Below are 72089 nucleotides of genomic sequence, written 5' to 3'. Positions count from 1 at the left end.
ACCATCTCACGTTCATTAAGTTGGCAAAAGTAATTTAAAAGCAATGAAACTCAATGATGATTCATTATTGGTAGAATTGAAAACTTAGATGACAGTATAGAGTAAAAGATACAAAAATAATCCATAGCTTTTGAAAGTGTTGTCAAGAACAAAAAAACTTTCTTTTTTCAAAGATTCTCATAGCAACATTTACATATAATTGCAAAGGGCTCTTCTGGGAAACAATAAGTAATGACCATGGTAGAGTAACGTAAAGACATATTATTATTATGCCATTCAAACTGGTATATATGTATATATATGGATATATATGAAGAATAAAAAGCAGGGGTGATGTAGGAGGCAAAAAAGGGGTTAAAAGGAAAACATAAGACCCAAGCTCTAATTTAGATCTGAGCTCTAAGAGGGACTCAAACCCCAGTTAATGAATAACTTAAGACTTGAGTCTTCATTAATACAAGTCAGGGCCTAGGTTCTTGTTACCCACATTAATCACCACCCATAACAAGAACATACAGAGGCAGATCATAGAGACCTTAACTATAACACTGACAGGGTATAGAAATTCAAACTAATAAATGAAAATATTTTGAAACTGGACATTGGGGATCAAAAAGAGACATGCACAGAAAAGGCCAAATTTGTCCCTAGATTCACCTTATGACGTGTAAACCCCCAAAACACATCTCCATGGAAAAAGGTTCCTGCCTTGGGGGTTGGTTCAAGTCCCCAGGAGCTCCAAATTAGGATAAGCCCTCCCCTGTATTATTATAATGAGACTGATAATCCCCATGCTATAAATATAACTGTCTTTTCTTTCCTTATTCAAGAGATACCGTTCCACTTTTCTGGTTCTCTCCCCATGTTCACTCACAGTATTGCAATAAAACTTGGGAAACTGAGTCTCTGAGTCTTGTAATTCTTTTGGGACGACTCACGATCAAATTGACCCTAAATTCCATTCCACATCAGGGGAAGGGAACAATTATTTATTAAGCACTTACAATGTGCCTGGCACTGTGCTAAAGACTTTACAGATATCTCATTTGATCTTCACAACAACTCTATGAGGTAGCTATTACTATCCCCATTCCACAGTTGAGCAAACTGAGGCAGATACAGATTTAGTGACTTTCCCAGGGTCACACAGCCTCACAGGGTTTGAGGCCAGATTTAAATTCAGGTTTTCCTGACTTTCAGGCCAGCACTTTGGAAGACTTTTAGGAAGTAAAGTAAACAAACAAACAAATGTAAGGAAGAGCCCCTACATATAAAGAAAGACTAAAGTGAATGAGCCTCACAAGTTGTAAGGGGTTACATGTGGCAAAGGAGCTGTCCTTGTGAGGCTTGAAGGGAGGCAGAACAGACTTTCAGTCCTGCCAGGAGGGGAAGCAGGAAGTGCGTGGGAGACCACTGCTCTCCCCAGAGAGAGGGAGTCCCAGGCTAGAAGCACATCGATTTGTTCCCTTGAATGTTGTTAGTCTAGGGGATATGATCAGATTCCATCTAACTTTGGATTATATTGTCATTTGGAGCAAGGGGGAGTCCAAGCTCTATATTCAGTGCTTGACCCCTTCCCCAATACAATATCCTCAGTGAACACACATATAAAATAGAAAGCAACATTAACAACATTTATCCAAATGATAGCAAAACAGAAATCAGAGAAAGCATATATAGGAGAATATATGCTAGACAATACAGAGTGAAGGAGCTCTCCCATTGGGAGTCAGATAACTCATTTTAAGAGAGAGAGAGAGAGAAAGAGACATACAGAGAGACACAGAGACAGAGACAGACAGAGACAGATACAGAGAGACAGAGATAGAGAGACAGAGACACAGAGAGGCAGAGACAGAGACACAGAGAGACACACATAGAGACAGACACAGAGACAGAGAGGGGGATAGAGAGACAGGAAGAGAGAGAGAGTCAGAGAGAGACACAGAGACAGTCAGAGTCAGAGACAGACAGAGACAGAAAGACACAGAGAAATTGAAAGACTGAGAGACACAGAGACAAAGGGACACACAGAGAGATAGAAAGACGGTGGTGGGGGGGGGGAAGCGAGAGATAAAAGTGCAGAAGTGAATACTTTGAGGAATCTGGAGGTCATACCCACCCATTGGCATTGTGCCTCTTTGGAGATATGCTTTTTCTTGTCATTTTTAAAAATTTCCCAATGATCTACACTCAAGATCCAAATTTTCATTTCAGACAGACTTTGATACCCATATTTTCCTCACCAACCCTGGATTGAGATTCCAGGCTATTGTTCCTGTAAACATAAAGAACTGGTTGTTATCCCCCTGGGTTTGAGAGAAGGCAGGAAGATAGAAAGAGTACCATATTTAGAGTGAGAGGACCTGAATTCAAATCCTTCCTCCTCTACTGCTTAACAATCTGTGTGACCTTGTGGAAGTCACTTGAACTTTCTGGTGATCCTCTCTAAAATGAGAAAAGGGAAAGTTGGATGAGATGATTTCTAACAGCTCTTCCAGTTCTGACATTTTATGATCCTCTAAGCTATGACCTCCCCTCTCACTTTGCTTACACCTCTCCCAGGCAGTAGCTCTCATTGATGTGGGGGTTCCCACCCCCAATTCAGATGGCAGCCCTACCATCTTTCCAGAAGTCCTCCATGGAGGATTCACTGAAGGCTTCCAAACCTTCTAATATTCCATGGCACCAACCTTCAGATTGTTCTATCTGTTATTGCTAGGTCTCAGAGCCATAACTAGCAATTTCAGCAACTGGGGGCAAGCTTTATAAAACAAATTCTTAAATCAACTTCTTAAGACAAATTCAGTTATGGGTGGGAAAGTGGAGGATGAGGAGAGACCTGTGGTATTAATCTATGATGAAGAAAGAGATAGAGACTCTGGGATATCTCAAGTTCACTACTGGGAGGCTGCCACTTGGGGAAGGGGGCAGAGCTGAACCAGAGAGGGGAGGAGCAAACTAGGGGATATGGTTGCTGGAGGTTACCTTTGGTAACCAGCCTTTTATTATTATTTTTTTTTTTAATAAGTTCTTTTTTTTTTTTTTTTAGTGAGGCAATTGGGGTTAAGTGACTTGCCCAGGGTCACACAGCTAGTAATTGTTAAGTGTCTGAGGCTGGATCTGAACTCAAGTACTCCTGACTCCAGGGTTGGTGCTCTATCTACTGCACCACCTAGCTGCTCCCACCAGCCTTTTATTTTAACTAGTTATTCTTGTCAACCAAGGACAAGGATGATTTCTTCTGCTGATGTTGATGTACTGGTAGTACTCTAAATTCCAGTACCTTGGGTTAAAGTTCCTGTTACCTTTTCCTAGTTACTCTGCTCAGATTCGAAACATGACTAGTCTATTTTTTCCGGCCACACATGAACTTTACAATATTTTATCCCAAATCATTATATAATATTGTATGTTATAGGATAATTTAGTGCTATGAGAGACCTGTCTAGTCCAACATTTCCATGTTGCAGATGAAGAAACTAAGGTCTGCCAAATGAGGTATCTTGCCCATGATCACCTAGTAGGGGCAGCTGGGATTTGAACTCCCATCCTCCCATCCTGTTCTCTTCATTATACTAGCCTGTCTCCCTGAAGTTGTCTTTGTTTATCTTATCTGTGTACTAGATTCTAACCCCATCTATCAAACATTACTTTGGTACCCATGTTCAAGGCACTTAGGTAGGCTCTGGGAATAGGAACTAGGCCTCGGATTTGGTGAACCCCTACATAAGGAAACTCCCTCTGCGAATGCAGGTGGGCGTCTCCTTTGGAACTTTTAGCTTTAGACAATTCCCTGGGAAAATGAAGTGCTAAAGTGACTTGCTGCCAGTGTCACGTGGCTAGTGCAACTTGAGCCTAATTCTTCCTGGCTCCAAAGCCAACCCTCCATCCGCCACTCCTAGGTTCCCGGAATACAAGGACAAAGAGAAAAACAGTCCCTGACCCCAAAGATATATTCTACTAGGGTGCCTGTGAGCGCTGTGAGGTCAAGCATTGCCCAATGGGTACATAATATGCATTATGTGGCAAAGTGGATAGAGCACCCTACTTGGAGTCAGGAAGACTCGAGTTCAGACCCTTACTAGCTCTGTGACCCTGACCCACTTTACCGCTGTCTGCCTCAGTTTCCTCATCTGTAAACTGGGAACCTCTTGTCAGGGTTGTTGTGATGACAAAATGAGTTGGTATTTGTAGAGCCCTCACCAAATGCTAGCTATTGGTATTTGCTGGCTGTGACTCCGTATTTATCACATTGTCAATGACAGGGGACCCCTTGGGGAAGATGATCGCCCTTCCTACATTTTGCTTTCCAACTTCACTGAGCAAAAAAATTCAGAAGTGCACACTTGGATGAAGCCCCTTATTCTTATTTACAGGAGAACCGAGAAGGGGTCCTTAGCTAGCTCAGCATCTCCCTTCCCTGCTCGTCTCCTAGATCCAGGGGGCTTCCTGGACAGGGAGCCGCAATAAACACTCCCAGGTCAAACCTAGCCAGGGCAGACTCAGTCTATAGAAGGGGGTGGGGTGGGCGGGAGGAGGCGATTCCCAGCCAATAGGGCTTCGAGTCACCAGAGACGGGGGGGGGGGGGGGGGGGGGGGTTGCTTTATTAGGTCCCGCCTCTCAAGCACCATCTGCTTATGTCCATTGGTCCAGCTGCAGACCGCCCCGGCAGGCTCCAGGCTCCTATTGGCTGAAAGAGCCAAGCGATCCTCTCAAGAAACGTTGGGGCTCATAGCTGGAGGGGCGAAGGCTTTCTGGATAGGAATCCTTTCCCGCTCGTCCTTTGAGGTGCCTTATGGGGAATGTCTGAGGGACAGGCCGCCTTTAAGGAAGGGGCTTGATCGCTGAGCCTGAGGTGGAGGTCGAAAAAGGGGGAGAAAGCTGAGGTCATGCCCTGAGGCGGGGGTCGGGGTCAGGGACTTAACCTCTTTTGGAAACCTCTTGGAAATCTTTGTATCCTAGAACAAAAGGTAGAAGCCATTTAGTTCCATTCTCCTCCCCCCCATTTTATAGGTGGGGAAACTGAGGCCCAGAGACGGAAAGGGATTTGCCTAAGCCGAGCCTGATAGGATTTCCAAAACCAGAGCTCTTTCCACTAAGCCAGGCTACCTAACAGAACTTTAAAAACACAGCAAACAGGCATTTATGAAGCGCCTACTGTGTTCAGGGCGCCCAAGGGAGGCAGGGGAGAAGCATCCCAGCGGGTGAGGCTGTTTAGAATCAGCTTGGAGGGCATCATTTTAAAAATGTGCCCATCCTGCCCAGGCCTGGTTTTTAAAAGGCGTTCCTTACCTCGACCTCCAGGGGGTCTGTAGTCTCCTTGTCTGATAGGGAGAATCGCCCAGGGAGAACTGACTTGACCTGGGGGCCCTGGTCGCTGGGGGTCTTAGCCAGGACCCCAACCTGGGTCTCCTCAGGCCAGGATCAGCGTCCTTTCTATGGTTAACTCAGGAGGCAATGGGGAAAATGAGGGCTTGTAAAAACAAACAAACAAGCAAAAAAATGGCACTGGTCTATGGGGAAAGGCCCCGTTAGATTTGGATCTGGGTGCTAGTTCTTGCTTTGAGGAATTGATCCTAGTGGTGGGAAGTTGGACCGGGTATCTGACCTCTCAGAGACTTACATTCCTTCTCTATTTTTCTTAAAGTATTTTATTTTATTTTTTATTAATTATAAAAGTATTTTATTATTTTCTAGTTACATGTAGACATATTTTTCAACATTTGTTTTTGTAAGATCTCTAGTTCCAAATTTTTCTTCCATCTTCCCTTCCCTCTCCCCTCCCCAAGACAGCAAGCAATCTGATATAGGTTATATATGTATAGTCACATTAAACATATTTCTGCATTAGTCATGTTGTGAAAGGAGAATCAGAACAAAAGGGGAAAACTTCAAAAAAGGAAAAAAAAAATAGAAACAGAATGGTTCAAGCTGCATCTAGATTCCACAGTTCTTTTTTTTGGATGTGGAGAACATTTTCCATCATGAGTCCTTTGGAATTATCTCGGATCATTTTATTGCTGAGAAGAGCTAAGTCTATCACAGTTGATCATCACACAATGTCCTGGATACTGTGTACAATGTTCTCCTGGTTCTGCTCATCTCACTCAGCATCAGTTCATGTAAGTCCTTCCAGGTTTCTCTGAAATCTGCCTGCTCATCATTTCTTACAGCACAATAGTATTCCATTACATTCATATACCACAACTTGTTTAGCCATTCGCCAGTTGATGGGCATCCCCTCAATTTCCAATTTTTTGCCACCACAAAAAGAGCAACATTTCCTTCTCTATTAAATAGAGATAACAGAGTGCATAAGTAGAGTAGTTGTGAGGTCACTCTGAGGAAAGTATTATCTAAGCCATGAGTGCTGGTGGGCTTTGAAACCAAAAGACCTTGGTTCATATCCTGTCTCTGCTGCCTGTGTGATCTTGGACACATCACTCATTAACTTAGACCTAGAAGATGAAGGCATTGAACTAGATGGCCTCTAAAGTCTCTTCCATCTCTTTTTTGGGGAACCTAACTTGTGATTTCATTGGTGTTGTAAGCTTTGGGTTCTCGAGTTCCCTGAGATGCTGTGAGATTAGCTGACTTGCCCAGGGTCATATAGCTAGGAGGTGTTCCAAGGCAGAAATTGGATACTTTTTCCCTCTGACTCTAGATCAAGATTCCACTCCACTGTACCAGGATTACCCTCATAGAACTTGAGAGATGGAGGGGATTCCAGCACCCATCTAACCCAACCCAAATCTAAAAGGAAACTTCACTATAATATACCTGACAAATGGTCATCCAAGGAGGGGGGACCTTACCTTTTGAGACTGCCTATTCCACTTGGAAATAGATCTGTTAGGAAGTTTTTTCTAAAATCAAATCTAAATTTGCATCTTCAATTTCTAGCCATCACTCCTAGTTTTGCCTTTTGGGGTCAAACTGTACAAGTCTTATTTCTCTTCCATATTTGTTGTTCAGTCTTTCCAGTCTTGTCCAACTCTTTGTGACTCCATCTAGGGTTTTCTTGGCAAAGATAACAGAGCAGTTTGCCATTTCCTCCTCCAACTAATTTTACAGATGAAGAAACTTAGGCAAATAGGGTTAAGTGACTTGCCCAGGGTACACAGCAAGTGTCTGAAGCTGGATTTGAACTCAGGTCTTCCTGACTCTGGCATAAGTTGTTGGATCATAGACTTGTATTACTGTGATGCTGAATGGTTCGCTTTGAATTTGAACAGATATTAGTCTGTCATTTTTGAAATTATGCCCCAGTACTTGTGGAAATTTGTTTTGATTTGGGGACCCTACCTTTAGGCTGAGATTAGAAAGCCTTAGGTCCTCAGGGTTTCTCCCCCTCCTTCTCAGCTTCAGCTGAGCAAAAAAGCCCCGTGGGCTATACAAGACGCCAGGTCAGACAGCTGGGGGAAAAAAAAAAGCCCCCAGCTCCCTCCGACCTGAGCAGAGCTATCTGAAAGATAGCCTGTGCTGAGGCATGAGGCTCGAGAGCACACCGCACCCCCCCCACCCCCAGCTGCAGCTCTGAGTGGCGGATTAGATTGGTCTGTGGGGGCAAAGGAAGCCCCAAGATTTGAGTGGAGAGAAGAAAAGGTATATATAGACCTGGGAGTTAGACAAGAGGGAGACGGACTAGATAGAAAAGGAGCAAGGACAGACTAGAAAGAAGGGGGGCTGACTAGAAGAGGATAGACTAGAGGAGACTCGAGGATGGACTAGGAGAAAGGCTGACCAGCGGGGAGCCCGGACAAGGACGGAGGAGAGTTCGGTTTGGAAAAGGAGAGAGGGGTCTGACAAGGTTACAGGCCTTAATACAAACCAGGGAAAGTGTAATGTGCCCTGAGGCCAGAGGCGGCTAAGGCCCTTATTGTATTCAAGAAGTTCGAAGTGCAGCAGGTGGGAAAGAGACGCAGTGGAAAGAGACCGCAGGAAAACAATCAGGTTGTACTTTTGTTTCCCTGTATTCTTAATTTTCAACAGTATCTCATAAATAAACTCTGCTTTGATTATTTAGTTAAGAGGCTTCTTAATCTTTAGTCTATCAGTTTGGGAGCAGTGCGGTGGAACTTTATAAACGGTCCACATTAAATTAACAAAGTCAGATAGCCAAATAGTCAAAAGTCCCAGATTAGTCCTCCAGTCAGATTAGCCCCTCAAATTAGGCTAGTCAATTAAAAAATATTCTAACATTTGAATGGCGACCGTGGCAGGACTTACGGCCCGATTATAATTTTTCTAAATTTATCATTTTTCATATAATCATAATTTTTCATAAATCCAATTATATATAATTTTTCCAGGTTAGATATAGTTATTAATAATTAATTTTTTTCATACTTCTTTTCTCACCCTTTTATTGACTATGAAGGCTACTGCATTTCTTTTAAGGGATTTTTGCCTATAGTAGTATATGTAATAATCACCTGAATGAAATTCACCCCTTCTCATCCATTTAAGTTCACTGACACCCAAGATGTTAATGTTTAATCTTTCCATCTCTTGTCTGGCCACATCCAGCTTATCTTGGTTCATAGATCTTACATTCCAGTTTCCTATGCAATATTGATCTTTACAGCATCAGTTTTCCCTTTGGTCACCAGACACATCCTCACTCAGCTCCCCTTTCTTTCTGCTTTTGCCTGGCCACTTCATTAGTTCTGGAGCTACTTGTAGTTGTCCTCTGCTCTTCCCCAGTAGTATGTTGGAGACCTTCTAACCTGAGGGGCTTGTTTTCTGGTGTTATATCTTTGATCATTTTAAAGCTATCCATGGGGTTTTCTTGACAATGATACTGGAGTGGTTTGCCATTTCCTTCTCCAGTAGATAGCCTTTTGTCAGAACTCATCACTATGATCTGTCTGTCTTGGGTAACCCTGCACAGCACAGCCCATATTTTAATTGAGCTCTGCAAGTCCCTCCTCCATGACAAGGCAGATCCAATAATTTCACATTAATCATAGGGAATTGGAATGCTAAAGTAGGAAATCAAAAGATAATTAGAATAATGGGCAAGTTTGACTTTGTAGTACAAATAAAACAGGGTAGAGACTAATAGAATTTTGTCAAAATAACTCACTGGTCATAGCAAAGTCATTTTCAACTCAAAAGGTGACTCTACACATGGATATCATTGGATGGTCACTATCATAATTAGAATGATTATATACTTTGTGGCCAAAGGTGGAGATATTCTATACATTCAGTTAAAACAAGACCTGGAGATGACTTTGGCTCAGATTGTGAGCTTCTTATTGCAAAATTCAGACTTAAATTGAAAAAAAGTAAGGGGGAATATCAGACCATATAGGTATGACCTAAATAATATCTCTTATGAATATTAAATGAAAGTGATTACTAGATTTAAGGGATTAGATCTTGTAAATAAAATGCCTGAAGAACTAGGGATAGAGATTTACAATATTGTAAAGGAGGCAGACAGGAAATCAGAGAAACCAAAAACATTCCAAAGAATGACAAAGCAAAATGGCTGTCTGATGGGGCTTTACAAATAGCTGAGAAAAGAAGGAAAGCAAAAGGGAAAAGAGAAGAGGAAAGATATGCCTAACTGAATGCAGAATTCCAGAGAATATATTGTAAAGAGAGATAAGGTTTTCTTAAATGAGCAATACAAAGAAATAGAAGAAAACAACAGAACGGGAAAGATGAGATCTCTTCAAGAAAATGAGAGACATCAGGAGATTGTTTCATGCAAAAATGGGCATGATAAAAGGCAAAAAGGGCAGGGACTTAACTGTAGTAGAAGACATTGAGAAGAGGGCAAGAATACAGGGAAGCAAGGAAGTTGCAGAAAAAAATCTACTTCACTATCTATACTAAAAGCTTTTGACTGTGGAGCACAAAAAAACGTGGCAAGTCCTCAAAGAGATGAGAGTACCAGACCATCTTACTTGTCTCCTGAGGAACCTGTTTGCAGGCTAAGAAGCAACAGTTAGAAGCTAATAAGAAACAGTTGATTGGTTTAAGATTGGGAAAGGAGTAAGACAAGGTTATATGTCGTCACCTTATTTATTTCACTTATATACAGAGAACCCCCTGAAATGCAAGGCTGGATGAATCAAAACCTTTAATTAAAGTTGCTGGGAGAAATAGCAACAATCTCACATATGCAGATGATACCATTCTGATTGATGGTTGAAAGTGAAGACAAAGAATCCTCTTGGTGGGGGTGAAAGATGAAAATGTAAAAGTTGGCTTTGAAGCTTAACATAAAAAATCCAAGATTCCTGGCAAGTAGAGGGAGAAGAACTGGAAACAGTGTCAGATTTTATATTCTTAGGCTCAAAGATCACTGCAGATGGTAACTGGAACCATGAAATTAAAAGACACTTGCTCCTTGGAAGGAAAGCTATGGAAAATTTGGACAGCATACTAAAAAGCAGAGACATCACCTTTCTGACAAAGGTCCATTTAGTCAAAGCTACGGTTTTTCCAGTGGTGGAGCTAAATTATAAGGAAAGTTGAGCACTGCAGAACGGATGCTTTTGAATTGTGGTGCTGGAGAAAACTTTTGAGAGTCCCTTGGACAATAGGGAGATCAAATCAGTCAATACTTTAAGAAATTAATTCAGACTATTCATTGAAAGGTCACATATTGAAACTGAATCTTAAATACTTTGACCACATAAAGAGAAGATGGAACTCATTGGAAAAGACCTTGATGTTGGGGAAGTTTGAAGGCAAAAGGAGAAGAAGAGGGCAGAGCATGAGATGGATAGATAGTGTCATGCAAGCAACTAACGAGTTTGGACAGACTTTGGTAGATAGTGAAGAATAGATGGGCCTGGTGTGTTATGGTCCATGGAGTCACAAAGAGTCAGACATGACTTAATGACAGAACAACAACTTCCTGACTCCAGACTTGGTACCCTATCCACTATGCCACTTAGCACCCTTCCATATGGCAGTTTTTTATATACTTAAATATAACTATTTTGTCCCCCCTAGAATCTTTTTCCATACTAAATATCCTTAGTTCTTTTAACCAGTCTTTTTTTTTTTTGTGGGGCAGTGAGGGTTAAGTGACTTGCCCAGGGTCACACAGCTAGTAAGTGTCAAGTGTCTGAGGCCAGATTTGAACTCAGGTCCTCCTGAATTCAGGGCCTGTGCTTTATCCACTGTGTCACCTAGCTGCCCCCTCAACCAGTCTAATATGATATGAACTCAAAAATCCTTTACCATACTGGTTGCCCTCTTCTGCATGCTTTCCTACTTGTCAAATTACTCTGGTTCCCAGAACTGAACATAATATTCCAGATAAAATTTGTTTGTGACTGAGTATAAAAGAACTATCACTATCTTAATCCAGAAAGCTATGTCACTCAATGTAGTTCAAAATCACATTACCCTTTTTGGCTGCCACATCACTTTGCTGACAACTCATAAATGCTCATGTCTTTTTCAAACTGCTCTCTAACCATGTCTCCATCTTATATTTGTAAAGTTGATTTTTTTTTATCCCAAGTGTAAGACTTTTCATTTATCCCTACTGAATTTTATCTGATTAGATTCAAGCCTTTCATGTATTTAGCCTGTCAAAATCTTTTTGGATCTTGACTCTCTTATCCAAAGTGTTAGCTTTTCCTCCTACTTTTGAGTCATCTGTAGATCGATGAGCATGCCATTTATACCTTTATCCAAGTCAATGATAAAAGTGATAAACAACAGAGGACTAAGTATAGATCTCTGGTGTATTTCACTAGAGACCTCTGGCTACACAGATATCAAATCATTAACTATTTGGGAGTCATCTTAAACTTAACTCGCTCATCCCTCATATCATCCAATCTATTGCCAAGGACTTTGTTTTATCAAAACATCTCTTGAACATGTCCCCTTCTCTTCTCTGACACTGTCACAACCCTGGTGCAGGCCCTCATCACCTCTCTTCTAGGCTATTGCAGTTGCCTTTTCTGGCCTTTTCAAGTCTCTTCTCACTAGTCCCTCCTAATGTCATTCCCATTTCAATAAACTCTTGGGGCTTCCTCTTGCCTCCAGGATCAAATATAAATTCTCTGGCATTCAAAGGCCTTTATAACCTGATTCTCTGCTACTTTTTCAATTTTCTTATACCTTATAACCATCCCACCCCCTCCGTGTACTCTGTTATCCAGTAACACTGGCCTCCTGACTATTCCTCAAACAAGATACTCCATCTCCTGACCCCGGGCATTTTTACTGACTGTTCTGTGTGCTTTAAATGCTCTCCCTCCTGGCTTCCCTACCTGCCTTCAACTCTCAGCTAAAATCTGTGCTCTACAAAAAGCCTTTCCTAATCCTACCTAATGCTAGTGCCTTCCATTTCTTTGATGATTATTTCCAAATTATCCTGTAGATAACTTATTTGCACATAGCTTGCATGATTTTTCTGCTTTGGACTGTGACCTCCTTGATAAATGGGGCTGCCTTTTTTCTTATTTTTATCTTTAGGGCTTAGTGTAATGCCTAGCATATAGTAGGTATTGTATTAACAAATATTTATTGACTACCTTATAAACCTTAAAACACTGTAAGTTTAAGTTCTCATTCTTAGACACAGTGTGGTATAGTGGAGGGAACACTGGATCTGTGTTTCAGTCCGGCTTTGCCATTCTCTGATTTTGACCAAGATATTTTCCCTCTGTGGACTTCCTCTATGAAACGAAGGGCTGTATTAGGTGCTCTTTAAGGTACTTTCTGGGCCTAATCTAAATCTGCCCTCAGGAATTTGTTGTATTTCATGGATGCCTCTGTGAATCTGACCAGTCCAAAGCATGGAAAAAGTATTGTATACTGTAGTGGGAAGTAGGGATGGGGAACATTGAAAGGAACTTAAGGCTGTGTTCTTTCCTAAATTCTGGTATAATCCTAGGGGTAGAAGGAGAAAAGAATACTATATAGGCCATCCACTAAAGTACCAGAAATCAGGCTTTCTTTTCTTTTCCTTGAAATGGTTCCAGAAGAGCAAAGTATACATTAGAGACTCTTCCTCTTCAGTTTATAGGAACTGCTGTATCCCACTTGTACAATTTTTTTTTTACTAGTTTTAATACCCTTCAGTGCCCCACCCCCAAGAAAGAAATCATATTCAGAACTGTTTTCATTGAAATCATATACCGATAAAAAGTACAGAATCATTAAAATTTTTAAAAATCAATTTTATTTTTAGTTCTGAATTATCTCCCCTTCCTACATCCACTGAGATCTCAAAAAAAACCAAATACATATAGTCATGCAAAACAAATTCCTACATTAGCAATGTCAAAAAAAAAAAGAGAGAGAAGGAAAAAATGCTTCTGTATCAGTCTGTACTCTGATTCCATCAATTCTCTATTTGGAAATGGGTAGTATGTTTCAGCATGAGTCCTTTGGATTTGTGGTTGGTCACTGTGTGTTGATCAGAGTTTGTTATCATTATAATATTGCTGTAATTGTATAAATTGTTCTCTTGATTCTACTCACTTCACCTTCCATCAGTTCATACAGGAGTTCCCAGGTTTTTCTGAAACCATCCCTTCGTCATTTTTTTATGGCACAATAGTGTTCCCTTACATTCATACACCATGACTTGTTTAACCATTTTAGTGCCAACTGATGGTCTCCCCCCTGCAGTTTCTAATTCTTTGCCACCAGAAAAAAAGAGCTGCTATAAATATTTTTGTACATATGGATCTTTTTCCTCTTTTTGATCTTATTGGGATATAGACCTCATAGTATTATTGGGTCAAATCGTATGCACAATTGAATAGCTTTGGGGGCATAGTTCCAAATCAATTTCCAGAATGGTTGGACTAGTTCACAGCTTCATCAAAAGTGTTGGTGTTGGGCAGCTAGATGGCGCAGTGGTAAAGCACCGGCCCTGGATTCAGGAGGACCTGAGTTCACATTCGGCCTCAGACACTTGACACTTACTAACTGTGTGACCCTGGACAAGTCACTTAACCCTCATTGCCCTGCAAAAACCAAAAAACAAACAAACAAAAAAAAAGTGTTGGTGTTTCTGTTTTCCCACATACCCTCTAACATTGATCATTTTCCTTTTTTTGTCATCTTAGCCAGTCTAATGGGTGTGAGGTGATATCTCAGAGTTGTTTTAATCTGCATTTCTATAATTATTAGTGATTTAGAACATTATTTTATATGGCTTTTTTTGGGGGGGTGGGGCAATAGGGGTTAAGTGACTTGCCCAGGGTCACACAGTTAGTAAGTGTCAAGTGTCTGAGGCTGGATTTGAACTCAGGTAGTCCTGAATCCAGGGCCAGTGCTTTATCCACTGCATCACCTAGCTGCCCCTTATATGGCTTTTGATAGCTTGGATTTCATTCCCTGAAAACTGCTTATTCATATATTTTGAACATTTATCACTTGGGGAGTGACTCTTTTTCTTGTAAATTTGACTGAGTTACCTGTATATCTTAAAAATGAGACTTTTATCATAGAAATTTACCACAAATATTTTTCCTTTTAATTTTACCTGCATTAGTTTTGTTTTTGCAAAATTTTTTAAATTGTACATAATGAAAATTATACATTTTATATCCTCTGAACCTCTCTATCTCTTATTTGGATATGAATTCTTCCCCTATCCATAAAGCTGACAGATAATTTCTTCCATGATCCACTAACGTGGACCCTTTATGTCTAAATCAGATGCCCATTTTGAGCTTGTCTTGGTATACAGTGTGAGTTGTGGATCTACACCAAGTTTCTGCTAGATTACTTTCTGGTTTTCTCAAGAGTTTTTGTTGAATAGTGAATTCTTTTCCCCAAAGCTGAGATCTTGGGTTTTATGTTCATTTGTTTTTGTATACTGTGTACCTAATTTGTTCTTTTGATCAACCTCTTTATTTCTTCTTTTTCTTTCTTTCTTTTTTTTTTTGGTGAGGCAGTTGGAGTTAAGTGACTTGCCCAAGAACACACAGCTAGTAATTGTTAAGTGTCTGAGGCCGGGTTTGAACTCACGTCCTCCTGAATCCAGGGCCTGTGCTCTATCCACTGCACCATCTAGCTGCCCCTAACCTCTTTATTTCTTACCCAGTACCAAATTATTTTGATGATTACATCTTTGTAGTATAGTTTTAGGTCTGATACTGCTAGTCCTCTTTCCTTTCCATTTTTATTTTTATTTATTTTGTAAAAGGATATGAACAGGCAGTTTTCAGATGAAGAAATCAAAGCTATCTATAGCCATATGAAAAAATGTTCTCAATCAATACTGATTAGAGAAATGCAAATTAAAACAACCCTAGGTACCACTTCACATCTATCAAATTGGCTGATACAACAAAAGAGGAAAATGATAAATGTTGGAGATGTGGGAAAATTGTAACACTAATGCATTATTGGTGGAGTTGTGAACCGATCCAACCTTTCTGGAGAGCAATTTGGAAGTATGCCCCAAAGGCTATAAAACTCTGTATACAAAAAAAAAAAACCCCAAACAAACAAAAACTCTGTATACCCCAGCAATACTACTACTAGTTCTATAAGCCAAAAAGATCATAAAAAAGGAAAAGGACCCACATGTACAAAAATATTTATAGCAGCTCTTTTTGTGGTGGCAAAGAATTGGAAATTGAGGGGATGCCCATCAATTAGGGAATGGCTGAACAAGTTGTGGTATTTGAATGTAATGGAATACTATTGTGCTGTAAAAAATTATGAGCAGGCAGATTTCAGAGAAACCTGGAAGGACTTACATGAAGATGCTGAGTGAGATGACCAGAACCAGAAGAACATTGTACATAGTATCAACATTATGTGTTGATCAACTGTGATAGACTAGATTCTTCTCACCAATACAACGGTACAAGACAGTTCCAAAGGACTCATGATGGAAAAGGCTCTACAAATCCAGAAAAAAAAACAGAACTGTGGAATATGGATGCTGATTGAACTATACTATTTCTTTTTTTGGTGATGTTGTTTTTCTTTTTTGAGGTTTCTCCTTTTTGCTCTGATTCTTCTCTTATAACATGACTAATGCAGAAATATGTTTAATGTTATTGTACATATATAACCTATATTGGATTACTTGATATCTTGGGGAGGGAAGGGAGGGGAGGGAGGGAGAAAAATTTGAAATTGGAAATCTTATAAACACAAATGTTGAAAACTATCTCTACATGTAACTGGAAAATAATAAAATACTTTTATTAAAAAAAAAAAAGGATGAGCAGAGGGGGCAGCTAGGTGGCACAATGGATAGAGCACTGGCCCTGGATTCAGGAGGACCTGAGTTTAAATCCGGCCTCAGACCCTGGGCAAGTCACTTAACCCTCATTGCCCCACAAAAAAAAGAAAGAAAGAAAGAAAGAAAGAAATGATGAGCAGGCAGATTTCAGAAAAACCTGGAAAGACCTACATGAACTGATGTTGAGTGAAGTGAACAGAACCAAAAGAACATTGTAAATAGTAACAGCAACATTATGTGATGATAAACTATCTTTCTGTTTCATGTTTCTTGTAAACAACATATTGTTTGATTCTCATTTCTAATCCAGTCAGCTTTCCTCTTCCATTTGATAGGTAAGTTCATCCCATTCACATTTATAGTTTTGATCACTAATGGTATATTTCCTCTCATTTTTTTCTTACACTTTTTCTTCTTTTCCCCCCCTGTTCCTTTTTTAAGAGTCTGTTTTCCTTCTGATAACTGCCTTCCTTAATATACTCTCCCTCTTATTCTATCCCTTCCTCCCACTTCTTTCCTTTTAACCCCTTTCTGCCCTTCTTCTCTTTTGGGTAAGATGAATTTCTGTGCCCAACTGTGCATTTTCTCCTTTAACTAGTTCAGATGAAAGTGAAGTTCAAATACCTTCCCCCCCTTACCATGGCCCTCTCCAATGTATAAAATCTTCATTGTATATGCCATTTGTATGAGATAATTTTCCCTATTCTTTCCATCCCTTTCCCCCCTCCCAGTGCATCCTTCTACCTCACCCATCTATTCATCCTTTGAGATAATCCAAATATAGTAGAATCACATTGAGGCCTTCTGTCTAATTAGACAGCCTCTAAGACCTCTGGTGATGATAAAGTCTGAAAGGTATCAACTCCCCATATATGAATGTAAATAATTTACTTGTTTAGTTCCTTATGATTTCCCACTCTCGAGTATTATGTTTGAATGTTGGATTTTCTATTCAACTGTGGTCTTCAGGAATGCTTGAAAATGCCTTTTTTTTGCCCACTTGTATAATTATACTCACTATTGTTGAGTTGGTTATACTTGGTTGTAATTCTAGATCTTTTGCTTTCTGGAATATCCTATTCTAGGTTCTCTGTTTCTTTATGGTAGCAGCTGCTAAATCTTATATGATCTTGACTGTGGACCCTTGGTTTTTTAATTCTTTCTTTCTGGTGATTTGTATTTTTTTCTTAACCTAGGACCTCTGGATTTTGATTATAATATTCTTGAGAGTTTACCTTTTGGGATTTCTTTTAGGAGATAATTGGTACATTCTTTTTTTGGGGTGGGGGAGAGGTGAGACAATGGGGGTTAAGTGACTTGCCCAGGGTCACACAGCTAGTAAGTATCAAGTGTCTGAGGCCGGATTTGAACTCAAGTCCTTCTGAATCCAGGGCCGGTGCTTTATCCACTGCACCACCTAGCTGCCCTGGTGCATTCTTTAAATTTCTACTTTGTCCTCTGGTTCTAAGATATCTGGGCATATCTATTTTAAAAAATGATTTCTTGAAATGTGTCTAGGAAACTTTTTTTTATTGCCTCCAGGTAGTCCAATGATTTTTAAATGACCTCTTGTGTCAAGTGTCTGAGGCCAGATTTGAACTCAGATCCTCCTGAATCCAAGGCCAGTGCTTTATCCACTGCACCACCTAGCTGCCTGTTTTGGATTTTAATATGATTAATTATGTTGATTGTTTTCAATTATGTTGAACCATCTTTACATCCCTGGTATTAATCTCACTTGATCATAACATATGATTTCTTAGATATACTCTGAAATCGGTTTGATAGGATTTTGTTTAAAATTTTTGAATCAATGTTCATTAATGACATTGGCCTACAGTTTTCTTTTTCTCTGGTTTAGGAATTAGAACTAATTAGGACTGATAAAAGGATTATGGTGGTATACTTTCTCAGTTTTTGAGAATAATTTGTGAAGTACTAGCACCACTGTTTCTTAAAAGTTTGATGGAATGGTCTTGTGAATCCATCAGTTTTTTCCTCTGCTAGGTCCTTTACAGCTAGATCTAAACGCTCTCTCTGGTCTTCTGACAGTTTGGATATTTTATTTTTTCGAAGGTATTCTATTTCTTTGGGGTTGTCTGTTTTGTTAGCATATAACTATGTATAATGTGTATTGGTTATTCTTTTTATTCCTGGTTCTGCTGGGATTTCACCTTGCTCATTTGCTATTTTGTTGGTTTGGTTTTGTGCTCTTCTTTTTTTTACATATAAGGTATTTTATTTTTTCCGTTACATGTAAAGATAGTTCTCATCTTTTGTTTATACAAGCTTTACAATTTCAGATTTTTCTCCCTCCCTCTCCTCCCTCCCCCCTCCCCTAGACAGCAGGTATACATATATATATATATATATATATCCATAATAACATTAATCCTATTTCTGCATTAATCCTGTTATAAGAGAAAAAATCAGGGCAGAAATAGTATGGCTCAATCAGCATCTATACTCCACAGTTCTTTTTTTTTTTCTTGGATTTGGAGATCCTCTTCTATTATGAGTTCCCTGGAACTTTTCTGTACCATTGCATTGGTGAGAAGAATATAGTCCATCACAGTAGGTCAACACTCAATGTTGATGATACTTTGTACAATGTTCTTCTGGTTCTGCTCATCTCACTCATCATCAGCTCACGTAAGACCCTCCAGGTTTCTCTGAACTCCTCCTGCTCATCATTTCTTACAGCACAATAGTATTCCATTGTATTCATATACCACAACTTGTCCAGCCATTCCCCAGTTGATGGGCACCCCCTCAACTTCCAATTCCTTGCTACCATGTAAAGTCTGCTCTTCTTTTTAATTGGATTAGCTAAGAGTTAATCAACTTTATTAGTCTTTTCAAAGAACCAACTTTTAATTATTTCTATAATTTTTTGTTTCTGATTTACTTATTACTCCTCTAGTTTTTAATATCTTATTTTTAAAATGCATATTCAGTTCATTAATATTTTTTACATAGCTATTAATTATTGATGATTTTTTCCTTTGACCCATTCATTATTTCAGCTTTCGCTATAATAATTCTATTTGGGTTTGTATATTTATTTGTGGTACCTGAGCCAATTTCTATTTTAATTGTATTTATGATATGTAAAAGTCAATACATCTTTTACAATACATCTTCTTACATTGGTTTGCAATATCTCTGTGCCTTAGTATATGGTCAGTTTTTATAAAAGTTCCATGTGGTGGAGGGGGGAGGGAGGGGAATGAGGGAGAAAAAAATTGAAACTATCTCTGAATATAACTGGAAAAGAATAAAATATATGGGGAAAAAAGTTCCATGTGGTGCAGAGAAATGCGTATATCCTTTTTCTGTCTCATTCAGAAGATGCTTTAAGTCTTTTAAGTCTAGTTTCTGCAGTAATTTTTTCAGTTTTATATTTTCCTTTTTGTTTACCATTCTGTTAGATGGTCAAAACTGAGAGAGGGATATGGAAGTGTCCTGTTACTATTGTGTTACTTTCTATGTCTTCTTGGAGCTTAGATGTTTCCTTTCTGAATTTGGATGCTAAGACATTTGGAGTATATAAGTTTATTACTGATCATTGATTTGTTGTCTATGATTCCTTTCAGCACTATATAGTTTCCTTGTCTATCCTTTTTTAATTTTTGACTGTTTGTTTTTGCTTTGTCTGATAGCATGATGGCAACTCCTGATTATTTTGATTCACTTGATGCATAGTAAATATTTTCCCATACCCTTAGTTGGTTTGGGTTTTTGTGTGTGTGTGTCAATATCTTGTTGTTTGTTTGTTTTGTTTTATTTTGTTTTAGTGAGGCAATTGGGGTTAAGTGACTTGCTCAGGGTCACACAGCTAGTAAGTGTTAAGTGTCTGAGGTCGGATTTGAACTCAGGTACTCCTGACTCCAGGGCTGGTGCTCTATACACTGCGCCACCTAGCCGCCCTTTGTTTGTTTTTAATGTGTTTCTTGTATGCAACAGATTGTAGGGTTTCTTAGCCAGTCTGTCACTCTTTTTCATTTTATTGGATTGTTCATTCCATTTACATCTAAAGTTATGAGTTAGATTTATATTTTCTTCTGTCTCTAAAGGTTTGTTTTTTTTTTTTAAGTTACCATTTTCTCTTTCATTTGTAGTAAACACAGTATTATGTTCCTTCAATTATTTTACCTTTTTATTTTTTTAAGGTGATCCTGTTCCCACTGGGTCTCTTCCCCTGCATCTGATGCCTTCTTCTTGTTTGTTACCCTTTTGCTTTTAGGGTTTTATTTGTTCCTCTCTCTTGCTTTTATTTTTTTACATGCTTATTCTGCTTTTTTCCCCCTCAGGAAGACATGGAGATACCTTGTTCCCTTCCTCCCCTTCAACCAGCCATATTCATTTGTTTCTTAGTTTCTTTCTTATGTGCCCCTTTCCAAAAAGGATTTTTTTCTTACTCTCTCCATTATTCATCTTCTCTTTCTGTTTATTCTAGACCTTCATTCTCCGATTCATGAACCCTATAATCATCTAGTCTCTCTCAACTTTCAAGGTATCTTTTATAGGCTCTGCCAATCTAGATGCTTTCTGTTCACTGCCTTGAAAGGATTACTTATTTCATGGACTCCCCTTTTCAATTATGTCTCACTCTTTGAACAATGCCAATTATTGCAGATGTCAGAGAGAAGGCATTGCCCCATGTATCTTCTTTCCCTTACTGATCTATATCCTCTCTTGCTGACCTTTCCTTCCTACCTCCACATCTCATTTGCCTGGAAATCTCCTCCCTGTGTTCATGCTCTCCCACTTCTTTAGGTGCCATTTGCCCCCAGGAATTCCATCTTACTCCCTCCCAGGACAAGTAGACTTTTCAGGCATCAAATTCTCTAGGCCTCATTCAGTATAAGATCTCCCCTTACCCATAAGAACATTCATCAGTAGAACCCCTTCTCACCTCCAAAGACCTCCTCACTTTCCTCTTTTCCCCCCACTCTTTCCTTCCCCCTTCTCACCCACTCCACTATAGACTCCTCTTTTTCTGAGACCATAGGGGTCATGTTCCCCTCATTGCTAGCCCTTGCTTGGAGTCTGGCACCTCATTTACTTTTCTCTATGCCCCTCCTTCCCTTCCAAGTCCTTTTCATGTACCTTCCCATATTGTAATTTAGTCCCACAAAAGAAGCATTCATTTGTAGGCAGTGTCACCAGGTTCTGTCCATACTGCTCTTGTACATCTCTTCATCGTTACCTCTACTAGATTTCTGCTTTCACTATTTTCTTGTAAACCTTTAGAGGAAAGTCTCTTAATGCTCTTTCTGTTGTCACTTTGTTGTTATTACTGTCTGCATTTTATTCACTTGCAATTCTGTTGTTTAGAGTGTTCAAGAAGTAAATAATTTCTTCAGTTTTGGTTTGCTTTCTGAAAATGTTTCAAACTTTTCTTTATTATTGTACATCCATCTTTTGTCCTGTATGGTTCAGATTTGCAGGATAGGTCACGCTGAGCTGTATCCTAGGCTCCAATGCTCTTTGGAACACATTATTCTATCCCCTCCTCTTCTTCTAGTGGGTGCAGAATAGTCTTGTGTTATTCATATATCCTTTCCTTTGCATGTTTTCTCCTTATGGCTTGAAGAACTTCTTGTTTCTGAACTGAATTGTTAAATTTAACAATTTGCAGTCTTGAGTTTTTTCTTGAGGCTGTGAATTCTTTCAGTTGGGATTTCATTTTCTATGTTTAAAAGTTCTAGGTAATTCTCTTCTATGATTTCGTTCATTGTGGTATTAAAGTTTTTTTGTTCTGTCATGGTCTTCAGGGAGACCTTTGATCCTTAAGTGGTTTCTAAGCATCCTATCTTTGAGATCCATAATGTTTTGCTTACATAGTGTGATATTTAAAATCTAAATGTGTTGTCTAAAAAATCTAATGTATGGTCACCTTAAATTAGAAGCTTTAGCACCAGTCTTTGGGCATTAAGAATTTATTAAAGCATACCAGATATTAGTGAAAAGGAAAACACATGGAGTTCAGAAAGTTAAGAAAAGGCCTATCTAGCCTAGAGTTCCGGACTGGTCTGGTTCTTCCTCAAGTCCTCCACCGTGAGCCTGCTTCAACCATGAACTCCTCCCAAACTGAGTGTGGAAGCTTTTTATAGGTTTGGAGCAGAGGTGATCCTTACACACTGCTTCAAGGTGATGGGTAGGTGTCATCCAAATCTACTGGTTCACTGTATTTGAAGGTGGTCTTGAGTTAGGTTCAAAGTCCTTAGCTTCTGAGAACAATACCTCCTTAAGGGCTAGTCAGGTGTGGTTACAATCTAATTAACTTGAAGTAGGCTAATCAGCAGTCAATCACTCTCACTTAATTCGATCAGTTTAGATTTATCTCCAGGTGAGCCTTTGAGTATCTGCCAAATCCCATTATTTTCTCACAATAGTGAGCATATTTTCTTTTAATGGGCAGATAGGTGGCACACTGGATGGAGTACTGGCCCTGGAGTCGAGGACCTGAATTCAAATCTTACCTCAGACACTTAATAGTTGTGTGACCTTGGGCAAGTCACTTAACCCTAATTGCCTTAAATATCTGGGACCATCTCCAGTCATCTTTGCAATTGGACCTAGATGGCTCTGGAAGAGAGTGACCTTGCACAGCCCTCCCTCACTTAAATCCAATTCATTGAAAGTCATTTACAAATTCAAGTTTTTCTATTCTCATTATTTTTGCTATGCAGGACATAAAGTCAGCTCTCATAATTCTCATTTCTGTTTTAAACCACTCATATTTTCTCACATGCCTCAGGGTCCTCTATCAAGTTCTGTATCATTTTCCTTTATTTTGCAGTATTAATTCATAGATACCTGGACTCATTTACTAGATCTGAAAGCTATATTTCCTTCTGTTAATGTTTTTCCTTTTGATTTATCTGCTTATATTCAAGGTCTTTGAGATTTCTTCTCCTTGAAATCTTTGCTACTTTTGGTCCTTTCATTCCCCACTCCACCCCCAGTTATTTTTCTTAACACTGAATTCCTGAGTCTCTCCTTTCTGATTGTGATTGTTTTAGAGGCTGGATCTCAGTGCAGCTGGACCGCACTGGGCGACTCATGATTCATCAGCCTAAATCAAAAATCAAAAAAATGTCCACAGCTAGATGCTCTTTCACTCAGGCTTGGTAAAGTACTGCACAATTCCCCACATGCAGGGTGTCCTGTTCTGGTGACTTGCCCTGTGTACTCTGTTCCTTAATTCTCTGGCCCAGCTCTAGTAGTTCAGTACCTGCTTTTTTGTACCAGCAGTTCAGAGCTTTGCATTTGCCCCCAGGAATTCCAGTTTGTAGCTCCTGGAATGTGTTGCCAAGTGCTATTCATTCTACCTTTGAAACATCTCATATACACTTCTCTGACACTGCCAGCACCCTGGTGTAGGCCCTCATCACATCATACCTAGACTATTGCTGCGGTCTACTGGTTGGTCATCCTGCCTCAAGTTTCTTCCTGCCCCAGTCTATTCTACACTGAACCACCAAGATGATCTATCTAAAATTGGACTCTGACCATATAAAACACGCATGCACCCTCCTGCCCCTAATTCAGCAAAATGACCTCTGGGATCAAATGTGAAATCCTCTATTTAGCTTTTAAAAGCCTTTCCAGTTATCTTATCTTGTACTTGCTGGCCTCTCTGATTTCTTCAGGTTCCAACTAAAATCTTACTTTATGGAGGGAGCCTTTCCTTACCATCCTCAGGATGACTTTCCCTCCATTGATTATTTCCAATTTTTCCTGTAAATAGTTTGTTTATATATTAGCTCTTTGCATGTTGTCTCCCCCATTCAACTGTGAGCTCCTTGAATGCTGGGTTTGTTTTTTTGGCTTTCTTTCGTATCCTTAGCCCATAATACCGTGCCTGACACAGAGCTCGTGTTTAATAAAGGCTTACTGACTTGACTTGAGGTTTAAGAAAAAAAAGTTAGCCCAGTATTTTTTATCATATACAGTAGCAAATATGAATACTGAATTAAACAACAAAGGGGGGGGAAGCTAGGTGGTGCAGTGGATAAAGCACCGGCCCCGGATTCAGGAGGACCTGAGTTCAAATCCTGTCTCAGACACTTGACACTTACTAGCTGTGTGACCCTGGGCAAGTCACTTAACCCTCACTGCCCCACAAAAAACATAAAAACAAAACCAAAAAAACCCAACAACAACAACAACAAAAGAAATCTCTCTCTTCCTCCTAGGTTGTTAATAAAAGAGAAATGCTTGTGCTTTGGAGGAATTTATTTTGTATCATTACTTTACAAAAGCTATTTTTTGTTGATTTTTCTGGGGTTCCTTAAATAAACCATCATATCCTCTGAAAAAAGATAATATTGCTTTCTTTTCTCTATGTTTAGTCTCTTACTTTCTATTTCTTATCTTTTTGCTACAGCTATTCAGAAATTTCTAACACCATAGCTAATAGTGATGGAAATAATTGCCATCCTTGCTTTGCTACAATCTGAGCTATCTTTTAGAAGCAGGAATACTTCAAAGGTATGAACTACAGAGGATACTTAATCTTAAATTTAGGGATCAAAAATGGTTCTTTTATGCTAAAAACTTAAGCTATAAATTATCAGCTACAATACCCAGTCTGGAAAGAATCTTTGAACCTACTTATCTATGGCATGATACCCTAATTTTGCAGATAAGGAACTGAGGCTTGTAGTGTTTTTGCCCAAGGTCACATAGCATTTAAGTGGTACAGCCAGAAATATTCAAGGTAACTTGGCACCAAGTCTAACATATTTTCTATAATATAATCCTACTTAGTAAAGATAAATTTCCTTTTGTTTATAATCTTACTTGAAGGTTTTTCAAATTGATGTAGTTAATGTCCTGAGCACTATTTTTCTATTAATTAATTGAAAACAGATGAAAAAGGTCTAATTTAACTTACCTATATAAGGTTCTGGGGCAGCTAGATGGTACAGTGGATAGGGTGCTGGGCCCGAAGTCAGGAAGACTTATCTTCTTGAGTTTAGAATCTGACTTTAGACATACATTAGCTGTAAGACCTTGGGCAAGTCACTTAACCCTCTTTGCCTCAGTTTCCTCATCTGTAAAATGAGCTAGAGAAGGAAATGGTAAACCATTCCAGTATCTTTGTCAAGAGAACTCCAAATGGGGTTAGACACAACTGAAATGACTGAACAACAAAACAAAATAAAGGGTTGAAGTAATATTTCTATTTGTTCCATACAATTGTGAATACTAAATACTTTTTGGTCATAAAAACATTAAGGTTTTTTTCAGTTTTCTGGTTTTAGTAAATTATCTTATTCAGAATGTAGAAGCATATTAGAAAACACCTTTTTAGTTCACCAAAAATATTAAGAAATTATTATTTACACAGCCTTGAAATCCTCTTCGAACTCCCTTTAGTAAAATGTATAGAAGGTCCAGAACAAAAAATTAAGGTGGCTGAAAAAAATGGGTTAAGGGTGATAACTGAACTTTGAACAAAAAGTGCTTCTCATTTAGTTAAAATCATTTTTTTTCCTCATCCCTTGAAGTGATGGGCACAATAGCTCACCTCAGGACAGTGCCCTCTTTTCCATTCTGAAAAGATGAAGCTATTAACCATAGAGAGGAAGCCCTTTCCTTGAGGCCAGTAGTCAAGGAAGAAAGATTAAATAATTTGTTATGAAACAGGAAATTCTTAACCTTTTTTTGTCATGGACTTTTTAGCAGTTTGAGGTAGCCTCTGGACCTCCTCTTCACAGAATAATTGAATTAAATGCTAAATATCAGTTTGAGGTTAGTGGAAAAAAAGGGGGGCAATTTTTTCACTGTCCAAATTCATGGTCCCCAAGTTAAAAATCCCTGTTCCAGAATGCTGAGCCCAAACTATATTTTTAATATATTTTAAAAAATATATTTTAGCCTTTTCCCTTGTTTGAGATTCTTATAAATGTCACCTGAAATTGTCTTAGGGTAGAGACATGACTGAGGACTTGAAGCAAATCCACCAGTTTGGACATCCATCTCTCTCTAAGCAAGAAATGCTTAAATTTAATGTTAAATTAGCAAAATTGTTTCTGGCATAACTATGCTTAACATAGAGTATAGCTTTGGTATTTTTTTTTCTTTGACAAAAGTAATAATTAGGAGTAATAGCATGAAAAATCCAAAATAGCAGGTAATTCAAAGCTAAGTTTAAAAATTTTGGAATGCCCTTTTTGGGGGTACTTTAATTATATGGCTGTCTTTTGTGTTCCGGAACTCATAACACTTTTTAAAAAATGAAGCTAGGGTACATTATGAAAGCCTGATTAGATTGTTGTCCTCATTCTGATCTTCTTTTCCAATCTATCTTGAGCTCCACCCTCTCCATTCTAGCTTTAGACAAAAGCACCACTCAAACTGAGTCTAGGTAGAACTGCCTTTGTAGTTCCCAACCTCCTTGGGAGACTAGGGAGGTCCTTTTTTTCTTTCCAGTTTTTTCCTGGGTTCTTGGGTTAAATGAGACTATTCTATTTGCACTTCTAAAGGAACAAAGTAAACAATAATTGGTATTAAGAAGTGAAACTATTTTTCCGGTGCTGATAATGAAGAACTTTTATTTTGGGCATAAATTTATAGCATCTCTTTAAGATAATAGTAATTTGTAGTTATAAGCAGTATTTTAAAATCAGCATTTTGAAAAACAGGATTGGACCTCAGGCTGTAGCCTCCTGGAGCTGACTTCTTAACCATCAAAAAAACATAGACCAATCTAGATAAACAGACCATAAAACTCCCTTCGAAGAATAAATAAACCTCAAGTTCTTTTTTCTCAAATTAAAAGGTAATTATTCTTAGGGGGTAAATATAAATCAAATTGCCTTCCTCAAACTGAGACAATAAGTGGTAAATTCTCAGTTGTTTCCCAGAAGGATGGCTTGCATAATGCTGTTCACTTAGATTCATAGCTAAAGTTTTTGGGATGATATCTAAATGAATCTGTAATGTCATCAATATGGGTATTCCCTCCAGCTATATAGATCATAACCCTTATGAAGCCGTCCCATGGGACTCTTGTCCATATATTTCCCTAAGTTCACTATAGATGCCCATTCAAGGTGCTGGGTGCCTTCCTTTCTCTCTTAACAGTATGAAAAACCACTGTCCCAGGAACAAATGAATACATGCTATTTCACAAATACTCTACAATTGAACAAAAATATGAATAAAGAACTGAAAAGCAAAGAAAAGGAATAAGAAAGGAGCAGTTTTAAAGGTGAATTTGCTTGGCATTTTTCTTAAAGGATGGACCACAGAAGGAAAAGAGATGACATCTAAGTATGCTATCTGATTACTTGCAAACAAATCTGATTTGAAAGTTTGTGGGATGGGGGCGAATGTTAACATGTCTAAAATGAGGTTTGAGTATTCTTACTAATTTCTTTTCCCAGCCTGTCCTCATGAGCACAAAAATTCAATTAAGATTGATTGAACATCAAAACAAAAAGTTGGCCATAATAGGAATTACATTTAACATACAAAACACTGTAACGTAGTTCTAATGCCATTTTTTGTGATAACCTAAATTTCATGCCATATAAAACTCTTGTAGTTAAACATAGTATGCTTTATATGAACAATATTTATTTTGCATATGGTACATCCATACAGTGCTTTAAAACAGATGAATGTTCTTTGTAAAAGTTCCCTTACAAAACCAGAGTAATAAACACTACAGTTTAATGAGCTAAGTAGTACATAATACTCTAGAATTCCAAGAATCTGATGGTTGTAGTTTCCATTTCTGCCACTGACCAGCTTATTTGTAGGTTACTTCAGTGTCTTGTGCCTCAGTTCTTATCTTTAAAATGAAATAACTGCCCTATTTTGTAGGTGTATGAAGAAGGATAATGATTCTTATAGCACTTTTCAAATATAAAATGCAGTAGAAAGGCTAAATACGAATACTAGTAAATCCTAACAAAATGTCATATATAATTTTTTGCTTAAAATTTGAGGTTTCAGATATAGTTGAACATCAAGAAAGCTCTGGAGATGGTGTTACACAATATGCCAATTAAAGCTTTTTCATATAGTGTTTCTTAATGTTTTACAGTCAGTTTTAAAAATTAAAAATGCAAAAGCTGAAAATATAAGAGGAAGAGATATTCTTCAGACCCTATGGCTTATAAAAATAACGTTTTAATATATTTAATACTGAACTAACAACCATCTGATAACTCCTAAGTTGTCAATACAATGTAACTTCCTTGGGGCAGCTAGGTGGCACAGTAGGTAGAGCACTGGCCCTGGAGTCAGGACAACCTGAGTTCAAATCCAGCCTCAGACACTTGACACTTACTAGCTGTGTGACCCTGGGCAAGTCACTTAACCCTCATTGCCTCACCAAAAAAAAAAAACCTAAAACAAAACAATGTAACTTCCTTGAGGGCAATAGCTATTGGTGCCTTGTACGTAATAGATAATAAATATTTGTGGAACTGAATCATTAAGCGCTAATTGGTTTATATTAAAGCCATCCCCATATTTGATTAAAAGGTCATAGATTTAGAGCTGGAGGGAGCCTTAGAGGTCATATAGTCCAACCCTTTTATTTGACAGATGAGGAAACTGAGGCCTAGAGACGTGATATGACTTGACCAAGGTCATGCAGGTAGTAAGTGGCAATGACAAATTTAAACTGAGGTCCTCTGACTCGAAATCCTGTGCTCTTACCACTGTATTACACTACCTCCATTTTACAGATGAGGAAAAGAAAAGATCAGGTTAAGTGATGATGTTCAAAGCTAATGTTGCTAAATACTATATTTAAGTTTTGACCTGAAAACTTTAGAGCTAACTTAGCCATACTTGGAAGACAAGTTGAGTATATCAAGCATGTTACTTGCTATTCCAAAAGCCATCCTCTTTGTTATACGTTCATTTGCTTACATAAACAATTAAATGATGTAGGGCAGGAAACTGTAATGTGGTAGAACACAAAGTGAATTCAAGAAGTTATTTAGTTCATTTTGCTGCCTCCAGGCAGAACTGCATTTAAATGGAGAATTTACGTCCACATTGTTTCTGTAAGGATCCAAGCTCATCAGCTAACACTCTTCCATTGACAGTTGTGACAGAGTTCAGAAGTTGGTGATTGGAACAAAATGTCTACTACTGTAATCTTCACTCCAAATTAAATCAGTGTCCTGTGTTAAAAAATTTAAAAATCTTTAGTAGAAGGCTTACTTAAGCAATTACTGCTCTATAAAACATATTCTCATATATAATATTCAAAGCTTTTAGTCCCCTTAAATTAAATTCCATATTTATTAAGCATCCCCTGTAGAGAATGCTTCCATGTAGAAAAGAGTCACTTTGTATGAAATCACAATTTAGGTTTCCTTATTAGAATCCTTTGGCAAGTTAATTACAATTATCTTTTATAATTTAATCAGAAATTTTGTCATATTTCTAAATTATATTTTGCTATAATGGCAGAATAGAAGTGCCCAGTAATTTGTACCCACTTAATAGGTATTGGGGAATTGATGGTGTGGGGAATGATACCTTGGTTAATGTCTTTTTACTGTGAAGGAGTAGCATCATTTCTGAAAAGATATGGTTACTCTACATGCCTTGGTATGGAACCACGTTGCAAAAAAATATGAACACTCATGCTAACGGTATTTACATTCCCATGCAGAGAGGGTAATAGCATAAAAGAACATTCATAACATAAATTTTGAGTCTATATATGTAAATGTACACAAATGTAAAATATGAGAGTGCATCTATGAGACACTCCTTCATTCAAATGAGTGGATTTCAAATTAGCCATTTTTCCTATGGATTCTTATTAATTAAAATGTGTTAATTTTGGAAAGGTGTCAGTATTACCCCAATGGCATTAGAGAATGAATACAGAACAGCTTTAAGCATCCTGATTCAGAGACGTTTATGTTGGAGAACCCCAGAACATGAGTTGGATTCTTCTGCTTTCATTCTCTAGATAATTTAGGGTAAAGGGAATCCTGATTTAGTTCTAATAATACCATAAAAGGCAGTGTTCTTACATTGATGCTTATATACATTAATAATTTTATGCCTACAAATTGATATCAAGGATAATGGTTAAAAAGGATGGAAAATAATAAACAAGAGGTACCATCTTGATGTGTGATATGGTGTTTTTGTGTTTTTAAAAAATAGAGCATGCAGCCTTTAACCTCAAAAAAAATTAATTTCTAACTAAAAAGTGATAACACTTGCTTTGACTTTTTATAATGCAAAGTGTCTTATTTCTTTCATACTATTGTTTAGTTTTCAATTTTAGAACTATAGCTATTCCTCAATAAATTTTAGCTTTTATTTGGGAATTATTCTATAAGAACTGAAATTTACTTGTTTGCTTTTTTAAAGTTAAAAAAAGTTTAAAGCATGCTAAGCCATATAACAATAAGAATGTTTTAAACTTATTAATATAAATTTTTCAAAGTTTTAGAGGCATTAATTTACATAAAATAATTGGTGTTGCTAATGATTTTAATCTATTAAAAACAGCTGTTTTACCAAGCAACAATAGCCCAGTAACTATATTTAAATTGCCTCTAATTCATTTTAGTGATGTTTTGCCTTTATTCTTAGTAGTTTCAGAAGAAAATAAGAAGAATATAAACTTATATTTTCCATAAGAATGGAATTAGCAAGATTTCATATATTCCAGCCTAAATTTTAGTTTTTTGGGGTTTTTGCCTTTAGAAAGGTTACAATAGACAAAGTATTGTCTGTTTCTAGCTTTTTGTCAATCACCAATTTAACCCAGTGGTGTCAAACTCAAATAGAAAGGCTTTTATTTATTTTGTCTATTTCCCATTTATATTTTAATCTGATTCCAGCTGCACCTGGGAGTTGTGCAAGTTTTATACCTCTGACAGTTTTTGGTACTTCATATGAATTTCTAACTTCAAATACTGATCTTAAAACTGTAGTTTTCTGTTAAAACTCCTAAACTATTTTATACGTTTTGGAATGATGAGGAACCAGTTGTTCCAGATATGACATTATCATAAAAGATTTTTTATTAGTGCATTGAGGTGGGCAGCAAGACTCTAAAACGTGTTCTTACCTTTTTTCCCCAGGAATATGCAATATGTGATAGCTTATCTATTTTTTAAAAAAAGCATCTGGAAAGTCTTATAATAAAAGTTTCATGTTTGGCTATAGTTAATTTATCTTAAATGTTTATCACTGAAAAATTTCTCAAGTTGATCTTCTAATATATAAAAAGTATTACTATATTATAGTTCAGAGATCAGTTGTTCATCCGTCATGCCAACTCAAGCTAGGTCCTCTTTTCCAGTGCAGCAACATACTGGTACCCCAGAGCAACATAGTTCAGAATGTGAACTTAATGGTCTGTCCACAAATGCATGCAAATTAGAGCAGGTCATTAAAAAAAGCCAATATGATAGATGTGTTAACCAGACTCTTGTCAGGGGAAGAGAGAAATATAAGAATTCAAATATAAGACATGCCAGGTCAGTTGTTTCACAACTACCTAATGTTGGGCTTTATTTCCTTTTCTTCTTCCTCATCTTCACTATCATCAACCTGTTGTATGACCAGATCAGCAGATCCATCCTCTACAATCTCCACATAAGATTTTTTTTGTCCTTCACTCAGTTGCCATTTTGGCTTCTTATCTCCATCTGTAGGGGATGCAAGTGGTTGTTCAGCTTCCAAATCAATGGGAATGCTGTCTATGCCAGCTTCAGCAAGGCACTCATTGCACAGTCTGTAGCGCCTTGTTCCCTCCTGTACCACTTGTCCAGTTAGATCAGTCACGTGACGCTTGCATTTTCGGCAGATTAGCTTGCATGCCTGATGAATCTATGTGAATAATTAGATAGAAAACATTAATTTCTCAAAAGCAGGCCACATTACAAAACAGAAGGACATGCCAATTAGTAAACTTAAAGTGATATTCAAATTTCAGGCCAAGCTTGAAACATTTGAAGTAAAATCGTATTTGTTAATCCTTAAGTTACAGAATATTTCACTTGATAGAATTTTTCTAAAATGTGTTAGCTATAAAATTATTCTTCCAGGGGCAGCTAGGTGGCACAGTGGATAAAGCACCGATCCTGGATTCAGGAGTACCTGAGTTCAAATCCAGCCTCAGATACTTGACACTAGCTGTGTGACCCTGGGCAAGTCACTTTACCCCCATTGCCCTGCAAAGAAAACCCAAAACAGAAACAAACAAACAAAAAAATTATTCTTCCAGCAGTGTTCCCTCTGATATCTTATGGCATCAAGGAACACAGTGTGATGGTAGCATAAACTCTGGCATTTCATACCAAGCTGAAAAGACCAAGAATGGACCTGGTTTTATGGACTGCTGAACAAAGATCACCTGAGTAGAGAGAGGCTAATTAATTACCAGAGAAAGGCTGGTAATTTTTTGGCCATAGTAAATCATCAAAAAGCAAATACCAAGTTAGCATGGAGAGTTTGCAGTCTTTATCAGTGAAAGGAGTATCTACACTGCTAAAATCTTTTGAAGTAAAGTATAGTTTTTGGTTAGGTTTGGGTTTTTTTTGTGGGGGGGGGTTAGGGGTTTGTTTGGGGGTTTTTTTGGTGAGGAAATTGGGGTTAAGTGACTTGCCCTGGTTCACACAGCTAGTAAGTGTCAAGTGTCTGAGGCTGGATTCGAACTCAGAGTATAAAGTTTTAATATCTTAATCTTTAACCCTTCCCAACTTTGGTTTTCCATTAGTCAGATAATATTTTGGCACAGCATGGCAAAAATGTCAAATTTAGTGGCAATTGGAGAGGATGTGATAGAACTATTGGTGTAGAAGAGGGATTAGATTTTTTTTTTCTCTGTGTGATCCCAGAGGGCAGTACCAGGGAGAATGATTAGAAGTAGTTGCAGGTAGTAGAATGATCCACTATAAGTATGGGTTGGAATAGATGCCTTTGAGGGACCTTCTAGCTATAATAGTATGAGCCTTGGAAAGGTAAAATCCTTACCCTAACACAACTTGAGCCCAAACCCTACCTTGTTTTATTTGACTTTTTCTGTTATGTTAGAGAAGAAAACTATTTCTCCCCCATGTTATACCAAAATGGGTTCTTCTTTTTTTGTTTGTTTGTTTTTCTTTTTTCAGGGCAATGGGGCTTAAGTGACTTGCCCAGGGTCACACAGCTAGTAAGTGTCTGAGGCTGGGTTTGAACTCAGGTCCTCCTGAATCCAAGGCTGGTGCCTTATCCACTGCGCCACCTAGCTGCCCCCATGAGTTCTTCTTGATGGGGAAAGCGATCTTATGCAAGTTACTTAACCTTTCCATTCCATTATATCTATTTGCAAGATGTGTGTAATACTGGCTATCTATATTACAAGGTTGTTGTAAGGATAAAAAAAGGTAACATATGTGAAAATGCTTTCAGAAATTAAAAAGTGACACATAAGTATAGTGGTATATTACTGATGGACTAGAACATCTTATGTATGGTTCTTTTTATTAGGACAGTCTTTGTTGTCTAATTCTGATTTAGAGGAGAATCATGGATTCTAGTCTTAAAGGATTAAAAATCTTTTGCTTAGGGTATACAATTCACCTGTATGGCACATCAGCATAGATAATAAGTCAGAAGGGCAGAACAATAATGTCCAAATGAATAGCAGTAGCAGCAGTAATACTGCCAGGTTAGTTCATCCCAGAAAAAATAGAGCTACAGTCTACACAGCAATTTAGTAGAAGGCATAGTGGTGCTACACCCTTTTTATTTTGCATCAGTGGGTGACAGATCAATTGGCAAGTAAAAGAAAACTCTTTTCTGTTTCTCTTTAGATGGCAGTTTACTGAGTGGAATTTGCAGAGATTTGAGTTTTTATTGTAAAACCCTGAAAACAGATCAAACTGTAGGTTTTCTCAAATTTCACAATATAACACAATTAAGGCTAGTAACAATTATGCTGTAAGCTGTTTACTTAGAAACCTTCTTTCTGATCAATAGAATCTGAAAACCCAGAGGGTTGTCAAAATACTTAATTGCATGGGATTCAATTCTCTATCAACATGTAATCTGACTCTTCTGTAAGATGCTTGAAATGGGCTTGTTGTGACAATATTCTTCGGGATAATATTCATTTAGGTATAGAACATAAATGGAATCAAGTTTGGAAATAAATCAACACTGTAGCGTGAATAGTCAATTTTACTAGTGACATTGTTTCAAACCACTAGGGGTTCTTTGATTTATCAGACCAGGGTCTCTGACATTTTTGTTAAGATAAGCCTTCTAGAGATACTAACAGGAGACTGTAGGTACAAACATTCAAAGTATGAGACCATCTTGCCAAGGGTTTCTTTAATTTTATTGCTGTCTTTTTGTTGGGAGGGGGGTGGGGCAATGAGGATTAAGTGACTTGCTCAAGGTCACACAGCTAGTAAGTTGGCAAGTATCTGAGGCCAGATTTGAACTCAGGTCCTCCTGGATCCAGGGCCAGCGCTTTATCCACTGCGCCACCTAGCTGCCCCCCAGGCCATCTTATAGTGTCTTACATTGTCTCAGTTTGACCACATGGAACTGACCTAAATATTTATTTAAAAGATCATTTTTGCTTTGTGAAAGAATGATACAAAAGAATTTAATGTTTCATATGAATTTACATTATCATCTGTGTTATTTAGCAGTTAAATTAAAATCTGTCATATTAGAACCACTGTGAACTAAAATGCATGACATAGGTATTATGTTATATATAGACATATATAGGTACTATGCTATATATAGAATTAAGAAATGAGAGGAAAAGCGGATAGCAAGAACTATATGTCTGTTTTCTGCGAATCACTGTAGCTATGTTCAGGTAGCTTTATTTAGAGAATCACAAAGTTGGAGAGGCATCTTGGAGAGCATCTAGTATAACCTGTAAACACGAATCTCTTCCATAAAATACTGAAACCAGGGGTCATCCAGCTTTTGCTTAATGTTTGCAGGGAACCCTTCACCTTATGATAGAACTTATTCTTTTTTTTTTTTTTTTGGTGAGGCAATTGGGGTTGTGACTTGCCCAGGGTCACACAGCTAGTAAATGTTAAGTGTCTGAGGCCAGATTTGAACTCAGGTCCTCCTGAATCCAGGGCTGGTGCTTTATCCACTGCGCCACCTAGCTGCCCTGATAGAACTTATTCTGCTCAGATAACTAATTGTTAGGCAGTTTTTCCTCATGTAAAATCTAAATTTGCCTTTTTTGCAATGTCCATGCATTGTTCCTAGTTCTACCTTCTGAGACCAAGTAGAGCAAGACTAATCCATCTTCCATAGCATATTTTAGATGTCAGAAAATAGCTATTGAGTATTTTCTTCTTTTGGCTCAACATTTCTAATTCCCCCATCCAGTAGGAATATGGTATGATCTTATGTCCCTTCACCACTTTGGTGGTGTTCCTGATAGGGTGGAAGTCAAAATAATGACAGAATCTCACTTCCCCATTCCTGGACACTTGTGCCTCTCTTAATGTAGCCTAAAGGTTCTCTTTAGCTGCCACATCACACTGTTGTCTCAGGGAACATTTAGTCTATGAAAAACACATTTTTTACACAAACTCTGTGTAGCTTCATTTTGTGTTTTTGAACTTGATTTTTTGAACCCAAATGTAGGAATCTCTATTTTCCCTATTAAATTTCAATTTTTTTGCTTCAACCCAGTCAATATCTTTTTAGGATCCTTTCGTTGCCATCCAGTATGTTAGCTATTCCTCCCAGGTTTGGTCATTGGTAATTAGTTATTGGATAACAATGCAATTTCTGTCTTTATTCAAGTCACTGCTAAAATGTTAAGCAACATAGGGCTAAAGCACATACCCAGGAGGCACTTAACTAGAGACCTTACAAGCTGGCCATTGATTGACTCATTATTGATTACCCCTTAGGTTTAGCCATTTATTTAATTCCAATGCACCTGACTATGCCATCATCCTAGCCCACATATCTCCAGTTAAAAGACTTGGAGAATTTATCAACTACTCTTACCATTATTGCTCTGATCTATCAGTCCAATACCTCTCTCAAAAAAGGAAATGAAATTAGTCAGCAAGACCTCTTCCTGATGAAACCATGCTGGCTCTCTGCAATAGTCACTTCTAGATAATCCTTAACCTTACCTTTAATAATGCCTTCCAGGCTTTTGTCAGAAATTGAAGTCAGCCTGACTGGCTTAAAGTGACACTATCTATGTCTGGCCTCAGAAATTCTTTAAAAAAAAAAAGAGGGGGCAGCTAGGTGGCGCAGTAGATAAAGCACTGGCCCTGGATTCAGGAGGACCTGAGTTCAAATCTGGCCTCAGACACTTGACAATTACTAGCTGTGACCCTGGGCAAGTCACTTAACCCCCATTGACCCGCAAAAAAAAAAAAAGGAACTCTGTACTCATGGAGAAAGTATACAGATCAATAAAATCACAGATCCTTGAAGTATTTGATGTATAATCTTAAGTTGATAATTTCTAAAGTTCAAAGGAAACCAGAGTTAGATGGTGCAGTGGATAGAGCACTAACTTCAGAGTCAGGAAGACCTGGGTTCAAATCCAGCTTCAGATACTTACTAGCTGTGTGACCCTGGGTAAGTCACTTAACCCTGCCTGCCTCACAAAACAAAAGCAAAACAAGAATTCCAGTATTAGAGGCAAATTGAGATGAAGGTAGTAGGTCAGACCTTCTCTTGACTAGTTGAGATAAACTGGAAATACAAGTCTTGAGTCCTGGGGACATGAAGAAGTAGGAGATCAGGATATTCAAAAGGGGCTGGAGAACATGACTGAACCAGGTATTGAACTTCTTGCAGAAGAGGGAGTCTGAATAGGTCCATAAATGAAAGCAACAAGGATGTGGAGAGTATAGGTGGCAGCGAAAAGGTCTGAAAATAGCAGTAGGAAAAAATAATCTGCCGACTCCTTCTGGCCCTAGTGTGTCAATGGGTATGAAATTTAAAAGCTATCAGTCTTGGAGAAGGTGCCAAAAGCTTAGTTTTAGTGAGCATCAGAAAATGGAAGCAATTTGAGAAGAAGAAATCTAGGCATGAAAAGTAGTTCAAAGAAGAGCAGAGGAAGATAAGGGCTGGGGAAGGTTTAGGACTGATTTTACCAAAGGGGTGCTAGGACAGTGTCCAGCATGTTTCAACACTGATTCCTCTTGATAACTGTAGGTATTTTGTGTTTCACCGGTCCTCAGGCCAGTCTTTTTGTGGTGGTAAAAGACTAGAAACTAAGAGAATGTCCAACACTTAAGGAATGGCTGAATAAGTCATGGTATGTGAATGTGATGGAACTGTTACGGTACTGCTGGACTGTAAGAAACGAGGAAATAAACGATTTAAAAAAGACATAGATTTAAATGAACTGCTGGTGAGTGAAGTAAGCAGAATCAAAAGAAAAATTTATACTCAACTTCAGTATTATGAAAATGACCTGTTCTGAGGACTTTTATAAACTGATCCATGAAATAAGCAGAACCAAGAGAACAGTTTATACACTAACCTTGAAAGCTATGAAGAAGTATGATAAATTTCATGACCGTTCTTGATTCCCAAGGATCAATAATGAAATATGCTATTCCATACAGAGAGGTGGTAAATCTAGGGCATATAATGAGACATACACACACAACCATGGAGGGGACTTATTTCATTTGCCTATGGATGTCTGTTAAAAGAAATTTCTTTTGTTTTTTCCAACGGAGTGGGAGGTGTGAGGGAGAGAATAGATTTCTGTTCATTGCTTTGAAATAAATGGGGAGATGCTACAGATATGAAATGTTGCATGATCCTTCAGATGAGGCCACTATATTATTAGTTTTACTTAATGATTTTACTTTGTTCTACAAGACCCACAAAGTGGAAGTAATCTGCAAACGTCTGTCATGTAAAAACAAAACATCAATAAAACCCTTTAAAAAAGAAAGTAGACACCAGGAAAGGACCTTATGACCTTATGACCACAGGGAGTAGCAGCCTTAGGTTAGAGGAACTATGCCTCCACAGTTGTTTACACCTTGGGCACCTTATAAAATAGTTGCCCTATACTAAATTATATTGGCCTAATATCCACAGATATATTTTACTAAAAAATAAACATTAAGATTTTTCAAATACGTACTGTTCGAAAATGGCTACTTAGATGGTCTAGCCTGCTGAATCTTTTCCCACAGGCTTCACAAGGGTACGGTCGTTCTCCCGTATGGCAACGGAGATGGCGCTTTAGGTCTGCTTTCCGTTTTACCACATGTGTGCAGAATGGGCATTTGAATCTCATTCTAGGCAGTTCATCTGTTATAAAAGAATCTCATTAAATAAATAGTAAGTTTACACAATTGATTCTAGTAACATCTAAAAATCCAAAAGATTTGTTTTTTTTTTTTAACTTAAGGTAAGTTTTGTTATGGCTAGGTATTCAATAACCAAATGAGTATGGCTGTATTTGTTAAGCACATTCCTCTAATTTACTATATTTTTAAAAAATATAGCATTTTCAAACTAGATGGATCAAAATAGGCAAATCACTACTACTAAGTAAATTTAACCTTTTAAGTAGGCTTTAATATATCTTAAATATGTCTTATATAGAAATGTGTATTATTAGCTCTATTTTGGTGGTCTAAGTGCATCAAAAATAGAGCTAATGTTACTCATAGGGAAATAATGCAGTTTCAGTTATCATCCTCTTTTTTATTTGTTTGTTTGTTTTGCAGGGCAATGAGGGTTAAGTGACTTGCCCAGGGTCACACAGCTAGTTAAGTGTCAAGTGTCTGAGGCCAGATTTGAACTCAGGTACTCCTGAATCCAGGGCTGGTGCTTTATCCACTGCATCACCTAGCTGCCCTCTATCTTCTGCTTTATTACAAAATAACTGACACATATTGTAACTTTAAAGTTTGCAAAGATAATGTGCATTCTCTTGAATGAGTCTTACGACAGCTCTGTGAATTGGTTACTATATAGATCATTATCTCTATTTCATGGATGAGGAAACTGAGGCTCAGAATTAACTAACTTGCCCATGGTTACACAGCTGGTAAGTGTCAGAGGCAGGATTTGAATCCAAGTCTTCCTTGACTCCAAGCCCAGCACTCTATCCATTATATGCCATGCTGTCTCTATAAAAGACTAAAAATGTTAACAAAAAAAAAAAAGAGAGAGAGAATTTGTCACCAAGGCAAACAATGCATCAGTTTATTAGCCTTTTAAAATAGATTGCCTATATTATTGGCATTAAGGGCGATTAACCTATAATTAATAAAAGTCAACAAGTTAATCATGTTATCAATGTTATCATTCCAGTGCTGCCCAAATTGGGGGTGGAAAATAGAGAAGATGACTTTTTGCTCTCTTGTAAAAGAACAGTGATTTTTAAATACCTACAAGATTCCTAAACGCCCCTATTACTTCCATAATAATAACTTTCAAAGCCCTTTATACCTTGGCCCCTTCCTCATATACCTTACTCCCATTCATATTTTCTATAACTCAGGTGTACTGGCTTCCTGGCACAAGATACTCCCTCTCTCCATTCTATGCATTTTCACTGGCTGGCCCTAATGCCAAGAATTCTCTACCTCCTACCTTCCTTGAGTTCCTTAAGGTTCCAGTGAAAATCCTATCTCCTCCAAGAAACCTTTCCTGATCTCCTTTAATGTTCTATTGATTCTCTTATTTATCCCATACAGATCTTGTTTCCATAGCTTTCTCTCATTAGAATGTGAACTCCTTGAAAGCAAGAAATCTTGTTCACCCCCTTTTTGGATCTCTAGGGCTTTATGAGTACAGTGCCTGGCACATCAGAGTCATTCTTGACATGACTACTTGGGGCTTATGATTTTTTTTAAACTATCAATGTAGAAAAAATTTTAACCAGTACCTTGTCAATGAGGCATGATTAGTATACATTAATCACATGAAAAAATATGGTATTCACACTGGTTGAGGAGGAGTATGGCAGGAGGTATGCACAGTTTTCATTTAATTTCCTACATGTTTATAACATGATGAACTTAGAGCTAATCTAATTTCTTAGTTATTGAACCCATGAGAATGTATGTCAATTTACATGATCATTTTATTTTCCTTCTCCTGTTTCAAAATTTTATATTCAGGACTTTTTGGATGACTAGAATTATTTGGAAAGAATAAAACATTTATCTCAGTTTTAGAAGATTGAACTGCTTAGAAATTAAGATAAAACATTTAACAGCAATCTCCCTAGTGTAGTAACAGAAAAGTATATTGTTTACTTCCTGCTACCTTATCATTTCTTGGCTGTCAATAAATGTATTCAATATCTATGTCCCCTTTATGATTTAACTTGGCCATTATTAATTAAAGTATCATTATTAGAAGATCATGGGTGTAGATTTGAAAAGTAATCACTTCTTACCTTCATTCCAGCTGCCCATAACACCTAAAATTAAAGGCATATTGGAATAAGGTTCATCAGTTTTAGGCGATTTGGACGTAGATCGAGAAGATTCTTGTTCTTGTTGGGAACCTGATAGACTTCTGGGTGTAACATCAGATCCTTTGCCATACTTATGGCCCACACGAGGGGAATCAATTCCAGTATCATTTTGTACCTTTTCTTCAGATGGAGGCGTGTGATTAGGAGGCTCAGAAGTTCGCTCTTCAAGTTTGCTTGACTTGTAATGAGGAACATCTGTAGACTGTGGTAACCCCAAATGCCTGGACTTTTTAACAGAATCTTGTCTTTGTTCATGTTTGGCTGACGGTTGTTGAGTGTTCCGTTGGGACGCTGGATAGTAGTTGTAATTACTCCAAGATTTCCCACTCACAGCACATTTTCCTTGATCTGGACTTACATGAGATTGGGGAGGGCTGCTTTCTCCACGCCACCCAGCATTATACGAAGAAGAACGTTCAGCTACACCATTGGAATTGGCATCTTTATCTGAGAGACTGAAATATCGATCCTTCTCTTTCTCACTTATATCAAGGGAGGACTTAATGAATGTCTTACATACACTAATGACATCAGTCATCTGAAGGAAACTAGCAGCTGACATCACTTCTATGACATTTTGACCCGTGAGAGAAAGTTTGCCTGAATATACAAAGTCCAGAATAACAGTAAAAGTGTCAGGTGAGAATGCCTGAAATGTAGCTGTGGTTGGTTGACTTGTCTCCTTTGAGCTCTGAGAAAGAAGCATTTTAAAGTAGCCACTACTTGCAAATAGCACATTTCTATGTGCTTTGAAGACCTTTCCTTCAACTAGAATACTGCAGTCACAAAACACATCTTGCCTTCGCTGTTCATTCAGCTGTTGCAACAGGTGAGACTGATGAGAGGAAATCTCCATCCTTGAGGAAATAGAAAACACAGTTATCTAAAAATAAATGAGATCGCCTTTTTAAGAGTGACTTAATTAGAGGGGAAGGAGGGAAGGGCAGATTGGGGGAGAGAGCAGTAAAAAGCAAAACACTTTGGAGGAAGGTGAAGAAGTTCTGCATCACTGCACAAGTATGACATATTGAATTGCTTGATTTAATAGGGAGGGAAGAAAAATTTAGAACACAGAATTAGCTCAAAGACCTTAATCTCATCAGAGTGGGCTCATGGAAGGAATAACACTGACATCCAATTGGAGGAGTGATCTACTTAATCCTACAGAAAAGTAGGAGGGGAAGAGGATAAGGAAGGAAGAGTGAAAAAAGGGAGTGCAGAGCAGGGAGGGGTCAGTCAGAAGTAAAACACCTCTGAGGAGGAATAGGTTAAAAGATCAAAAATAGAGTAAATATCATGGGAAGGGAATAGGATGGGGGAAATAGTTACGATGATTGACTATAATGGCAAAACGTATGGTACCTACTTTGCTGGGCTATTATGAAGAAAATTCTCTGTCAAGTTTAAGGTACTATATACAGGTTATGATGAACAGGATACGATCAGAAAAACCTGGAAAGACCTACATGAACTGAAGCAGAGTGAAATGTACTGTATACAAAATAACAGCAATAGTGTAAGATGATCTTCTGGGAAGCACGTGGTTATTTTCAGCAAGGTGATGATCCAATATAACCCTGAAGGACTCATGAAAATTGCAACCAATCTACAGAGAAAGAACTGATGGCATCTGAAAACAGATGGAAACACATTTTTTTTTCCCCTCTTTGACAATTCCTTAATCTGAAGTTTGGGGGGTTTTTTGGACTGTTTTCTTTCACAACCTAGCTAATGTGGGAATGTTTTCCATGACTAGCCATGTATAACTTATTTTGAATTGCTTGAGTTCTTGTGGGTGGGGGGTGGGAAGGGAGGGAGGAAGAGAAGTTGGAACACGAAGTTTTAAAAAATTGATATTAAAATTTGTTTTTACATGAATTTTAGAAAATAAAATTCTATTCAATAAAAAAAAGAATTTGAAGAGTGACAATTACAATCACAATTTGTGGATTCTGTTTAATCTTTTCTTCTTCCCACACAGACTTCAGTTTTAGAGGATATATACACATATGCACTGTAAAAATATTCTAAGTTTTTGTTTTGGTTTGGTTTTTGGTTGTTTTTGCAGGGCAATGAGGGTTAAGTGACTTGCCCAGGGTCACATAGCTAGTAAGTATCAAGTGTCTGAGTCCGAATTTGAACTCAGGTCCTCCTGAATGCAGGCCTGGTGCTTTATCCACTGTGCCACCTAGCTGCCCCCAAAATATTCTAAGTTTTTTTAAAAAATCAATTTTACAAAAGCTTATTTATGATTATTTAATGATGAATCTGAACTGAAGTATACATTTATGACATTAATGGAAAGTAAACCATTATTAATTCACATTGACTTCATAAGTTTAATCATTAAAATCTTGCTGATTATGTTTTTGCCAAACTTAATTGCAAGAATAATCATTTATCAACAAAAATAGATGTTTAAATTCTGGGTATTGAGTCAGGAGGACCTGAGTTCAAATCTGGCCTCAGACACTTGACACTTACTAGCTGTGTGACCCTGGGCAAGTCACTTAACCCCAACTGCCTCACAAAAAAAAAGTATATTTGAATTCTGGGGATTTTGTTTAAACCAGTATATGTGAAAAAAAATAGATATGAAAATAGAAAGGGGTACTTTTTACAGTGGCTGGGGCAGCTAGGTGGTGGAGAAGATAGAGCACTGGGTTTGGAGTCAGGAAGTCTCATCTTCCTGAGTTTAATCTGGCCTTGGACACTTCCTAGCTGTGTGACCCTTGTTTGCCTCATTTTCCTCATCTGTCAAATGAGCTGGAGAAGGAAATGGCAAACTGCTCCAGTATCTTTGCCAAGAAAACCCCAAATGGGGTCACAAAGAATCAGACACAACACAACTGAACAAGAACTTTTCACAACTATGGCTAGGGATAGAAATGAACATGAAAGTCAAAACAGATTAATTTTGACTACATAAAATTTAAAAAATTTTTCATCAACATCATCATTGCATCAGGATAAAACACTATAAAATGGGGGTATGTAAGTAAGTGACATACATTTTCAGACATGGCTGATGTGGGGATTTGTTTTGCTTGACTATGAATATTTGTTAGAAGGGTTTTTTTCTTTTTCAATGAAGGGGTGGAGGAATGACACAGAATGAAAGGAAGAGGGTAACTAGTCATAGGCTTGCAAAAAAAAGAATCATTTAAGTATGTTTCTTGTTAGCAAGATTTTAGGGTTTTGTTTTCTTAATCCATTCTCTTAATCTTCTGTTCTCTCTACTGGGTATTTGCACTCTATTCCAGGTCCCATCTAATGAGTTTGCTTTGGATTTATCTTGCCTGGAACTAAGTTTCAACCTCAGTTGTAGGCCACCAGCTCGAAATCATGCTGCCCTGCTCAGTACCACCTTTGCCTGCTAGCTCCTCTTTGTGTATTCTCTACCCTAGCTCCCAGTGTAAGCTTCTTGAAGGCAAGGAGAATTACTTGCTGTAGATTATACTGCCATAAAAAGATAAATATGAAGCATGCAAGGAACTATGGAAGGATGCATAGGATAGGATATAAAGTGAAAGCAGCAGAGCCAAAATTATATTCATTGACTACAACTACATTTCTTAAAAAGAAAGCAAGAAGGGCAGCTAGATGGCGCAGTGGATAAGGCACCGGCCCTGGATTCAGGAGGACCTGAGTTCAAATCCGGCCTCAGACACTTGACACTTACTAGTTATGTGACCCTGGGCAAGTCACTTAACCCCCACTGCCCCCCCCCACACACAATTAATTAATTAATTAATCTCCAAGTGGGCTCCTGAGTATCTGCTAAATCTCATCTATCACATTCCATTATCTTGACACAATATGGTAGCCTAAAATCCAGAGCTAAGAAAAGATACTGCCAGCATCCAGAAAGAAAAAGTTCAAGGTACAGTGAGGATCACACATGATTTAGCAGTCATCATTGTAAAGGAGCAGAGAACTTGGCATTCCAGAAGGCAAAGGATAGGATTATCCTATAGTGATTATCACTGCTGAGCCTCTATCAGTGATCATAGAAACAATTTAGAGAAAGAGGTGCTATGGGAGTAGAGATCAGGAAATATCCCAATTTTCAAAATAAGGAAGTGGATGGGATCTACAACTATAAATTGGTAATCTTGACTTATCAAAATTCTAAAAACAATTTGTTTTAAATGGGTAGTTTCTGAGCATTCAGAAAGGTAAGCATACTAAGAATCAACTTGGTTCCATCAAGATTATGTCATACAGGCTAACCATATTTCCTCTTACTGCCAGAATTACTAGAGAAGTAGATCTGGAAAACAACATTGACTTTTCTTATTATTTTGAACTCGATGGAGACATGGGATGGATGACAATATAGTTAGAGATGGCCATTATTGAATATCAATATCAATTTTTACAGAGATCTCCAATGGAATACCTCAAGGATCATGTCCTTGGCCCTGTACTATTTAACATTTTTTTGTCAATGATTTTGATGAAGGTACATTTATCATATCTATGTTTATCAAATAAGTTTTGTAAGCACAAATATAAGTACAAGTATCAAAAAAGGATAACAAATAGATTTATTAAACTCAATATAAAGCTGGAACAGATAGTTAATGGATGACAGGTAAAACCTTGACAGGCAAGAATGGTGCAGGTCAAATATGTTAAGATGGAATTCAGTAGGGATAAGTCTAAAGTCCTACACTTGGATTTTTTTTTCTTTCTTTCTTTCTTTCTTTTTTTTTAAGTGAGGTAATTGGGGTTAAGTGACTTGCCCAGGGTCATACAACTAGTAAGTGTCAAGTGTCTGAGGCCGGATTTGAACTCAGGTACTCCTGACTCCAGGGCCGGTACTCTATCCACTGCGCCACCTAGCTGCCCCCCTACACTTGGATTTTTAAAAATCAACTCCTACATAAAAGATAGGGGAGATTTAGCTGGACAATACTGATGTGAAAAAGAATCTGAGGGTATTTAGTGGACTGCAAGCTTGGTTTCAATCAACAATGTGAAATGGCAGACAAAGCCACTAAAACAATCTTAGGCTGCATTAAAAAACACAATTGCCAGATTTAGGGTGACTACAATCCTTCTGTACTCTGCCATGATTAGACCACATCTCAATTACTCCGTTCAGCTCTGGGTACCACATTTAGGAATGACACAGACAGGCTAAGAGCATAAAGGAGAATGGTGAAGGGGCTGGAAACCATGCCATATGAAGTTCAGTTGAAGAAACTGATGGATGTTTATCCTAAAGTAGAGAAGACTTGGTAAGGAGAGGGAGAAGAACATGATGGTGTACAGAATCTGGAAGAGCTGCCATATGTAAGAAGGATTATACATGTATTACTTTGTCCCAGATGCTAGAGCTAGGAATATGTGAGAAAATAATGGGATTTGGCAGATATTCAAAGGCCCACCTGGAGATTAATCTAAACTGACTGAATTAAGTGAGAGTGATTGACTTTGCTGATTAGCCTACTTCAAGTTAATTAGATTGTAACCACACCTGACTAGCCCTTAAGAAGGTATTGTTCTCAAAAGCTAAGGACTTTGAACTCAACTTGAGACCACCTTCAAGTCCAGTGAACCAATAGATTTGGATGATGTTAACCAATCAGCTTGAAGAAGTGTGTAAAGGCCACCTCTGCTCCAGACCTATAAAAAGCTTCCACACTCAGTTTGAGAAGAGTTCATGGTTGAAGCAGGCTCATGGTGGAGGGCTTGAGAAAGAACCAGACCAGCCCGGAACTCTAGGCTAGATAGGTCTTTTCTTAACTTTCTGAACTTCACATGAATTCCTGATATGCTTTAATAAATGCTTAATGCCCAAAGACTGGTGCTAAAGCTTCTAATTTAAGGCAACCACACATTTAGATTTTATACATCACAAATAATAGGTTGAAGTTGCAAAGAGGCAGCTGTCTATCTGATGTAAAGAAAAGCTTCCTAACAATTAGACCTATCCAAAAGTGAAATGATATAAGATACTAGGTACATCTTAAAGTATAGGTTCCATGTTATGGAGGAATACTATGGTGTATTTTAAAGAGAATTTCTGTTCATTTACAAGTTAGAATAGATGATTTTTTTGTTTCCTTCAAAGCCTGAAATTTTCTAATTTTGAAATGTTTTAGGAAGATTAAGATGATGATTGATTGAATAAGAGAAATGATGGAAACATGAAGATAACTTAGCTGATTTTAATAATGCTGCTAAAATGGCAATAAGGGTGAATTGATTGGAAGGGAGAGATGAGAGAAATACAACGAATAAATTGGAAGGATTTGACTGATGTGAAATTGGAAGAGACTAAAATGATTTTGAAGTTGTGAGACTAGGTGACTGGTGGCATCATCAACAGGCATTGGGAAGTCAAGGAAAGATATTGGCTTTTGGGGGGATATCAGTTTTAGACATGTTAAATTTAATTTGAAGCAATGACATTATCCAAGTAGAAGTGTTCAGTAGGTGGTTTTGAAATGTAGGAATAGACACAAAAGCTGAAGAGAGAGTTTCTAAAGTCATTTACATACAGCTTGGGGGCTGGAAGTAGATGTGTCCTCAATAGATAGAGACAGTACCATGGGAAGAGCTAAAAATTATGCTAAGAGTCCATGTGTAAGGGATAGAAAGATATAAAGATGAAGAGAGTTGCAAGAAATATAGGAGAAAAACTGGAAAAGTAGATAATAAATACTAGATGACCATCTTATTAGGGGATGTTGTAAAAAAGAATTTATGATTAGGTAAGGGTTGGACTGAATGAACAGAGGTTCCTTCAGATTCTGAAATTCTGAACAAGGAAAAGAATTTCAAGAAAAGAGGGTAGGAGTCTCAATAGTGAAAAACAAAGTCAGTGTTCTGAGTGTAAGAAAAGAGACAATGATAAGAAATGCAATAGCAAGTTAACAAACTAGGGGAATATCAAAGGAACAAAACCATTTATTGGTTGACCTGGCCAACATGTCCCATGCATTGAAGATTTCATAAAGTGAATCTTTAAGTAATGAATATATGCTCTGACTTATCATTACACAAATCTGACAGTTTTTGATACATTGAAGTAGCTCTAGAATCAATATTACACAGAATCATACCTGTAATTAATGAGACTGCTCCTGAAAAACTAGTTAAGCGAAATAGATTCAAAACAGGGGTGTCCAGATCTGTCAATTTTGATTATCATGTACTTCCTGTAAAGAGAAAATATAAGTACTTTCAATGTGCTTTAACAACAAATGATACAGGTGCTGAGAAAAATATTTAAAATATTAAAACTAGCAGGTATCTTTTTAAAGTGGAAATGAAAAATCTATCAGTCATGAAGTTTGTTTAATTTTTCTGTGAAAAGTCACATGTCATAGTCATATCATTTAGCCAGGCCAAGGACCCTCTACCAAAATACTTTTGCATTCATTTTTTGTGTATCAAAGACCTTTCTGTCTTTGATCTATTCAGAAGTATGGGAGATATGGTTTGGGAGAGTGGGGGATTATACGCCTAACACCGTAGTTCAACAGGCACACTTTGGTGACATTTTAGTAACATAATTCCAAATTGCTTCCAATTCCATATTGAATTTTTATTGATATATTTTCAGAATATTCATTTCCATCTCCCTTCCCCCCTCCCCCCAGTGAGCTTATAACAGAAAAAAAAAAATTAAAAGGGGTGGGGGGAACAGTTAAGCCAAAACAACAACAAACACATCAAGTTAAACACATTAACTATACCTGCCAGGAAATGCAACATTTTATAACTATAGTAGCCAACTTCTGCAAATAAAGGAAGGTGAATGTCTTAACTCTTCTCTGGAGCCAAGCTTGGTCATTTTAACTAAAAAGTATTCATTTTTTGTTTTCCATTTATACACTGTTGAAGTTATGTATGTTGTTCTGCTGGTCCTGCTTACTTCAATCTGCTTCTATTCAATATAAGTCTTCTATAACAAATTTCTATTCATTATTTCTCACAGAGCAATAATATCCCATCATATTTATATACCATAATTTCTTTTTCTATTTCTCAGTTAATAGGTATATATTTCCAGTTCTTTGCTACTACAAAAAGTGCCGCTACTGTGAGAATTGGAATGACACCCCCTACTGGGAGGGACATTGTGAGTTCTGGCCTGAAAAGACACCATGTGACTCTGGCATCCAGAAGTGATGTCTGCCGCCCATGGGTCTTGTCAATCAGTGCTATCAGCCAATTAGCTCGGAACTGTGTGTGTGGACGGCCCTATTTCCAGTTTCACAGGCTTCTGGGAGAAGCCCCTTAGAAGCAAGGTCCTTTCATTTCCGGACTCTGGCATAGTAGGGGACTTCACATAGGCTGCTAGGAAAGGAAGGTTTTTTTCTCTCTGGCTATACCGAATAGATCTAAACTTAGGATTTCCCATGCTAATAAGGAATCTGTTCTCAATATCTATCTCTCTTCACTAACTTCTTCATTTTACTGGGGGTTTTTTGGTTTGTTTTTGGCGGGGCAATGAGGGTTAAGTGACTTGCTCAGGGTCACACAGCTAGTAAGTGTCAAGTGTCTGAGACCGGATTTGAACTCAGGTCCTCCTGAATCCAAGGCTAGTGCTTTATCCACTGTGCCACCTAGCTGCCCCTCTTCACTAACTACTAATGTGCTTTAATAAATACTTAAAAGGCTAAACTCTTGCTAAAGCTTCTAATTTAAGGCAACCACTCATTAGATTTTAGATATCACAGCTAGAATTTTAGGCCCTTACACTACTAATATTTTTTTGTGGATCAAAGATCTATTCAGAAGTATGGGGGGGCGGCTAGGTGGCGCAGTGGATAAAGCACCGGCCCTGGAGTCAGGAGTACCTGAGTTCAAATCCGGCCTCAGACACTTAACACTTACTAGCTGTGTGACCCTGGGCAAGTCACTTAACCCCAATTGCCTCACAAAAAAACAAAACAAAAACAAAAACAGAAGTATGGGAGATATGGTTTGGGAGAGTGGGGGATTATATGCCTAACACCGTAGTTCAACAGGCACACTTCGGTGACATTTTAGTAACATAATTGCAAATTGTTTTCCAGAATGGCAGGACTAATTCATGGCTCCACCAACAATATATTAGCATTCCTGTCTTCTTATAGCCCTTCCAGCGTGGAGCATTTTTATCTTTTGTCACCCATGACAATTTTCTGAGTGTGAGATCAAACTTAGAAGTTCTTTTGATTTTTATTTCTCTTAATAGTGATTTAGAGCAGTCTTTCATATAGTTGTTAATAGTTTACGATTCTTCTCCCTTGGAGATTGGCTCTTGGTCTTAAACACCTTAGATATCAGACCCATTTCAGAAATAAAATTTGACGTATATATTTCTTCTAAACATTTAAATTCTTTAGTCTCTTGTGATCACCATTATTTGATTAAGAATTCTCCAACGGGCAACTAGGTAGCACAGTGGATAAAGCACCAGCCCTGGATTCAGGAAGATCTGAGTTCAAATCCAGCCTCAGATACTTGACACTTACTAGCTGTGTGACCCTGGGCAAAGTCACTTAACCCTCATTGCCCCCACAAAAAAATAAATAAATAAAAGAATTCTCCAACATGTTTGTGAAAGTTTTTGATCTGGTTCTCTACCAGTAGGTAGATGGCACATTTCTTTAATAGTTCTCTGGAATCCTAGTCATTATGCTGATAAAAGTTCAGCACCATAGTATTCCTTCATATTTATATACTATCATTTGTTCAGCCATTCCCCAATTGATGGGCACACTCTCCAAATCCCATTCTTTGCCACTTCAAAAACAGCTTTTGGGAGGTGACCATGGATTCTTTCTTTTTCCATTTTGCCCTCTGGTTTCTTATTAGAGGAGAGCTGGGCAGTTTGATTTAAAGATTTTTTAAAATATGCTATGTAGGCTCTTTTTTTGGTCATGGTGTTCAGATAGTTCATTGTTTTTTGGCTTAGTAAGGAGACAGGAATGGTTTTATTTTACTTGTTCTTTATTTTTCAGTTCCGAATTCTCTCCCTCCCACACATCTTTCCCACCAATTGAGAAGACATGAGTGCTCGCTTCAGCAGCACATATACTAAAATTGAAATACAGAGAAGATCAGCATGGCCCCTGCACAAGGATAACACGCAAATTCGTGAAGCATTCCATATTTTTAGTATTGCCTGACACCCTTGAGTGTATGGGGAAATAAAATTAACTTCTCATGAGAAAACATGAAAAATAAAACCTATTACAAATATGCATAGATATATAGAGAGAGATAATGTCCATTTTAGCCATAAAACCACCCCCCCAAAAAAATAAAAACAAAAAAACAAAAAAGAAGAAAATATGCTTCCAGTCTGCTCTTTGAGTCCATCAGTTCTCTATCTGAAGGTGGATAGCATGTTTCTTCATGAGTCCTTTGGATTTGAGGTTTGTCACTATGTTGAACAGAGTTGTTAAAGACTTTCAAAGTTGATTTTTTTTTTTTACGATATTGTCATTACTATATGAATTGTTCCTGTTATGTTCACTTCATTTTGGATCACTTCAAATACAAGTCTTCCCAGGTTTTTCTGTTTTTGTTTTTTTGGGGGGGTTTTTGGGTGGGGCAATGGGGATTAAGTGACTTTCCCAGGGTCACACAGCTAGTAAGTGTCAAGTGTCTGAGGCTGGATTTGAACTCAGGTACTCCTGAATCCAGGGCCAGTACTTTATCCACTGTGCCACCTATCGGCCCCCCCCCCCCCCGGCTTTTCTGAAACCATCTACTTAATCATTTCTTACAGCATAATTTTATTCCATCACATTCATATACCATAACTTGTTTAGCCATTCCCCAATTGATGGGCATCCCCTCAGTTTCCAATTCTTTGCCACCATAAAATGAGCTGCTATGAATATTTTTGTACAAATGGTCCTTTTTTCCTCTTTCTCTGATCTCTTTGTGGTATAGAACTAGCAGTAGTATGGTTCATTATATGGTTTAATAGCTTCTTTCCAGAATTGCATTCAGTTCAATGATTCTTAAATTTTAAAATTCTTTGATCTGCTTTTTAGTTCAGTTGTTTTTGCTATGAGATCTTACTTTTTTTTCACCCTTTTGATTGTTTGAATATTTCTTGTTCCATTGAGTCACTGGCTTCTAATTGGTCTATTCTGATTTACGTGGAGTTTATTCCTTGGGCAAGGTTTTGTGAGAAAATATTTACTAATAATGAATTTCTTGGGAGAAGATCAGTTTCAATCCTTTCTCCTCCCATTCCAGAAAAGTCCAGTTCTTCATCTCAGAGAAGTGATCAAAATTGGACATGTCTTCATTAGAATCATCTTCCCAATTACTGAAGTCCACACTAAGCCAATTGAGCTTTGCCCTTTCTTTTGTTAACCTTGGCCATGACTGTCCCAATTCTCCTTTCCCTAAACAACACAAGATTGATCTGTCTGTTCTTTTATGCTTGGAGTCATTTGGATCAATATACTGAAAAAGGTCAATTTCATTTAAATGTTTAAAATTATCACTTCCTCCAAGACAACTGAAAGTAAGTTTGGACTTTTCAAAATTTACATTAACATCTTTACTGTCTTCAACACAAAATTCATTAAAGACATAGTCCCTTTGATAATACCACTTTGCCGAAGCAGGCTGCATTGTGAATGGGGTAAGGGGGGCGGTCGAATGGGTGGGGTGGGTCTCTCAGGCAGCAGTGATGGCTCCGACTCCCCACAGGCAGGTGGCTCTGGCTGTGGTGCCTCCTCCTCCTCCGGTTGTGGCCTCTCCTCTCTCCTCTTGGTGCATGTTCTTCCTCTTAGGACAGTGTAGGTTTTACAGGTCTTCTGAACTCTCCTTGAGACCACGTGCTATATCTCTGAGAGATAGCATGGGTATTCTGGGACTTTTCTCCTGCTTCTGCTGCCATGAGGTCAATCTTTTACTGGTATATATGATATTTATTAATATAGAAATAGCAATCGATAATTTTAGAAAACACAGTTTAGCACAATAATTTAAAAGTTTTTACTTCTTATACAGAAGTATTCATTCCTTTTACAATTCTTTCTTCTATAGCACTCATTTCTTTTCCATTTTCCCCCTGTAGCATTCTCATTTCATTTATAAAAATTTTTTAAACTTAAAAAAAAAACACCCTTATTTCATCTCTTCAAAGAATGATACTTGAATCTGTGAGGCTTCAGTTGAGCCTAAGATGTGGTGGTTGGTTTTTTTTCTGATTTACAAGCAATGCTTTTAAATGTTTTAAAGTCGTTGTCTTCTGTTTGTGTCTTGAGCATTCCTGCCACCATAACAGCTCATTATCAAGTGCTTCTTTTTTTGTTTGTTCATTCTTCCAATCTAATTTCTGACTTCAGACTTCATGTTAAGGCTGGGTTTTGCTACACTTTTGGAGAAACAGTCTGGGCTGATCCTGTTGATGCTTTCTTGGGGTACTAAATGTTGTGTATTGGAGTATGTCAGGAACATGGTGGGGACCTGTAAGCTTTTAGTGCTCTCAAAGTGGTCTGATCCAGGGCAACATCTGATTGCTGTCCCCTTGGTCTGAGCTTTGCAAGTTCTTGACCTGCTTTTGCATCTGAAGAAGAGTGGAGTGCTGCTGGACTCTGTGCCTGCCTATCAGGCAGTTAGAAAGCCCTGTTTACTCAGTAGTAGAATTGTAGGCTTCCCTTTAGAATGGGATTCCTACCCTGGTTATTCCTTTGCAGGCTGGGCTAGATGTTAGAAGTAAGACCTGCTTTGTTCCTGAGGTCTGAGCCAGAGCACTGCTGCTAGCTTCTGAACTTTTACCTTTCCATAGGTCCCCTTTTCAGTCTACCCTATGACCCAGATATAGGCAGTGAGCAACTGCCAATTGGCACCTGTCTCTATTGCCATGCCCAGGTGTAGGTGTAGGGATACTTCACTATGGGTCTGAGACCTCCTCCTGCCCTTCAGCACAGCCTCTCCATGGGTGCTGGACTGTGTCCTTCACAGGCAACAAGTTCCTGGCTGGACCTCCACTCCAGTGTAAAAAAAATTATTATTCACTAACTAACCTGGAAAAATTATAATAATTGGATTTACATGAAAAATGATAGGTTTAGAGAAATTATAATTTGGCTGTAAGTCCTGCCGCAGTCGCCATTCAAATGTGAAAATATTTTTACTGAGTCTAATTTGGGGGGACTAAACTGTCTGGTGGACTGATCTTTCTGAGTGGAGGACTGATCTGGGGACTTTTGACTGTCTGGCTATCTGACTGTCTATCTGACTGCTAATAACTCAGCATGGGCCGTTTATAAAGTTCCACCATACTGCTCCACTCCCAAATTGATAAGCACAGGATTAAGAAGCCTCTTAACTAAATAATCAAAGCAGAGTTTATTTATGAGATACTATTGAAAATTAAGAATACAGGGAAATAAAATGTATAACCTGACTGCTTTCCTGTGGTCTCTTTCCACTGCATCTCTTTCCCACCTGCTGCACTTCGAACTTTTTTAATACAATAAGGGCCTTAGCCTCCACTTGCCTCAGGGCATGCTACACTTTCCCTGGTTTGTAATAAGGGCTGTAACCTTTTGAATACAATAAGGGCCTTAGCCGCGCCCTACCTCAGGGCACTCAGGTCCTTTATTCTAACTCCAAGCCCCTTTCACTTTGTAAATCCCCCTGCTTCTAACTTTCCTCTCCTTACTGCCAAGGCTGAACCCGTGTTTCTCTCTCACCTACCTTCTGTCTGCCCTTTGGCCTCTCTTTTCCCTGCTCCTAGTCCTTCGTTACTGTTCGTCCCCCGTCTCTAGTCTGCCGCGCTCCAACCTTTCTAATCTCATCAGCAGCCTCCAGTTCTTTGCTCAGTCCCTGGTCTCTCGTCTGCCCAAACCCCTTCTCAGCCTCTCTCCTCCGCCCCCCTAAGCTTGTCCACTGGCCTTTCCTCCTTGCTCCTAGTCCCGCGTTACTGTTCATCTCATCCCCCTGCTCAGTTCCCCTCTAATCTAACTCCCAGGTCTATATATACCTTTTCTTCTCTCCACTCAAATCTTGGGGCTTCCTGCACCCCCACAGACCAAGCTAATCTGCCAGTCAGGGCTGCGGCTGGGGGGCGGGGTGCTTAAGCCTCACGTGCCTCAGCACAGGCTACGCCAGAGCCCAGCATCTCTGAGATACCTCCACTCAGGGTGGAGGGAGCTGGGGGCTTTTTCCCCCCAGCTGTCTGACCTGGCATTTTGTACAGCCCACTGGGCTTTTGGGCTCAGCCCCTCCCACACAGAAGAGACCCCAAGGGCCTAAGGCTTTCTAATCTCAGCCTAAAGGTAGGGTCCCCAAATCAAAATAAATTTCCACACCAGTGTCCACAGACTCCCTGTTTATCTCCCTTTGCCAAATGGGACGGACAAGAGTCTTCATTAAGTTTTTTTATTTTTTGCATTTCCCAATCAGGATTTAGTTTGGTACATTTCTTGTCTTTTCTTTGTTGTAGTTGTTGTTGTTGTTTGCAAATTAATATTTTATTTTTACCCAATTACATGCAAAAAACCCTTTTAACGTGTTTTTTTTTTTAATTTGGACTTCCAAATTCTTTCCCTTCCCTCCTTTTTTCCCCTTGCTCAAATTCCTTGAGATGGCAAGGAATTTGATAAAGGTTATAAATGTGCAATCTTGCAAAACATTTCCATATTAGTCATGTTATGAAAGAAAACATAAACCAAAAAAAACCCTCACCTATGAATAAAATAAGTGAAATAAAATAAGAAAATGAAAATAGTGTGTTTTGATCTTCATTCAGACTCCATCAGTTCTTTCTTTCTCTAGAAGTGGATAGCATTTTTCATCATGAGTCCTTTGAAATTGTCTTGTATCACTGTATTGGTGAGAATAGCTAAGTTATCCGTAATTGATCATCTTACAATATTGCTGTTGCTGTGTGTGATGGACTCCTGGTTTTCTGCTTACTTCACTCAGCATCAGTTCATGTTAGTCTTTCCAGGTTTTTCTGAAATAATCCTGCTTGTCACTTCTTACAGCACAATAATGTTCCATTATAATCATATACCACAACTTGTCCAACCATTCCCCAATTGATTGGTATCCCTTCAATTTCCAATTCTTTGCCACCACAAAAAGAGCTGATTTGTATGGCACTGGATAAGTAAATCTGGTACAGTTTCTATATCTGTTAGGAGTAGTTCATGAAGAGATGCTCACTGTATTACTTCCTATCTCTCCACCATCTTGGCTCTACCCCTTGATTACTAAACTTCTTGAAAGTTGTCCACTCATTTTGAGACATGCCCAACGTACTGGTTTTGCTTAACTGTATTTGTTTGATATAAGGGAGAGTTATCAAGGACTGAAATCCTGTTTTCTCATGCTTGCTGTGTGACCTTAGACAAGTCACTTAACCCCCCCCCCCCTGGATCTCATGTTCCACAGCTGTAAAATGAAGGGACTAGAATTGTATTCTGATATTTATTCTGATATTCAGCTTTACATTGATGATCCTATGTTACTCCTTTGTAAAAAAAAAAAGAATGAAACAATTATTATCTATTGCTCTACTAATTAAAAGTTTAAATTTGGGTGGGGGGGAGGGGTCAGCTAGGTTGGTGCAGTGGATAAAGCACCGGCCCTGGATTCAGGAGGACCTGAGTTCAAAAATCCGTCCTCAGACACTTGACACTTACTAGCTGTGTGACACTGGGCAAGTCACATTTAACCCTCATTGCCCTGAAAAAAAATTAAAAATAAAATAAATGTTTATCAATGAGACATATCCAAAAGTTATTTTAAAAAAAGAAAAAGAAAAAAAGTTTAAATTTTTTTGCCTGTTATTTAAGGTCCTCCACCTATCTTTCTAATTATCTTTTATTGGACCTTTCTACACATTCGACACTCCAGCCAAACTATACTGTTTTTTCCTCCCTAACAGATGGTTCACTCTCATTCCTCAGTGCCTTTGCTTAAAGTGTTCTTTATGCCTTGAATGTGTGCCTTCCTTGTCCTTTTCACTTGTTCAATTCCTACTCTCCCTGCTTTTAAAGACAAATTCAAATGCCAATTCCTACACAAAATTTTGACTGAGCTCCTCAAATTGGTAATGTCTTCTTCTTGGCCCTCACATAACATTTTATATATCACATAATTTTATATATTATGATAACGTATAACAATCTATGTTGTTGTCTTATGCTAACAGATCGCAAGATCCTTGACAGCAGGGACCATTTCTTATGTAAACTTTGTATCTCTTTCAGTGCCTAGCAGAGTATCCTTCATAGATTAATAAACATTTGTTTTATTCTGTCGTTTTAATACCTCAGTTGAACTCATTTCTGAACTGCAGTAAAACATGGTGATCAGGTGTCCAAATTAAATCTGACACCAATATGGTGAGCATGACACTACCCCTCTCTGTCATCTCCACTCTATCACTTATCTTCAATCTTTCCTTGTCTACTGGCTCCTTCCTTACTTCCTACAAACATGCCCATATCTCCCCACCATCCTCACAAAAACTTCTCACTTGCTCTTTCTGTCCTCATTGTGTCTGTCTCATCTGACCTTTGTGGCTAAGCTCCTTAAAAAGGCCATCTGCATGAAGATGAGGAGTGATTGATGATGGGAACTGGTTGATGATGTTCAGGATCGATCAATGACAATAAGGACTGATGGGTGAGGAGTGATGATGATGACAAAACGTATGGTACTTACTTTGCTGGGCTATTGTGAAGAAAATTCTGTCAGGTATAAGGTACTATATAAATTTATCTATTACTGTTGTTATAATAATCAACCTCATGGGTTTATTGTAAGGAAATCTCTCTTTAAAGTACTATATAAATGTAGTTTACTATAAAAAAAATGAGCAGGATGCTATCAGAAAAACCTGGAAAGACCTACATGAGCTGATACAAAGTGAAATGTACTATGTACAAAATAACAGCAATATTATAAAATGATCTGCTGTGAATGACTTGGTTATTTTCAGCAATGCAGTGATCCAAGACAACTATGAAGGTCTTATGAAAAATGCAATCCATCTACAGAAAGAGAACTGATGGTATCTGAATACAGATTGAAGCATAATTTTTGTTAGTTCCTTTATCTGAAGTTTTGTTTTTGTCTGTTTTCTTTCACAACCTGGCTAATGTGGAAATGTTTTGCATAACTGCTCATGTATAGTTTATATTGAATTGCTTAAGTTCTGGGGGTGAGGGGGCGGAAGAGAATTTGGAACACAAAGTTTTAAAAAATTGTCAAAATTTGTATTTTACATGTAATTTGGGAAAATAAAATTCTAAATACTGAAATAAAAAAAAAAAGGCCATCTTTCCTCTCACACTCTTCTTAACCCTTTACAATCTGGCTTCTGACCTTATCATCCTGCTGAAACTGCTCTCTCTAGTTACCAATAATTTCTTAATTGCTAAATCTAAGGTCTTTTGTCATTCCTCATTCTCTTTGACCTCTCTGAAGTTTCTGACACTGTTAATCACTTTCTCCTTTTTGTCTTTCTAGGTTTTGGGGACACTACTGTGTCTTGGTTCTCTCTTTACATATCTGATCACTTAATCTCAGTCTTCTTTGCTGGATCCTCAACCATATAAGGCCTTCTAACCATAGATGTCCAAGAAGATTCTGTCTTAGGCCTTCTTTTCTTCTCCTTCTATACTACTTTGTGATCTCATTGGCTTCTATGGATTTAATTACCATCTCTATGCTGATGATTCTTAAATCTACCTATCCTGCCCCAATCTCTCTGCTGACCTCCAGTCTCATGTCTTCAATAGCCTTTCAGATACCTTGAAACAGATTTCCAGTAGATAATCTTAAATGCAACATGTTCCAAACTGAATTCATTATCTTCCCCCCTTTCCTCCCAACTTCCCTATTACTATAAAGGGCAACACAATACTTTCAGACCTCCAGACTTACAACCTAAGTTTCACCCTTTACTCCTTACTATCTCATTCCCCATATCCAACCTGTTACCAAGGCCTATTGATTTCAACTTGATGATCTCTCTCAAACATTCCCCCTCATTGCTCAATCCATTCAGCCACAAGAGTGATTTTCCTAAAGCACAAATCTAACCAACACACACACACACACACACACACACTCTCTCTCTCTCTCTCTCCCCCCTCCACTGGCTTCCTATTGCCTCCAGGATCAAATACAATATCATTTGTTTGTTGTTCAAAACCCTTCATAACCTGGTCTCCTCATACCTTTTCAGTATTTGCATTCTACTCCCCACCTCTGATCCAGTAACACTGGCCTCCTTGCTGTTAAAAAAAAAGGGCTGGGGCAGCTAGGTGGTGCAGTGGATAGAGCACCGGCCCTGGATTCAGGAGTACCTGAGTTCAAATCCGGCCTCAGACACTTAACACTTACTAGCTGTGTGACCCTGGGCAAGTCACTTAACCCCAATTGCCCTGCAAAAAAAAAAAAAAAGGGTTTTCTATGTCTTGGTTCCAGGCATTTTTTCTGGCTGACCCTCGTGCCCTTTTCTACTTGACTAGTGGCTTCCCTGGCTTCCTATAAGTCCTAACCGAAATCCCATTTTCTATAGGAAGTCTTTCCCAACTTCTCTTAATTCTAATGCTTTACTTTTTAAATTTTCTATTTATTCTGTATATAGCTTGTTTGTACATATTTGTTTACTTGTTCTCTCCCAAATTAGACTGTAAGCTCCTTGAGGGCAGAGACTGTCCTTTTGTACCCCTGTGTTTAGCATAATGCTAGGCACATAGTAGTTGCTTAACAGGCATTCATTCAAGGGGCAGCTAGGTGTTACAGTGGATAAAGCACTGGCCCTGAATTCAGGAGGACCTGAGTTCAAATCCAGCATCAGACACTTGACACTTACTAGCTGTGTGACCCTGGGCAAGTCACTTAACCCTCATTGCCCTGCAAAAACAAAACAAAACAGTCATTCATTCAATAAATATTTATTGACTAGAGAAAGAGACTCAAAGCTCCCATGCTGGTCAATAATGGAATCCAGCCATGAGTGGCCACTGTACTTCAGCTTGAGAAGACCTAGTCTCAAGAGGAAGTTAAGTGATCCTGGGGATAAAGCACTGGATTTGGAGTCTGGAAAACCTGAGTTCAAACCTAGCCTCAGACACTTACTAGCTAAGAGACCCTAGGCAACTAATTTAACTTTTGCTTACCTGTTTCCTCAATTGTAAAAGGGGATAATAAAAACACCTACCTCTCAGGGTTGTTGTGAGGATCAAATGAGAAGATATTTGTAAAGCACTTTGCACAGTGCCTCACACATAGTAGGTGTTTAATAAATGCTTGTTTCCTTCTTTTCCTTAAAAAAAAAAAAGGTCCAGGGGTAAGAAATCATGCAACTTCAACTATTAAATCCTGAAGGAAAAAAAATATCCTTTTGACCAGCAATTAACAAACCTAATAGGGTAATGTAGTGGGAAGAGTATTAAACTTGAGCCCAGGAGACCAGAGCCCTAAATCTCAAATCTTGTACTCACTAGGTCTATCAAGTCATATAATCTTCCTGGGCCTCAGTTTCTCCTTTGTGGAATGGAGACAATACTTGCACTACTTAAGTCACAGGATTGTGGGAAAAGCACTACCACTAATACTATAAATAATTATAACAGTAAGGAAAATAGTCAAGAAAAGCCTAAGCTTTTACACATAATATTGTATGACTGGTCAGTTGGCCAACCAGAAGAAAAATTAATTTGCTCTTTGGTCAGAGTTATAAAACCTAAGCTGAACTGATATCAAAAATTGAGAAATAATGGACTCAAAAAAGGGGAGAAATATTCAGACCAAATGGTGGTTGTGGTAAAGAACACAGCAGATGTTCTGAACAAAAGTAGTAAGAAAGGGCAGTCCAGAATACTGTTTGGCTGTAGGAAAAATACACTAAGAAAAGCTAGAAACAAGAATAGCTCTGCATTGAGTTTTCTATTTTGTTGGGGTGGGGGGAGGAATTGAGCTAGAGAGGAACATTCACTTAGCCATTAGCACACTAAATGTGGGATCTTTGATCAGCAGACATATTCATGGAGGAACTCAATCATATGAATTTGGACAGTCTCGTTATAAATCAAGATGGATACAAAAAGGAAGTTGTAACTAAACAGAAGAATTCTCTTGCTCTCCTTGAGGAGAAGAATAAAGGATTTGGCTGAGTTATGTTTTATTGCCTATCCCATTTCATAGGATATTGGGTTGTCTCATATTTCAATTCTCATAGTTATTTACAAAAAAGACCACCATGAAAAATGTGGCTTATGCAACAACTATGTTGCAGATGAAGAAAAGTTCTATGAAAAAACTTGTTAAGATGCTGCAAAGGGGGCAGTTAAGTGGCACGGTAGAGACAACACCAGCTCTGGAGTCAGGAGGACCTGAGTTCAAATATGGCCTCAGACACTTACTAGCTGTGGGACCTTGGTCAAAGTCAGTTAAACCCATACTGTTTCCCCCAACCCCCCTCAAGTGCTGCAAAGTAAATCAATGTGTATGTTGATATTTCATGCTAGTACAAAAGTGGGCAAAGAGGGAAATGTTTAAAAAATTAGAAAACAGGGGCGTCTAGGTGGCACAGTAGATAGAGCACCCGCCCTGGATTCAGGAGGACCTGAGTTCAAATCTGGCTCAGACACTTAACAATTACTAGCTGTGTGACCCTGGGCAAGTCACTTAACCCTCATTGTCCTGCCAAAAACAAAGATAAGAAGACTGGAAAGGGGTGGGGGAGTAAATGTTAATGCCAAACAGGATTTTGTATTTCATCTTGGAGATGATTAGGAAGCTCCAGGAGTTTATTGAGTAGGGGGTGACATAGTTGGACGGATACTTCTGGAAGATCACTTTGACTGCTGAGTGTAGAATGAATGGACTGAACTGGGAAGAGACTTGTGGACACTCACCAACAAGTTACCGGATGAGGTCCAAGCATGAGGAGGTGAGGGCCTGCACTAGGGTGGTAGCAGTATCAAGGAAAGAAGGGAGCGTTATCATGAAAATCAACAGGCCTTAGCCACAGGTTGGATATGGAAGGTAAGAGATAGTGAGAAGTTGAGGAGGACACAGAGGTTTTAAAGCTGGGAGATTAGGAGAATGATAATATGGAATAGCAATACTGAAATTTGGAAAGGGGTAGGGTTTTGGGGGAAAAGGTAATGAGTTTCATTTTGGACATGTTGACTTTAAGATATCTACAGGGCATCATGTTTGATATGCCTAACAGGCAAGCTGATGATGATGTAAGAGAGGCACAGGATGAGCATGGGTAGACTGCAAAACATTACAAATGAGGAATCACACAGGACCAAGGGGCATAAAGGATGACAGAGAAACATGACTGGGAATTTTTAAAAGTGTCATATACCAAGAATAGGGGTAAAGAATGGAATTCCATTGCTAACTATGCAATGTTAGAAGAACACAAGTATGTTGGATGCACCCTCAAAGGTGGAATTATGGAGGACTTGGACAACAGCAGCATAGCACAAGCAGGCAATGGTACAATGCATTCTGCATTTTAGAGGGAGTATCTATATTGATAACACAGGGGCAGCTAGGTGGCCCAGGATTCAGGAGGACCCAAGTTCAAATGTGACCTCAGACACATGACACTTACTAGCTGTGTGGCCCTGGGCAAGTCACTTAACCCCAATAGCCTCACCAAAAAAAAAAAAAAGAGAGAGTACTGGTGGGATAGATGGAGAAAAGTAGATTAAGTTTAGGGGCAAACACTGGCATATATCTTACTAGCCTATAAAAACACTAAAGATATCAATTAGAACAGCTCTGCAGGCTGGAGAATATCCATTAAGTACAAGATAAATGCAATTCACTTCAATATTATATTATATTATATTATATTATATTATATTATATTATATTATATTATATTATATTATATTATATTATATTATATTATATTATATTATATTATATTATATTATATTATATTATATTATATTATATTATATTATATTATATTATATTATATTATATTATATTATATTATATTATATTATATTATATTATATTATATTATATTATATTATTAAAAGACCTATTTATGGTAGATCTGCCAAGCAATGCCATAGACCACAGGGCCTTTCATTGCAACAGGTTGGCAAACAGACAATTCTTTGGCTTTTTTAATTAACTCATTTCTCAATATAGTCTATCCCCTGAACAGTTCTGTAATACCAATGAAATATCTATTGTAGTACTAGCTAAATTCTGCTTTAGCAGGTACTAACAAATCAAGCATCACTGTATTTAAACAGTATGACCGAGGTGGTGTTGACTATATTATTGGAATTACTAATTTTGTGGGTTCCTATAAAGGCTTTGTTGGTTGAAAATTTTAATCTTTCTAAAGCTTTAAAAGTGGTCCCCTATTTATCCCTTGTTCACAGAATGCTAAATGCTAAAGCATGAACAGAATTTTTAAATGGTTTCATCATATTTTGACACCTATAATGAAAGTTTTTTAGAATTAGACCTGGGGGCAGCTAGATGGCGCAGTGGATAGAGCACTGGCCCCAGAGTCAGGAGTACCTGAGTTCAAATCCAGTCTCAGACACTTAACACTTACTAGCTGTGTGACTCTGGGCAAGTCACTTAACCCCAGTTGCCTCACTAAAAAGAAAAAAAAGAATAAAAAAAAAAAAGAATTAGACCTGAGTCTAACAAACTTAGACAATTATAGAACTCACCCTGTCTGATATTTTTATCATTTTCTGATTTACACTGTTACCTCATTAATTCGCTATTTCGACTAGGGCATTACTCAGAATATTAAATATTATTACAGATTTCATTACAACTTAGTTGATTATGCAGGCTTTATATCGAACCTATAATTCCAAACATTAAAGCTAAAATTTTAAATATTATCTGTATCTGGAATTCTGTAATAATTCATACATTAATAAGGGTTCTAGAAAATTGTGGTCTAAAGTTATGTGACCTCAACTGGTTCTCTAGAGAGAAGACCTTTATTCTAGTCCCACCCCCACCTCCCCTGACTTAACAGTTTGAATGACCTTGGCCAAATCACTAATCCGCAGAATAAAGAATGGGTTTAAATTAGAAGGTCCTTTAGGTCCCTCCTAGATTTAGGATCCAAAGGAAAACCTTTGGAAAGGCCCTACAGTGATAACTCACTTATCCATGCATATTTTAGGGGAGTAGATTTTCTAGCCAATTAAGGTTAAAGCCCCAAGGGCTAAAATTTTTAAATTATTTTTGATGGATTTCTGAAATATATTATTGCACATTCCCTGTCTTATTTTATTGAACAAAATCTAATCTTTTTGCAAAGACGCAGGATCATTATTATGAACACTTATGGTGCTATGGTGACAAATGAGCATCAAATGTTTCATACCTCTGCTTTCTCGAACAAAAATTCCTCATAGCTTACATGCTGCCCTTCTGTGAAATCACCAAATTAAAAGAGTGAATGAGCTCTCTCACCAGATAATCTCCACTGTCAATATGTGTTTTTTGACTTGTCAGCAATATCCGAAAGATCCATTATTTCTGTATCATTAACTTCCTTGTCGGCATCAATCCCTATTTCACTTCTACTAAGTCACAGAATTACAGAATGTTATTACTGGAAGAAACCCCTCACCTTACAAGATGAGAAAACGAATGCCAGATCATCTGACTTTGTGTCCTGCCGTCTTTTGGCGATTAAGTATGAATTTGTTTTTTGAGAGGACCTACTTTTTCGGTCTTTTAATGGTTTTAGTCCATCCGATTCTTTGTGACCCCATTTTCTTCTTCATTGAAAAGAGATGGGGGGGGCAGCTAGGTGGCGCACCTAGATAGATAGATAGATAGAGCACCGGCCCTGGATTCAGGAGGACCTGAGTTCCAATTTGACCTCAGACACTTAACACTTAACTAGCTGTGTGACCCTGGGCAAGTCACTTAACCCCAATTGCTTCACACAAAAAGAAAGAAAGAAAAGAGATCAGCTTCAGGGGTGACTGAAACATTTTAAATTAAGATGAAGAAAAAAAAATCTCAACAATGTCATTGTTTCGATTTAGGCTGCTTAGTTAAGGTCCATCCCCTCAAAGGAACTCAGCAAGTTTTACTGCTAGGGGGGAGGGGGGAGGTTCTAGGTCAACTCCCACATTCCCTATACCACTACATTTGCCAAAAGTAACAGAACTTGTGGTCCTCAGAAATCACGGGCTCCGGTCACCCCATTGTAGCACATTTATAGTGTAGTTTTGCTGTAATTCTACCTGATATCTAGCGGTTCCCTTTTGGACTCCATTCAAGGGCAATGAAAGATCTTATGTGCTGCAGAGGGCAGAGAAGTATACTAGAAAGAACAGTGGCCTGGGAATGAGGTTTTAGTTTTGCTCTCTAGGGCTCTGCTACTTCATCTGGGGTATCATGAATCCTGAGGATAACGTGTTTACAAACTTTTTATGAGAATCTGGTCTTTTAAAGACTTCTATGTAAAACACTGGGATATTTGTGCTGTAGGGTTTGTTGGGTTTTTTTTTTTAAAGACCCCATTTAGTGGTGTTTAAATTGTACTCATTATTCTGATGTTTTTCTCCAAGTCACAGCCCCTGATTGTTTTTGCAAACATCTGTAAAAATAATACAGGATGAAAATAAAACTCTAATAGATTTGCTAAAGACAGGCTTTAACTAGATATCCTCCGTGTACTTGATTTGGTAATAATTAAGACAAATAAAATTAATCTAATATCAAGGACCTGGGTTCATTTCATCTAATGCATGTGACCTTGGGTGAGCCTCATCACCTCCCAGGGTGTCAGTTTCCTCATCTGAAAAATGAGGGGATTGGACTAGCTTGTCTCAGAGGTCCCTTCCAGCTCTAAATTTGTGTTCCAGTCCCCATAGAACTGTAGTAGGGCTGCGGTCAGGTCTCAGCGGGGCTTTCGCGCGGCGACTTCAGTGGGTTCTGGAGCTCCGCCGCGCATCACCTACCAGCTAGCGGTGGTGTGCTGGTAAATCTCTCCTCGCCGCAGCGCCCAGAGAGCCAGCAGGAGCTTCGCGGGGCCCTCGGAACTCTCTAGCGCTACCGAACCGGGCTCCGTCGGGCGCCGCCCCATTGGTCAGTCCCCACTGTCACTCAGCGGTGCAGCCAGTGCAGAGCAGACGCTCGCCGACCTTTCCGTATCTGGGGACGCCCGACGGTTCCAGACCCGCCCGGCACCCTCCACCGCACAGCTCTGGGAAGGGCGGCGACGCCAGCAGGCTTCTCAACTCTTCCCGCCTCTTCCCTACCCCCGCCTCCAGTGGTGGCAAGCCGGGACTGGGCGCGACGGGGCGGGGCAGGGCGAGACGGGCGCGGCGGCAGCTGTCAGGGCGGGCTGACTGGCGGGCGTGCGGGCAGGCGGGCACGAAGCGGGGCGCCCGCAGGGGCTGGGGAGGCCGGGAGCCAGCTATTGTCCGCGCGGCTGACCGCGGCTCTCCGCCCCGCCTGAGAGGGAGCCGAGCTGCGCCCTCAACCCCGACGATAGGGGAGGGGGCGCCCCTGGGGGCGCTGCGGGAGCCGCTCCGCTCCAGCGCCTCCCTACAGCCCCGCGACAGGGACTGAGCCTCTCGGCCACCTCGTCGCCAGAACATCGCCCTCGTCTCCAGCTCCCCTTCCTGGCTCTGTGGCCATTTCCAGCCCCTCGGAGTCGCCGCTGCTGCGCCCAGGGCTGCAAATGGCGCCCGCCCGTCCGCCCCTGTGCCCGGCTCCTCGCCGGCTCTGCCCCCCGGCAACGGGAGCGTCAAGGAGCAAAGGCTTCCCCCCCGCCCCGCAGCGCGGGCCCCGAGCAGAGCAGGGCTCCCACTGCCACGCTCCCGGGGCTGCCTTGAGCCGGGGTGCTCGTGCCGCCTCTTCGGTGGCAGCCCCCGCCGCCACCTCCCTCTCCCGCAATCTGTCGCTTCTGGGCCAGCGCAGGATGAAAAGCCCGACGCCCCACCCGCCTTCTGCCCGCTCCCAGCGCCGCCACTTACCGGGTACCGCGGGTTATGGACTGGGGGGAGTCCCGGCGGCTGAGCTGGGGTATTGCCCCTAGGAATCCCGTTTCCTGCCGCCCTTAAACTAGTAGCCCCAACGTGAGAGAAACAAAAGGTATTTGCTGACGTGGGCGTTGGACAGAAACGCCCGAGGGCCGGGGACACAATTAAAGGGGCAACGCACTGATTCCAGGCACCAACCAGTAGCTTCGCCCACTCCCACACCCCTCCCTACACCCTGATGCACCCTCCGCAGAAGCTGGGGGGCCCCGATTCCGGAGCAGTTGCCGGCAGAACCATTGTTTAATGGAGACTTTAATTTAAAATGCCCCTGTGCACAGCATGAGGCGCCTCCGGAGGGCAAAAGGGGCTGGGTTTCTAGGATATGGGGAGTTGGGTTTAGAAAAGAGGGAGGGACTTAGGCATACACAAGATTACTGTGCGCATACATTTGACATTACTATACTTAAGTTTATCTAAATCAAATACAAATGGTTTCCAACGAGTAGTTTTTTCCCCGCTATTGGAGCAAGCCCATAGTCTTGGGTAACCCTTTCCTAAACCTAGATAGAACAAATTTGAAGACTGTAGAGTGGAAGCGTTGAAATACAAGAACATAGTTATTCATTGTAATCATAGAAAAGGTAAAAAAAAAATTAAAGTAATAACTCCAAACATACACTTTTTTTGCATTTTAAAAAAGTAGGACAGTGTATATTTGTCTAAATTAGATAGTCCAGAGTCTTTTCCAACCCCAAGATTCTTTGATTGATATCTTTCCTCCCTTATGTGTCTGTCTATATAAGTTAGAAGAAGGAACATCTGGATGTGATTTGGCCAAAGTGAAAATTACTGAATTACTCATTTATTGCTAAAACAGACTCTGATGCCATAAGTGCCTGATGCAATCCCACCTTTCTAGAAGACCCCTCCTTAGCTATGTCTTTTCATAAATACTCCATAAAGGTTCTACCAGCCATGGGAGCCTTCACTAGATTCTTTTAACATCTTAGAGGAACCGACGTAATATTTAGCCTAACCATTTATGGTCTGTTCTTCCTAACAGAGACAATGGATTACCATTACCAAAATAGTGCCCTGTCTTAGCCATACTTAGCTAGCTCAGTCCTTGAACAGTAGACTGGCTTTTACTGAGACCATCCTTAAAATCTTTAAAACTTAGGAAAACTACCACAGTTTGTGCTCTATTAGTAAGTATAACCTTCAAAAAATCCCTTCTAATGGCACTGTAGGCAAAGAAATTGGACTTTTGTGCACACACTCTCTAGAAAATGATGAACTCTAGACCATTTTGCCTGCCTTAATTTCTGACAGTGTTGCATTTAAAGGAAAATATATGTGCTTGAGGACGCTGAGTTAAATTCTCAAAACACCCAGTGTGTGATACTCAGTGGACATAACTTAGGGAAAAGTTTTGGTCAGTGAACCTAGTGACATAGATTATTATTTGGCGATCTTGAGGGCTTCTTTTTGTAATTAACTGGTGGGAATTTGGAAGAACATTGACCTTTTTATTTGGATTACATTGACTGAATTAAAGCACCAGCCTTGGATTCAAATGTGACCTCAGACTCTTGACTTACTAGCTGTGTGACCCTGGGCAAGTCACTTAACCCTCATTGTCCTGCCCCCCCCCCCATATATATATGGAAACTTTATTGAAAAGCCATTAAGATATACTTCATAGGATCATAGATTTAGAGTTAGAAGGCCCCTTAAAGGACATTTCCTCCAACCCTCCCATTTTACAGATGAAGAAACTGAGACCCAGAGATAGTGGCTTGCTCAAGGTCACTCAGGTAGTAAGTAGCAGAAATGGGATTTATGCTTGACTTCTCCAACTCCATGTTGCTGTTGAGGGGCACCTCACCATCTTTCCAGTTACCTCCACTCTTCATTCTCCCCAACACCCAAACAATCTGTTGGAAAGTTCTCTTGATTCTACCTTTGTAACATCTTTCTTTTATGCTCCTTTCTCTCTTTTGACATTGACACCACCACCATATTGTAGTCTTGGCCCTCATCACCTTACATTTGGACTATTGCAAAAAATCTTCTTGTTAGTCTCCCTTTCTAGAGTCTTTCCCCACTCCAGTTCATTTTCCACTTGACTGTCAGATTGATATTCCTAAAGCCTGAGTTTAAAAGTCTGACCCTATCAGACTCCCCTCCTCAACCCCTACCTCCAATTCAATAAACTCCAGTACCTTCCCCTCTAAGATAAAATATAAAATCCTCTGTTGGGCATTCAAAACTTTTTATAATATGGCCCCTTTCCAGTTTTCTTATATTTTATATCATTCTCCCCTCCCCCTCCTCCCCCAATAGCCCATGTACCCTGAGATTCAGTAATACTGGCCTCTTTACTGTTCCTCAAACAAGACACTCTTGTTTCCTGACTGGGCATTTTGACTGATTGTCCCCCATACCCGGAATACTCTACTCTCCCTCCTCATCTTTACTTCCTGGCTTCCTTCAAGTCTCAGCTAAAATAGCACCTTCTAGAGGAAGCCTTTTCTGACCCTCTTTAATGCTAGTGCCTTCCTTCTGTTGATTATCCCGGGTTTAGTCTGTATAGATCTTATTTGGACTCTCCCCCATTAGACTGTGAGCTCCGTAAGAGCGGAAAACTTTTTTTGTCTTTCTTTGAATCTTCAGTACTTAGCACAGTGCCTGATAAGTAATAAGCACTTGAGAAAATTGTCATGGGGGAAAAATGGAGTTGTACCCCATTTTCCCCCATAACAAAATGGTTATTGAGTGATAACTTCGTATCAATTTCTTACTTCAGTTAACAAGTATTAAGTGTCTTATTATATGCAATACACTGGTCATATATAAAGTTGATCAAAGATCTGGTCCTTGCCCTCATGGAGTTCATGATATGAGATAGGGATGATTTATATAGTATATTATGTGTACATGATAATGATTTGGGGTATGCAAGGTGTAGAAGTTCAGTTCAGCCCCTCTTCCAGCACCAGGTCAACATAACACTGCCCTCTTTGACACTCTTCTCAGCCACAATGGAGAAGCAGAAGGAATGACTGAAGCCCTCTACCTTTGGTCCTTTCTGGCCAACAACAGACCCCCCCTTGGATACTATGAACTTTTATAATTCGTTACCCACTACTACCCTAAGGTTAACAATCTTCCATCATTTATTTCTCTCCCTGTCCCAATATTAATCAGTCACCAGCCTTATAAAAGAAAACTATCAAAAAATTTTAAAAAGAAGCAAACTATCCCCAACCCTCAATATTCTCTCATCTCCATCCTCCTTTATTCCACTCTACTGTTGTTCCATTCTAATCCTGCCATCCTTCCTCTGTGCCCTCTGAAATTCCCATTCCACAGTGAACAAACTTCTCTTTGTTCTGGATTTCTTTCTCTCACACTTCTCCCATATACTAGTCTTCACTGACACCTGGCTACCCCCTAACAGCCCCCACAATGACACTGCATCCTCTCTAGCATTAGTTGAACCTTTACTAAAACTCTAAAGAGGTGGAATGAATATTCTTCACTACCTACTGTCACTTCCAGATTCTCCCTTTATTGCCATTACTCAGCAATCTCTTTTCCTCATTTAAAATTTTCTACCCAATTCAGATCATGTTGGTTGTTATGATGTACCAGCCCTCCTGCCTCTTAAACCTATTCTTGTTTCTCATTAGAATCTTCAATCCTTTCACTCCTCAATACTTTCTTAGGATCCCTGTCCTGAATTCACTTTACACCCTATCTAGTCTCAACTTTAAAGTTACCCAGTTCTACTTTTTACTGTTCTATACTGACAAATTCCTTGTCCCTGGTCCTCTTGCCACTTAGTCCTGTATTGTACCCACCCATTCCCCTCCTCTACTCTTATTCACATAATGCTGAGTTGAGTTGCAGTAAATTATACAACCATGCATACTATGTATTTTACAAATGCACATTATCCAATTTCAACTGGACTCTCAGTAAAGAAAGGCAAACATTTTATTCTTCCCAATGATACTCTATATTACTCGTTAAGGAAGGCATTCCAAACCTTTTCTTTCCTAAGGGTTACCACACCTTACCCTCATCTCCCTCAGCAGAAGTCAGTTCTTTCTTGCCTCCCCATCTTCTCCAGAAGATTTCAACTTCTATCATCTCCCTTCTCTCTCCCAAATCTTCAAGCTCAGCCTATCTGTTAAATCATTCCCTACTGCCTTCAAACAAGCCAGAATCTCCCCTAGCCTTAAAAGGTCTCCATTAGATCTCACCATCCCCTCAAGCTATTATCATACATCTCTCCTTTGTTTCTCAGTGAAATTCCAGGAAAAAAAAAACTGTCTTACTTGTGGCTTCCACTTCCCCTCTTCTATTTTATCCTCAACCCTTTGTATCTGGCTTCTGACCTCATAATCATTCTCTAAAGTTATCTTAATTGTCAAATCTGATGGCCACTTCTCAGTCCTCATCTTTTTCAGTTTATCTACTGCATCTCTGGGTTTTTGAGATGCCACTCTTGTTACTTCTACTTGTAGATGTTCCTAAAGGCTCTATTCTGAGCCCCTTCTCTATATTCTCTATAGGTGATTTTATCAGCTTCCATGGCCTTAATTATCATCTCTTTGCAGATGACTCACAGACTCACACAGCCAACTACAGTCCCATTCTTTTTCTTGAATTTCTGCTCCAGATCAATTACCAATTGAATATTTCCAACCAGATGTCCCAGAGACATCATAAACTCAATATATACAAAACAAAATTCATTAGTTTTCCCTGAAAATGACCCTCTTCTATGGGGCAGCTAGGTGGTGCAGTGGATAAAGCGACGGCCTGAGTTCAAATCCATCCTCAGATGTTTGACACTTACTAGCTGTGTGACCTTGGGCAAGTCACTTAACCCTCTGTGATGTTTAAAATCTAATTGTTATGTCTAAAATCTAATACCTCGTTGCCCTACCAAAAAAAAAAAGGGAAATGACCCTCTTCTAAAGATCCTGTTTCTGATGAAGTCACCACCATTCTTCCTGTTCATAACCTTGGTATTATTCTCAACTCACTCTCTTGGACCCAATCAGTACCCAAATCATCCAATAAGTAGACAAATCTGGCTGTCTCTTCCTCAACAACATTTCTCAATCTGACCCCTTCTCTCAACTGATTTAGTTCAGGCACTCAACACCTTTCACCTACCTAATTACCAAAAGTCTTCTAATTGGTCTCTGTGCCTCAAGCATCTCCCTATTTGAGCCCATCTTCGACAGTGCCATCAAAGTGATTTTCCTTAAGCACAGATCTGTTGTCACTCCTCTGCTCAGTGGGGGAAATGTGGGGATCCTTAAGTATTCCTAAATAAAGAATTGCACACAGTCCAAATAGAATGAAAATGTTTTCATTATTTGGTACTAGGGTAGGTTACCAATGACTTTGCCTCAAGGGGAG

The 72089-nt window shown here is 38.9% G+C and overlaps 1 protein-coding gene and 1 non-coding gene across 4 annotated transcripts; one reads left to right on the top strand and one right to left on the bottom strand.

Moving 5' to 3' along the window:
- Positions 1 to 27783: 27783 nt before the first annotated feature.
- ZBTB8A (zinc finger and BTB domain containing 8A) lies at positions 27784 to 66924 on the bottom strand. Of its 3 annotated transcripts, none has more exons than XR_006355452.1 (6): positions 66642 to 66924; positions 47757 to 47852; positions 40600 to 41537; positions 38326 to 38495; positions 31288 to 32051; positions 27784 to 29368 (listed from the first exon to the last, which is right to left on the bottom strand). XR_006355452.1 is itself a non-coding variant. In XM_043990537.1 (6 exons), coding segments are annotated over exons 3-6 (1443 nt in total). In that variant the 5' UTR covers position 41537; positions 47757 to 47852; positions 66642 to 66924; the 3' UTR covers positions 27784 to 29367. The 3 variants fall into 3 exon arrangements, 2 of the variants coding, with proteins under 2 accessions (XP_043846472.1, XP_043846470.1); XM_043990537.1 differs by having other exon boundaries at positions 31717 to 32051; XM_043990535.1 differs by having other exon boundaries at positions 31720 to 32051.
- On the top strand, positions 50701 to 50804 carry LOC122752144. Its single transcript, XR_006355941.1, has one exon. It is a non-coding gene; the product is annotated as a U6 spliceosomal RNA (small nuclear RNA).
- Positions 66925 to 72089: the final 5165 nt, after the last annotated feature.

This window comes from Dromiciops gliroides, chromosome 3 (genome assembly GCF_019393635.1).
Source record: "Dromiciops gliroides isolate mDroGli1 chromosome 3, mDroGli1.pri, whole genome shotgun sequence".
Lineage (NCBI taxonomy): Eukaryota > Metazoa > Chordata > Mammalia > Microbiotheria > Microbiotheriidae > Dromiciops > Dromiciops gliroides.
The sequence above is the reverse complement of the archived record's forward strand: the minus strand, read 5'-3'. Positions and strand labels throughout refer to the sequence as shown.

What these genes read in the sequence shown, in the direction of transcription:
- ZBTB8A (XM_043990535.1), bottom strand. Translation starts at nt 41,536, where the DNA reads ATGGAGATTTCCTCTCATCAGTCTCACCTGTTGCAACAGCTGAATGAA. An exon ending in TATGGGCAGCTGGAATGAAG is followed by an intron (nt 38,496 to 40,599) that starts GTAAGAAGTGAT and finishes CTTTTATAACAG; the next exon opens with ATGAACTGCCTAGAATGAGA. An exon ending in TAAGTAGCCATTTTCGAACA is followed by an intron (nt 32,052 to 38,325) that starts GTACGTATTTGA and finishes TTATTCACATAG; the next exon opens with ATTCATCAGGCATGCAAGCT.